This window comes from Hirundo rustica, chromosome 3 (genome assembly GCF_015227805.2).
Source record: "Hirundo rustica isolate bHirRus1 chromosome 3, bHirRus1.pri.v3, whole genome shotgun sequence".
NCBI lineage: Eukaryota > Metazoa > Chordata > Aves > Passeriformes > Hirundinidae > Hirundo > Hirundo rustica.
In genome coordinates this window covers 24,983,044-25,055,132 of record NC_053452.1, presented here as the reverse complement: position 1 = coordinate 25,055,132, position 72,089 = coordinate 24,983,044, and the positions used below count along the sequence as shown (strand labels likewise).

Below are 72,089 nucleotides of genomic sequence, written 5' to 3'. Positions count from 1 at the left end.
TATAAAATTGTAGTGAGTTTATTGAGCTTGCTGTTTATTTCTTAGAAACACTAAATGAGTCCTAGTGACAGGGAAATGAATTTAAATTTAATCAGTTTCTACGCAGAATCAAAGATGTGCATCTGACTTTTACTTTTTAAAAATCTAAGCAGTTTGAAGTATTATGGAGTTAGCAATGAAACTACAGCTATTTCTAATTATTACTGTGTCTGACAGGATGCATATGTTTATGGAATAATCTATGCATAACATGAAAAAGCTCTTTTTACTGTTTTTGAAACAATGTTTACATCAAAGTGAAACATATGTGCGATAAAAGAACAAAGCAGAAATCCCTGGTTGCTAGTCCTAGTTGAGATCTATATATAGGATATTTACAACATTTTTTTGGTGTGGCAGAACTCTGTGTCAGAATGATTAATTAACAGACATGAAAAATTAAAGGACCGTGAAGGGCTGAGGCAGATACAGCATCATTTAAACTACCAGAATAGGTAGAAAGGAACACTTGGATTTGTCAGGGGCTTGCTGCAAAGTTTTATTATTACTTAAAAAGCACCTGGGCCCAAAGCATCAAATGGAAACAATTTGACAAATCAAAGGAGATAAACTATGTGAAAAAAATTATGAGTAACTAGTTTACTCAAAGGACTTGTAACGGGACCTGGAGCTTTCATCCTCGCCCAATTAACAGTGACCAAGACTAAGTCTCATCAGGAATAAAAAGGACAGATGTTCCCATCACAAAATCACCACTACAGCTGACACCAATTGACTTTCTTATTGGTTGTGTCAACAAAGGACCGATGATTACATGGCTATGAAATATTGTCCTTCCAGAAAGGCCTTAGGATGGCTGAGGAATGATGTCTAGACTGTGTCTAAACTGGGAACAGACATTGCTTAGGCTCCCGTTCGAAGAACTGTAATTGCCCTGATTCTTTTATTGGACACAGATATTGTAAATCAGGATTGCTGACTTACAGCAGCTTCAGTGATGTCCACGGAAACAGTTCAACATAAAATCTGTGGGTGGAAGAGCTGGGTTGGGTCACTGGGTTTGAAGGGTCTTGTCTCAGTTCTTCTCACCCAATATGTTGCCTCAGAGTCACCTGAGGAAAAAGGCACTACCCTTCAGTGCATCCCTCTTGCTCAGAGCTCAGCTGGTAGAGCTGTTGAGCAACAAAAGAAGAGTCTGAACAAAACCATTTTATTGGCAAAGGGGAAATTTTTTGCTAATGTTCTTTCAAATTCCTCAGTGGGGTAAGACATACAACAGTGAGTAAGCCCCCTTTTGCTCTTTGTTGACTGCTTTTTAGCCATTCAGACATAATAAGATGTAATCTGAATTATCCTAACTTTCCTTTAATTCTTACTTCGTGTTTTCCATACCTTCCATTAGTTCTATAAGTAAGATGATATTTAGTTAGCTGGAAGGACATGGTTTAAGTGTGACTACTGTGTCTGGAGATGATGTGAGCAAGCGTCAGTGAAAAATTTAAAGGTACAGAAACATAAATAATCCTTTAATAAGTCCTCTCAATCTTAACATAATCAGTAGGAAACTAAACCAGTTGCTGTCTCCCCACCAGTCATGAAAGTACAAACTCACAGCAGCTTTGGTTGATCAATGGAAAACTTCATTTTGAATAAGAGCCATTTTTAAGCCAAAAGCTGTTTATTTAGGCCAGGAAGTTTGGCTGTGGCGAGTAAGCACCAGGGTTGTTTATTATTGGAACCCAGAAACACATTAATTATGTGATTTGAGTGACTGGGTAGTATCAGCCCCGCAGGTTTTGGACGTCAAACGCCCTCATCTCGCATGGCGTAAACTGACCCCTGAAGTGTGGGTCTGTGCACCAGAGGTTAAAGGAGGACCCTCCTCCATCCCCACCCAGGCTCTGCCAGGGTGGCTGCGCCGCAAATTTATGTTTTGGGGAGATCAGAGCGCTTTGATATACTGCACAGGGCAGCAGCATAACTTCAATTTCACTTACATGTTGTGATTTCCTATGAAAGATCATCTGTCATTGGGGGCTCTTGTAACACATTTGCAAATAAGGTCAAACAATTTGTTCAGAGGTGAACACGGTAAGTATAAACACATTGTAAATATTTGAGTATGAGTTTAATGGTGTTTGAGAGGCTTGCACAAAAAACCTCACAAATAAAATCGCTATATTTAAAAACAAATTAGAAACTTGCACATTATTTTAGCCTTTGGTGGGCATTCATCATCATTATGGGTACTTGTGTTTATTTGGGTTAGCGTTGGGGAAAAAGGAACGTTTAGAAAGGCCCAGCGAGGGCGGGCAGGGCGGGACAGGGTGCCCCTGCAATCACCAGCTGCCATCGCAAGACCGCGCGCGCCACTGCCTGCGGGACCAGCTGTGCCCTCCCCCTCATAAACCCATTAGGCCTGTCCAAAAAGCATTTCTGGAGAGCAATTATGGTGTACAGGGGCACCAGCTTTGGTCTAGCAGCACTCTTGGAGTGGACTGACCCGGTGCTGGGCAGTCAAGGGATGGGTGGCCCCTGTGGACAGCACAAGGCGTGTCTTGGCTCTCTGGGAGGGAAACAAAGGGGGTTTCATGTGAAAAATGGCACGTGGCTATTGGTGTTGCATTTTGTGGAGCCACATTACACTCTGAGGAAGATAAATTGGAGATGATTGCCCCCAAAATTACCTTAGGACTTGAAAAACACTCATTTTGGCCCAGATATACTGATCAAAGCACTGATGGGAATTTCTTGTAAATCCATGCTCAGTCCTGCCACAACCTCCATAGAGAAGGCTCCCCACAGAAGTATGTATGGCCATATTCCAGCACACTCCTGCCAAAGTAATTTCTTTCACAAGGGGTTTCATGTCTCCTTCGTACTACTGCATTTTGGTACGGCTTTGGGAGAGGAAAAATTTAGATGCTCTCAGAGTACTCCCCCAAGTTTACATCCCTGAGTAATCTCCAAGAAAAGTTAAATTTGAAGAGTATTAAATGAGTATTAAATCTATTGATTTTTTATTTCAAAAATGGTAACAGAAATGGTCTTGAAATAAGTCTGAGAGTTGTGATTTTCAGGACTGCAATATCCATACTCAAGCTGTTTGCATAGGGCTCAACCCTGCAAACACTACTTGCACATAAAGTGAGCGGAGCCATACCTAACGGCAGACATTTCCAAACTTAAGTTTCCAGCTACTAAACTCTTTGGAACAGAGAGCTATGTGTAAGTGGAACTGTAACTTAAGCATTTGGCATATTTGGGAGGCATTGTAATAAATCATATTAATAATTGTGTACAAATATGCAAATTACATTATGCAAAATATGTAAAAAGCGGCGGATTAAAATATAAATATATAGGTTGGACTCCTAACAACAAAAGGGACCTCTCTGTCCAAAGGAATCTTATAAATGGTATAGGTAAAGAATTCTAGTTCATTAATCTTACTTTTGATCTTTTTGAGTGAAATTCACTCCGGGGTTTCATTTGGTCTCTCATGAAGCCGTCCTATAAATCACACAACATATAGTGCACAAAGACAATTATTTTGCTAAGTTTTAAGCTGCTTGCCATCACTTTTAAGACTTTTTTCCCCTTCTGTGGCATTACAAATTACAATTTTCAGATACACTTCATACTTGCTACAGGGTGCTACTAAAAAAAATGGATTCTAGGTGCCAAAAGAGCAAGGAGCATTGGCAGCTGCTTTGGGAGCTCTGCCTTAGTGAGCCTGTGTTTGAACAGCCTGTTCCTCCACGGCTGTGGCTGGGGGAGTGATCCCTGCACAGCTTTTCACAGCTCCTTGGGGAAGGGTGAGCTATAGCGCAGGGACTGACCTTCTGTCAGCCCGAGACACCACAAACCAAACCCAGAGGAGGACTGGACTTAAACTGTTTCTTCTCAGCCAAGATCACACCCTTCTGGAGATTGCTTTGTCCCAGCACAGAAGTAAGAGCTGCTGCAGTAATTCTGCAATGAATGAGAGCCTTTCTTTTGAGTCGTGTACTTTGTTTCCAGCCTACAGTATCTTGGCTTACTACTGTGCTGGGGATTATCCCTCCAAAAAAACAGAGCCTGGAAAAATGAGCCATTTTCAGCAGCTATGAAACTAGGTTTTAAAAAGTGTTTCCCTTTTTATGCACATTTATATATGAATTTATTTCACTGCAGTGAAACCGTGTAAATTATTGTAATAATAAAAAATATAATAACATACTTTAGTGCTATAATGTAATAGGAAAATGTACTACCAATAATATTATCGTTACTATTATCATTATTACTAGTCGAATAGTACTCTCATAGTTAAAGTTTTCTAGATGCTGCTCAAATATAATGAATTAGACATTTTTTTCCCCAAGCAGCAAAAGCCACAGTCTTACAGGAAACTCTGTTGTGGCAAATCCCAAATGAACACAGAGGAGTCCTTGGCCGCTCAGGGGAATGGCCCAGCAATGGCTGCATCAGGACTGTGATCCCAAGTGAGGGCCATAGGGGAACTGATGAGGAAGAAGAGATGGGAAGCCTTACACTTGTACAAGAAAACATTTCTATCAACAATCTGAATTCAGGTCACTCCTACCCTCAAAATCCTATCAAAACTGCTCCAGGCAGCAGCAGAGTCATATGGGTATAATTTGTGGCAGAATTTGGCACAGACAGTATATTTCTCCATTCCATGGGGTTGAGGGTCCCTCAAAAGTCTGATCAGCTGATTCATAAATGCCTTGTGTAGCTATATTACCTTGTATTAATGTAAATGAGACAATATATTGTTATAATTTCATAAGATCAAATGCAAAGTTTATGGAAAAAAAAATCTTTGGCACTTCAGAAGCTGTGAAACTCTACATATTAAAAGAGAATATTATAACACAGAGCAGCTCTGAATACATTAATATTTTTTCTAAAAGTCCTGGAGGGTTTTTGGATTTTCTTCCATGCTAGAACATTCCATAACATTGCATGTCATGTGCCAGAGAATGGGCTGAAATCTTGTCCTTTGCTCATTCTTTTAATGCCTTATTTTTGAGTGTCCTATGGTTGTGCTTTTTCCGTCAGGCCCCACAAAAGAGGATTGTCAAGATCTACCCCTGACTACATCAAATGTTATATTTCAGCGTTTCTTCATCAGAACCAGCTGCTTCAGTTTTGACATTAAAGCTTGAAATGCTGTGCCCTGGCTTACAGATATCATTTCCCCCTCCTCCTTGTCTGTCTTCTAGTAGCATCCTGAAGCACATGTCAGTCTTGGGGCTCTTTTAATACTCATTTCACTTACAGTTAGCTACAGAAATCCTTAAAAATGCCCATTCTGCAGGAGTATGAAGATGTATCAGACTGAGTGGGGCAATAGGGTTAAAGTGTGCCAGCAGAGACAGTAGAGTCCATGTCCACCATTAATTTAGTACTTTCCCTTCCCAGTTTTTTTTCAAGGATATGAAGACCTGGAGGGGTGGCCCGGAAGAGATGAGTAGGTAGGATATGCAATTTTTAAAAAGGGGGGAAGAGGGAGATATTTATGGAAAAGCCAAATGAAAATAAGAATGAGAGAACAAAGACCACAGGGGAGAGTGGGGCTGCAGAAAAGACCTGAGGAAAACCTGAGGCTGAAAAGAGTATGGAAGCAGGAAGAATAGACACACTGATGTAGGTACAGGACAGTCAAATTAAACTTCTGAAGTTAGTGCTGCCCCAACTCTTTGCCCTGAGATAAGAGCCAACTTAAAATCTGTCCTGAGAAACTGCAGCAAGTTAGCAGGTGAGTCACAAACTGGTCCTCCTCGCTTCAGGATACAACAGAATCACACAATATTCTGTGTTGGAAGTGACCCACAATCGAGTCCAGCTCCTGGCCCTGCACCCAGGAGTCACACCATGTGCCTGAGAGCATTGTCCAAACACTTCCTGAGCTCGGTCAGGCTTGGTGCTGTGACTACATTCTTGGAAAATCTATGCAGTGCCCAAACGGGTGAAGAATATTTTCCTAACAATTTATCACACAGAAGCGCAGTGAATGATATATCCTTATCCATCCAAATTCAATCTGATGCTGCAAATTTGCCAAGAAATCTAAAGGCTGCACTAAGGGACGATACAAAACATTTTGTATTTTTCAAGAGGAAAATCAAAATAGCAGAATTAGCTATCTCATGTGCAAAGAAGCCCTGCTTGCCAGAGTCACATTATTTAAAGCTTTTGATTGACCTGAGAGACTTCCTACTCTTTCTTGCCTCTGCCTCCCACTCCACATACTATAAGAGGGGTGGGTTTTTTATTTTTAGCTGTATCACAGCAATAAATTTAAAACTCTTGGATCTCTCAGCTCACTCTTCCTAGTTGGCGCCTCATTTGAGTAATGGGTCATGAAGCTGACATTCCTCCAGTGATGTATTGCTTGCTAGAATGGCACTGACCACAAAAGGCAGGTCAAATAGTCTTTTAATTTAATCTTTTACAGCTAAAGATGCAAACACTATAAAAAATGCAAAAAAGGATATCCATGTGATACTCTCGCTGGGGAGAGTATCCATGAGGGAGAGAGGGAGAGACAGCATCAGGAGCCATGGAGAGCTATATCTCAGGAAACATGGCTTATTTTGGGGATGAGCCAAAGGCAGAATAACCAGTGAGAGGGAAATGACGGAGAGTTTCTGGGGAATTTTTCACTAGCTGATTACCTTCTGTTTAACGATTTGGCTCCAACGACTTTTTAGGTGGCTTCATCCAGAACACCCTTCACAGCAAAGGAAAACTGTTACTCCTGGAAAGTTAAAGCTGAGTACATTAAGCTTAGTTTTCTGTCTGTGATTTTGATTGTTTGTATTTCTTAAAATACATGTTGTTTCTCTTAGGCCATTACTTCTGATGGTGCAGTCCTGAAGGTTCTTAGATTGCTGCAATTTATTACACTGTTTCTTAAAGTTTAGTGTGTCCTCTTAATTTGAAGAACGGGAAGACATACAAATAAGAACAGAAAAAGAAAACAGTGAACTGTTTAGCAAGCCGCTACCACTTCACACAGGATTATGAGGGTACGTTAACCATTTAAATAACAAATTTGACGTTATTAATTTTTACTCAGTTTTCTGTCTTTACTTGATGGAGTAAAACTTGTCTGATGAATCTATTTGCCATACAATTTGATTAGACCTTCCCTGAACTCAAGGAAAATGAAGAACTCCTTTCAAAGTTATGATTCCCCTTTTTCATCAGAGCTTTGCCATTTTATTATCCTCCAGGCTGCATACAAGCTATGTCCTTGTTTTATAGATCCTTCTAACTTTTCAATCTTTTTCTCTCTTTCACTGAAATAAAAAGTTTTGTAAAATCACCATCAGGAAAACCACACACCAAAGCTTGTCTTGAATGAGCTGAGACATGTGCTTGTACTTGTTAAGGAGACTGATGTAGTCTCAGGAATCTGATTCCAGGCAGGAGATTAATAGTTCTGACAAATGTCATAGATGAAGGGCCATATTTCTGCTCAGTCCATAAAAGTACTTTTTGTTGTTGTTTCAGCCCCACATATTGTTTATGCTGATCCATCTCCTCATGAAGAAAACCAAATGTCTATATTTCATCTTTGCTGAAGTCACTTCATAGCATTTTAAAGCTGAGGAAGAAATTCTGACATTCCTATTCATTCATCACTGACACTGGAAAATTATGAGACATTATGAGAATGTCTCAAGAAAGAAAAATGTTTATATTTGACTTCTCATATATTGACCCTCTGAGGTTATTTGCTTCATATTTTCATCTTAGATGCACAGCCCGGAAGGCTAGCAAGTCTAGGTTGCCATTAAGAGTCCCTAGTTTTAATGAAAATTTAGATTCTCACAAACATCCACTATCCCAGCAGCTAGGGCATAGAAAAACAACAACAAAAACAAATATCTCAAGACTTTGTGATAAAATTGAAAAACCTGGCAGCACTTTTGCCTGCTGCTGATTAGCTCTTTAATCTATGAGCAATCTAAAATAAAACCAATGGAGTAAGTCACCAATAGATAGTATTCACTATGAGTAAAGCTGGCAGAAATATGTGCTGTTTAAAACAAAACATGCTGAAGAAAGTTCCCAACCTGAGAGTCTTGGTTAAAGGATACACACCATATAAAATGTATGCACATATATACACACACATATATCAATAGGCACACAGATACCCACACTGTTAAAAACCCTGCAGCGGGTTCCAAACTAAACAGAACTACTTGGGTGATGGTTCCAGCATGACCTCACCTTGTTAAATAAAACACCAAGTTATTATTTCGCTGTTAATTTTAAATCAAGTGAACTGCAACTCTATGAAAAGAGAGAGATTTGTTTATGGCTTGCCTCTTCAGTGCCAAGCTGCCACAGAAATAGCACAGCTCTGTGATCACAAGATGATACATGACAGCAGTTGACACACATATGCCAGGCTGGCTACAGAAAGCACTTCTTGTGTCTGACAATTACAAACTCCTGGCGGTTTTGAACATTTAGATTTCTTGGTTGCATACATCCCTTGATGTATAATAAATATATGTGACAGCCTCTCCTTTAGACAGGACACTTGAAAAACCTCTTTCTCTTCTACTTGATCACTGATTTTGTCGCTATTTGTAAGAACTTGATTGCCTTTTAAGTATCAGATGCCTCTGTCAAATTTACTTAAAATCAGCCAGTGTTTTAAAAAAGATTATTGTGGGGACACATAGCGAGACTGCAAAATGAGAGAAAAAGGCATGTATTCAGCTAATGGAAGTAGTTCTGGCTTATTTCTGTATTCTATCACAAATCCCCATGAGGAGCACTGGCTGGCATTTGTAAATGGCAGCTGCTGCCTACGTGCCAGGGCAATCAATCTTCATGCTACCGCAGTTATCCAAGTAAGAATAGTCAGTGACTCTGAGTCAACAGGCTGAAGCACGTACCATTTATTCCTATCCACTTGGAAGTATCAAAATAACAGTTCACCAAGACAGTATCTTCTTATTTTCTTGCCATATTTAATATGAATACCGTAGTTTAATACCGGGCATTCACAAAGCTTTACCTTAGACATTCATCTCATTTTATCGACTTGATCTATTCAGAGAAAAATGAAACCACCCCAACAGACAGTATTGCATTAATGTCGCAGTCATTCTAGACTTTGATATCAGTGGCATTCTAGAAAAATGGTGATTTGTAAGCAGATATTTTATTCCAAACATATTGTCTTATATATCAGTAAAGACAGAAGTATGAATCCCCCAGAGCATTTGTGTAGCTGACCAAAGGACAAAGTTCTGCTAAATAATATGGAATTACTATCCCTGGTAAAATATTTGAGGACACAATTTTTGCATGCATATGGATTTAGAGAAGATTCCTTTTTATTTGGCACTTAAAAAAAAAAAAGGCTGAATCCTTGCCAAACTGAGAAACTGTCCTAAAACTGAAAAGTTCCTAGGTAGATTTGAAAAACTGAATTAAAACATTCTTCTACACAAGAACCACAGAGGACATGTGTCAATGAATTACAAATTGGCTACTATTAAAACTAAATAAAATTTAAACTGAGATATCCTGAATGTATTGAATCTGAGTTTAATCAGATACCTTGCAATGTTTATACAGTGGGGCAAAGAAGAAAGAAATGGATGGCTACTCTTCTCATTCACATGCATTATTTTGTGTTTGATATCACATTTTAGTCTCATTAAGCCAGTTGTTTTCAGCTCATGGGCTGTGGATAAAGGGACACGCGGACTACTTTTTAATAAGTCTGCAGAAGGCAGCCGCAAAAGACAACATCGCTGGCTCTCAAGAAAATGGGCTCCCATCTCTCATGCTGAAAAAGACTGACTCTGCATCTGGTAACCCACAATTCTGAATGTGGGCACCCCAAAGCTTAATTTATGAAAATGTATTTTGTCCGCTATTTTGCTAACCTGGTCTTTATAAGCCAAATACCCATAGCTGGAGTAATCATTCAAGCAAATCTTCACATAACTTTGACTGGGTTTGTCGTTCCTCTCCAGAGGCTTTCTCTGCATAGCGTCTTCATTTAAATTGAGGCATCCAAAACTGAACTGTGGTGCAACGGGGAATGTATCGTTTGTAGTTAAATCACTATTGCAGTGAGGTATTACTTTTGTAAAGTATTTCTCTAATCCGTCTCCTTGATAGTTTATTTTGGAAAAGCATATTCATTAAGCTGTAATACTCTCAGTGATTCATATCTGGTTCCTCAGGGAACCATGTTAGATCAAAGTCTATTACAATAATGAAAATTTTATTATATTTTCTAACACATAGTACTTTTCAGCTGCCAGAATGCTGCTAGATGGATGGAAGAATGAATGTTTTGGGCAAATACAAGTATTTTTAGGAGTGTCTAATGGTCCTTTGTTAGTTGTTACCACTCCAGAATAATTTGTTTAAAATTGCATTAAAACCCCATTTTCAAAGTACTTCAAATAATAAACAGAAATCCAATATATTTTCTCATTACTCTTTTAATTTAAAATTGGCTATTTGCTATGAATTCCAAGTGTGCTACAGGTTGGCAACATGGCTTGCCAAATAAAAATTTGTTTTACTACAAAACCTCTAACAAAGGGTCCTGTCAGAAGTCTCTTGAAATTCCCCATGACTTATGTTCGAAAGATACATTTCATCTCTTACTTCATGCACTTTTTGCACAGAATTCTTGAAAGATAGGGCAGCACAATTTGCCCTTACAGAAGCTGTGTCAGTTGGTCCTTATCGTATTATGCTTATCTTAATGTGTAATCTAGTCTTGAAGTAGATTCCATTTGAGGTCTTATCTTTCCCAACGAGAGCAGATTAAAGAGGAAAGTCTTTGTTCATTGAGGTGCTGTGGCTTACTTGCTCTCAAATCCTCGGAATTCAGAGACAGACCTTGCTGTCTAGCAAAAGGTTTTATGCACTTGCTTAACCCTAGCACAAACAATGTCCTTGCTGCCAGCAGCCCTCTCTCTCTCGCTTAAAACTACACATGTGACCAAATACCTTCCAAACTGTGCTGAGCAAGTAAAAAACCTTGAGTAAAAAAAAAGAGCAGAATGCAACTATCTCAGGCTATTAGCACTTTTTTGCCCCTTTCAATGCAGTTTTCATAAATCATATGAAACACTTGGATTATTCAGAAGCTTTCTCTTTTAAATACCCAGTTTCATTAGTTCTAACTTCCTCAGACACATTTTCCGCCGCACTTAAGGAACTACCAAATGTTTCCAAAAGAAGCACGTGATGAGAACACTTCTTGATGAGAGAAATGAAAAGAAAACATGTGCCTGACTTTTCCAAAGCCTGTTAGGAGTTCTGTCTAAATTTCTGTTTTCCTCCCATGTATGGCTTTCAAATGAACCTTACACCTAACACCAAACGGACAGAATTAGCCTGTTCCACATTTTTCCAGTGACTAGGGGAAATATGCCCCCTCCACCCCACCTTCTGCTCTATCTCTTACTGTGAGGTTGTTTAGTTTCGCTGCGTTAGCATCCAATGCAAGTCATTTTTGCTGTGTGTAACTGGGTCTTTTAACTCTTGTAAAGCCTTTGAAGTTTCCTCTTTCTGCAAAGAGGTCAACACAGTCTTTCTTTTGCCCTTTCAAAAGGACCTTTCATTCATTCCTGTGTTTGGTCAAGTTGTTGTGGGTTCTGCTCTGGCCTGGCACCGTGAGTCCCCTCTACACAAGCAATTGCTGCTTTCGTGGCTACTGCTGTTTGTACTCCTTATTGCTTCTTTCATTTATCTTCGCTGACACACCAAAGGAAAGAGGGGGCCGAAAGGGGAGAATTTGGCTGTAAGCTAAATTGATTGCATGTTATATTTCATGGAAGTCTGGCAGGAAGAGTTGAGTGATCTCAAGAGTTTCGGGAATATTTTCGTTCCTATTGTGCAAATCAATCAAAGCGCATTCGGCCCCGGCTGCCCGCCCCCCTGGCAGCCCGGAGCAGAGCTCTCTGCGTTGTCAACAAAGGTTTGAATAGAACAAAAGTCTCCCAAGTGGACACTGCATTCACTTGATGGGGTCACATATTACCCAACGTTTAATAAAACTCACATGAATTTGAAAAGGATTCCCAGCTAGATCAATGACCGGAAAAGTAGTAAATTTAGCAGGTTGGAGGGATTTCCTAAAATCAAGGTGATGGTATTATGTGGGACAGTTACTCTTCTGCTTGGATTTTAAGTATCATGAGTGTCATGGGACTATTAGAATGAATTCTTGCCAAATAAACATATCCACCACTTTCCTGGGATGCTTCCACCCTGCATCTCTCATGGAGGAATTTGTTTAAAGTGGGTTGCTTTTTCCCAAGCCCACATCCGCAACCCCAGCTGACCAGGCTGGTTTGGATGCAGCTTTACACACTTCCCTGTGGCACCAGCGTAAACACGGCAGAGCCAGCAGAAATGGGGAGGCTCAGGCAACACCTAAGGGATTGCCCCCCCTAAGTGCTTGGGCAGAGATGTCTCAAGGAGATCATGCTCCCTCCCTTTGTGCCAGAGCAATGTCTTAACCTTCTGTAAAAAACAGAGCCACGATCCTGCTGCTTTCATCCTGCCCTTTTCCTTTAAAATCCAGAAGATCCCTAGGCTATAGTCACTCTGCTCACCTAGTATTCCAGGAGGTCCTGAAAAAAGGTGATCTTGGCAATCATGATTCCTGCTGCAGTAACAAACTTTTAAATGCTGGCAAAACATGGGAGCTTTTAATTTCGTGCTTGAAAGCAGAGTGAGAAATAATGACTCTGCATTCTCCCTCAGCAGAGGCACAGCCTTAGGCTATCTAAGGAACACAAGGCCATATGATGTGTCACTGTTCAAAAATTCAAAAGGAATCCAAAGGAGTACTTGGTGCTTGTTCCTCCACTGTTATCTGGCTCCCCACTAGCTTTGGCAATCCCTGTCACAAGTGAGAGCTGAGGGAATGCTGAGTCTGGAGTCATCACTCAGCCAACAAGTTAGTGCTTCTGCAAGATACACAGAACTTGCTGACTGCTGGCACCTTATTTTGGACACAACTCAGACTAGAAGGAGAGAACGGGTGCAAGAGCTTGCAAAAACCCACAGTTCTGGGCAGGCCTTTATTCCGTAAAAAACTTCAATGCACCCAGCTTGGATTTTGTAATCCTATTTGTCAGAACCTCTTGCATTTGGAGGCCATATTAATCACCCCTCTCTGCAGCAAGATGCAAAACAAACCACTCATTTAAAGTGTTTGTTCTTGGGTAACTCAGTACAAATTTATGTCCAATTAACATGTTTATGAGAGGAGGAATATGTAAGTACAATTTTAAATCAATATAAATATGGAATGTGAAGAATGTAAAAATCAGAAGAAAATCCCTCAACTTTCAACACAAGAATTATTTTCATGCTGTTTCATTCTATGTCTCTAAAGAACAAACATTTATTTATAGAAAAATATACAGGATTAAATTTTCCAGCTGGCTGCCAAAATTCTCTGCACCAGTGCCATGCTTCTGCAGCCAGAAGAGCAATAGTGCACAAAACGTACATAGATTTGCCCTTTATACATTGTCATGCACAGCTACTCTGTAAAACAGTTTCAGCTGGATGGTTCAGAAACTCAATTTTCAACTTCATTGAAAAGGCTGAGATTTTCAGAAAAGTTTAGGGATTGACTTTTGCTAAATATAGGTGACAGTAATTGTCTGGCTGCAATAATCTCTTCAAAAAATTACAGCCCAAAAATCCCATGTGATAACTATGAGTTTAAGAATCTAGCAGAAAAATTGTACTCTTGCTGGGAGTTTGCAGAGGCAGCCAGAAAACCACAGTTAAGGAACATTTAAAAACAGAACAAAACATTGCTGTTGATGAAAGTGAGTGCTCTGATGTCTAGCCAGTTTATTTCATAAACTTTTCAAACATAAAGCTCTCACACTACCACAGAGCAACCCAGTTTGAAGCCACCTGATCCACCCCAGCCATGAGCATTAACACTCTACAAGAAAAGATTATTATCTGGCACAGTTTTGCATTCCAGCAAGGATGCTAACTGTTGAATCCATGGATGCTAAGCTAAATGTTGTTTCTAATCAGAAGTAAATAATCTGCTAAAAGCCCACAGCTGTTTTCAAGCTCTCAGATTTATAGATAGAATAGGTATGTGGGATACACTTTATTATTAACCTCAGAGTTAATCGTTCCATTTTCTATCTGCACCATCAGTTATCAAACCAACTTTGTTGACTAGTACTGATGAGCTGTTATGTACCAGAGCTCAAAAGAGAGGTATGCTGATAAAAGAAAATGTGTGTTAAAGACTCATCTGCTCTTGAAAACCCTCAGAGCCCGGGGTGAATCCCCTCCCTCCCTCCTGCTACTGCCCACACTGCATTTGGAACGGCCCCAAACACAGCTGACTTTCTGGGCTGCAAATGCACATTGTTGGGGCACATTGATCTTCTTATCAACCAACACAATCAACAACCTTCTCCTCAGGGCTTGTTCTTAATCCATTCTCTGCCCACCCTCTATCTGTGCTTGGGACTGTCGCCCACCCAGGGGCAGGACCTTGCACTGGGCCTTGCTGAACTTCACGGAGTTCTCATGGGCACACCTCTCGAGCCTCTCCAGGTCTTTCTCAATGGCACCCCTCTCCTCCAGCATGCTGACCACACCACACAGCTTGGTGGTGGTGGGAAACTTGTTGGGGGTACACTCAACCCTACTCTCTATGTTCCCAACAAAGATGTTAAACAATATAAGCTAAAATGAAAGAATTCCTATTTCTACCAAATGCTATTCTGATTTTCATTGGTTGGTTCCTTGGTTGTCTTGATAAAGGAGGTTGGTGGACAGCTTTAAATCTGTTCTCACCACATGCTGGCACATCCCACCAGGGGCGGTAGCAACACGAGGGAGCACAGGAAGTGGCGGACAGAGACAGAAGGCGGCATGGGGATACACACCACATCTTGGAGACCAAAATCCCACAGGAAAAATTACCTGCAGCCTCAATCAGGATTGCAGCAAGCCCATAAGGCTTGGATAAAATTCGCCTCTTTTCTAAATGCATGCATTTCAATCACAACTCATTCCACTCCCTCGGATACATTTTTAATTTTTGACTGGAGTCACTGACAAGTGCATTTGGGTTGTGGTGCGTAGAGACTGGTGAAAAGGCCTAGGATTGATTTGGCTCTGCTTCAGCACTGAATCTGTGAACCAATATATCCAGAAAGTATCATTTAAAGTGTAAGTTGAAATGTGTTTCCTCAAAGTAATCCACTTTCTGCAGATATTTCGGATGGTCAAGTCTGATCACACAAACATTATGGAAAGCAAACACCAAACAGCTGTGAGCCAAATAAATCAATTTCAAATCCAGGGAAGACATTTGCAGAATTCAATAGGAACCATTATCCTTAGTTCCCAAGGAAAAGGGATCTCAGTTCCTCTTGCTGAATGTGTATTATTTGGTGCAATTACTAAGAAGTTGATGGATCAAGGATTTGAGGCCCAAATCTGGGATATACTGGAAGGGGTGAATACTGAGGAATATTTCCATCTACTTAATCTTGGGCTTAGCCTGCAGCACAGTGCAGTCACATGGAACAGTTGCTGTACGGGTGCTGAGCTGGATCTAGAACTGTTATACAATTACAAAATATCATACAATCATTTAAATGTGGAGGGTTTAAACCAGACTTCCTGTGTTGGGTACTTCCAGTATTTTTCCCTTTCTTGTTTTCTTCTTTTTAACTTTATCAATTTACTTATTTTCTGTTTGGCTTCTGGAATGTAATCAGCTGAAAAACCAGGCACAGAGAAAACAGTGTTGTGGGGCTTCCAGCCAGGTCCAGCAGTGCCCCAGGAAACACCAGGGCACCGTGACTTTGCCTGGTATCAGCAGGCACTCAGCACCCACAGGGCTGGCCAGTGTAAATGAATGCTGGCAGCAGACCCGTACTCCGGGAATAAAGGTGACATATAACTAGTCCATATGACTTCTGTTGATAATAATTGCAGGTAACTGGCCGCATTCTGCTAGTCCAAATGACTGTCACCATGTGCCCAGGGCACATGTTATCTGCAAAGGTTTCATATTTCATTTCAAGCAAGGAGTTATCCATTAATAAAAACAGAAGGCGATTACACAAACGTGCTCTCTGCCAAGACTGCCTAGCAGAGCACATGCGGAGCTTTTTAGGCAGTGCCTCCCCGCTGAGCAGCACTGCCCCTGTGCCTCCCTCTGCAGCACAGCCAGGCACGGGAGGGGCTCCCAGGGAATGGTAGAAATGCCTGAGTAATTCACTGTGGGGAAATGCAACAAGTAAATACTTGAACTGTGATGTCCAGTGAAAAGGAAACAAGACCATCTTGCTGTGGGAGAAGGGGCATGAAAAGATGTTAATCGCATGAGCAGTAATCTCTTTGGCTGCTCAGTGTGCCACACTTGGGCTTTGTTTGCCTTTACTTATCTGGCTTACTTACCCCAATCCGTGTGATCGTGGAGGTGCTGGAGGGCCTCTTTAAGTGTGCACGAGATCAGCTACTGGAGAAGGGCAATGAAACGTTAAGGAGGAAAGGTGGGACCATTACAAAAGCAACCTTCAAGGCCACCTATCTCGACAAAAGGGCTCTGGCAGGCAATAAATGCAGAAAATCATTGAGACAGCAATGAATTATGATGGCTATTAAAACCCACAACTGAATTTACAGAATCAGCTTCCCCTGATGTATTATAAAAATGCTTTACCCCAGGAACTGGAGATACCCAAATTAGTACTGCAGATTAATTACAGCTTTATTTAGCAGAACTGCAGAGGGGGAGTTCAGCTCAGTCAAAATAGCCTGGGTGTTAATAGTGTTAAACTTTCTGAATCTCATATACTGCCAGGAAATCATTAACGTTACATTTAACAATTTCAGGTACTTCTGGTTTTGAACTCCAATTTTATTATTTATGGAATTTTGATTGCAGAAAAAACATACCCAGCGCTTGTATTTAGATTCTGTTTACAAAGGAGCTCTGTCTTTTCTCTGGAACTTGCATAAGAACAGAAAAGTAGATTATGTGGTTTCTTAATAGTTCTTCACAAAGAGTCTTCTGTTTCTGACAAATGGTTTATGCAAATGTATTCTCTGAACTGCTTTAAGCTGTACTCATGGAAAAATGACATTTTGCAAGAGGGAACAATGAATATTCAATGCATCATTTCTTAGGTGAGCTAATGGACAGCTTGTATTCTGCAGCCACTGCCATTCTTTAATTTTGAAATTTTGACAGAGGGCAGAGAAGTATCAACAGGCAGTGGGAACTGAAAGGCACTGGTTCTCAGACCTTCCATCAGAATTCCAATAAAGGCAATTCAGGACTTTAAATTACAGGCTGGAAGGAAAATTTCAGTTTCCCCAAGCTCAGCTAAAGGGCTGTTTTACAAAAGGCAGTACAGAGAAAAAACAATCTGTCTGTATCCTTGAAATCATAGCTACTGCTGGGTTGTGGAAGGGCAAGGGGATGTCGGCTTCACAAAAGCCTCCCATAGATATTAATCCCTGGTGTGAATGGCACAAAAAAAGAAGCAATTTGGAATGTACAGGCTGTATCTTACAGGCCTTATTCATAAGAGCAGGCATGCTGAAGTCAAAAGCTTTGTTTGTATTGGGCTGGGACTCGCCAGAGAGCAAAGGAGCTGCATTTTGCAGTCCTGTTCAGAAAGGATGGTCTACAGGAGGAATTTGACCTTTCTATGACAAAACCAATTTAAGTCATCAATTCAAATACAACTGCTGTATAAAAATATTAGTGTTAATTTGATAGAGAGTAAGAAACCAAAAGGAGGAAGAAAGGCAAGTTAAAGAAGCTGGAATGTCTTAAGCCTCCTTTGCCTCTCATGCCCCTCACATGACAGAGGTAAGATTTTTGAGTCAAGTTCCACAAGTGAACACAACAGTTTAGGGAAGGTAGGCAGGCTTTGCTCTCTCCTTCTCATCCCTTTTCTGCACTCCCTCAGGTTTTCACAAGTATTTTTCTGTTTTGGAGATAGGATGCAAGTTGGTCTCAAGAGTTGCTTTCAAGCGTAACAGTATCCCATAGTGTCCAATTCCTTTGTATTTAGTTATTAATAGTCTTCTACATTTACCAGAAAGCTGGATAACCATATCTGTGAAACTTAGACATTTAGAGATAAAGAATTGCTTAGAAAATCTTCATCCAGATTGAAAAGAGGATCAGATCTCTTATGTTCATTTACAGCAAAGGTATTCAGCATGTGAAGCAGGGTAACTAATACCTCTGATTGCTGAGCTTCTCAAATTTATCCCATTAAGCGCAACTAGAGACTGGAAAACAATTTCATGCATATAAATGTCTCCTAGTAAGTACATTTAAATAACAGGTGACCTCAAAACAGAAACTTTTGGACATGGTTTAAAACTCAGCCTTCCAAACAGGGAATTTAACAGCACTATTGCAAAAAACACATAGCCAGTAGACATCTCATTTCCACACAGTCATCTGAATCTAATAGTCCAAATTCAGAGTTCAGTTACCCCACCATAATTCCTGAATTAGTTCAACCTATAAGCCACACATTCAACAAGTTAATTGTGGAGAAGAACTCAAAAACTGAGATTGGAGATCCTGCACTACAGTATTGGATCACACTGAATCTGCCTCAGTTGTTTTTACAAACTATGCCCAGAAAAATCAGAAACTCACTGCTTAGTCCAGGTCTATATTATATAGTCTATAATAGTAATATATTTCAATACTGCAAAAAGATTGCATTGTTGCACCTTTTTTTAGTTCCATTAGCAGAAGTGCTTTCAGAAACTTTCTGCACTAAATGTTGGGGGGAGCAATGAGCAATTCCAATCTGCGTGTAGAAATATCCACTGCTAGACATTAAAATTAATCTTCCAGGATGCTGAAAAATCCTGCTTTCTTTGTGGGGGGGGATGAGGTTTTGCTAAACAAATGTTTTAAATAGCCTTCTCTGGACAGTACCTGCTAGTATCAAGATTAATCTGAGCATGCTTTCCAACTTTCCTTGGACAGCATTTCTGGCTGACAAGCAAACAAATTTTGAAAGTAATTCACAGAGGAAAAAAAAATACTGAAAACATCAAAGATGTGCTTCATTCGTAGATTTAATTAAGATATCATGCCAATAGAAAAGCACTTAGTCGCAGAACAACAATTTTCTGCTGCTGTGTATGCACCAAGACTAAGCTGAAGAGCTTATTTTCAAAGTAAGAGATACTGGTCTGCCACAGCTGCCACGAGAAGTGATGTAACGCTCTCACAGACAATGTCTGGAGATGGTTTAATAATTTAAGCTGGTGGAAATCCTGACCGGCTGCTTGACAGAGAGGAGGAGACTGTGAGAGGAAAGGTCACGTCTGTACTTGCTCTTCCCCTCGAGGTCAATTGCTGGACACTGTCAGACACCACAGCCGGGGTTACTGGCTGATTAGTCAGCCCCAGCAAGGCCATTTTGGAGCAGATGGAAGTTGCCTGCATGACAGATTCTCAGTGTCACCACAGCTCTGGCTCCCAAACTTCATGCGACCTTTTGAAATCCAGTCGCTGCTTAATGCAGGGTAAGGAACTGGAGTTCGTGTCATCTGCCCAGTTTGCTACCTGGCACCATTCAGGACAAGCCCAATCCACACCTACATGTAATTCATGAGCAAAGCTGGGCTGTTCTCACAGGGTGAAGCCATGGCTGAGAAGCTGCACTGCTCACTGTGGGTCACAGCTCGAAAAGGGACAGAAATTAGAGAGAACAGAGTAGGTGGGGCACTGTGACAGCTCCCTGGGGGACCACGGTCCTCTGGGACCCATGCAGAGCCTAAACAGGTAAGAAAAGCCTTTTGTGTAGGGCCAGAGGGAAAGGGAGATTTGGGATGCTGTGATCCAGTGCTGATCACTCCCTCGCAGATGTATTCAGTTCAGGTTTTACCCAGCAGAAGCTTTAGGCCAACTTACATATTTTTAGCAAGTAAAAGGCCAGTTAGGTTATTTTCAGCAAACAAAAATGAATCATTACTTTGATTTGCAATTTTCAGGGACTGTTCCTTCTGACTAATAAATAAACAGGTACGAATGCATCTAAAACAGTAAATTAATGGCCTCAGTTTGCCCAAATAATTGCATGCTAAATTGCAGCTAAACTATCTATCATCTCTCCGTCAAACAATAATCTTTGTTTGTTATAAATAAAACCCTGATGCACACAAAGCCAGAAAACACCATGGCCCAGTAATTCTCCCCAGACACACACAGATAGGTCTTACTGTGTTCGCAAAACACATTTCTGACACTGAGGCTATCATGAAAAGAAAATGGCTTAAAACTTGACCAGAATCAATACTGAGACTGCAACAGAAATTGGAGCGTAAACTCAGGCTCCTAATATTGTGACTTCAAAGTTTTTCTCAAATTCCTTCTTAGAAGTCATGCTTGCACTACATAGAAAGATACTAAAATATTTCTTATATAACTGCTCTACTATGGCAAAAGCTGTACGTGGGGAATAAACTACTGAGCTGGCATTAATTTAATTTTACTCTGGTGTTCTGCAATATGGCATCTCCACTGCGTAAGGTTCTTCTATCTATCAACTTAAAGAGGCAAGTTTGACATTCAATTTATTTCTTGGATAAATTACTGGATGCTTCTGAAGTCTACACTGAAGCATGAAGTGATAGTGTCTGCTGAAGCCATCAGTTCTTATTGACAAGTCTGGTTAAATTATCAGGTTGTATGTAATTTTATTTGAGTGTAGGAAAATGAAGGTTATAGCCAAGAACTTTGTGGGGTTTTCTTTCCTGAGATGATGATTTATTCATTTTGGCTTCAATAGCTACGGTGTCAGGCGTATTTTATATTTTTCCAACTTTGACACTTCAAACATTTGATTTCCCTTTGCAACTTCCAGCCTAAAACATGTTTCCCATTATATATATTCGAGTGACTGCCTTGCACACACTGACTCATGAGGCTGGTTTTTATTTTCACAAAATATATAACCCTATTTGAATAAAATACAGATGGTGTCCAATACATTAAACACAGCAAATTTGCCATTCCCTTCTCCATCCCCTCTGTGTTCCCTCCCCCAGATTTTCTGTGGCTCTATGAAATCTTATCAGCCTCAACAGCTTGGAGAGGACATGGCAACAGAAATTTGATGCCATTCATACATGGTTTGCTGCAATAAACAATGTGCATTTTTTTAATTATTAGCGTTTTTCTGCATTTGGAGCTCTGCTTTAAAGTGAGCTTTGTGCCCCTTGGAAGGTACTGAACAGGCACCTTCATATTGCACTGTGGTAGAGTTTGAATATTGGGCAATCAACATGGCATATGGCACCAAGGTCCCAGGTGACAGCTGGAGCAGATTCAGCTGCCTCTTACATCACCAAGCAATTCAGAAGGGGGAAAGAAAAAAAAAAAAAAAAGGCCATATACAAGTGTATAGGAAATTACCTACGTGAATTAGTAAAAACTGCTGAAATTAGTTGAAGAAAACCCTGTTCTAGGTTTGCTCTGAAAGCCTAACTATACTTCATAGTATACACACACATAACATTTACTTGGAATGCACAAGGTTTGGGGTTTAAAATAAGATTCTATCAGCATCACTAGATGGCATTGGAGGTTGCTTTATCTCATCATAAGAAAACAGTCTATAGTAATTTTTATTAGGAACACTAAGTTTACACACTGAATTTATCCCAGGCAAGTTGAAGTCATGTTCTATGGTGAGGGAATTGCAACATGAGGCAAGAACCAAGGCTGGCTGAGCAGTCACAGCATTGCTGCAGTTTCCTTCTGCTACACACAAGGAATCCACCACCTCTGAGCAAGAAGGGGAGGACTGAAATCTGGAGAAAAATAAATTGCAAAGGCTACTGAAGAAACTGTGAACTGGTATTACCTGGGCTAGTGACTTTGGAGAAGTAAGAGTTAATCTCCCCCCGAGATGTAGGGTGGAACTTTTGGACTGCGTATTTGCTTTTCCCCCACAGCAAATTATACGATTATTATAAAAAAGGTATTTCCGTTTTTCTTACGCCTTCTTTTACTATATAGTTCTCATGTACCTTTCCTATTACTTTTAGAATGAGACATGTTTGTCATCCAGTGATATTTGTGGTTAGCTTCAATGTCCACTTTGGAATGACTGCTAACTTTAGCGACCGATTCTTGTCCATTGGTTGTTACTGCACAGAAGCCATGCAGAAGCAACTGCACCACAGCTGCCCTGATTTCTGAATTGCAAGAGTATTATTATACTCATAGAGCTCTCTTTTACTCCTACTCTTTAGTAGTTGGTAAAAAGAGGCAAAGAGGAGTTTGTTCGCCTATGAATACACAATTCCAGGAGCTCAGTCTCTAAGAAATGGACTGCATATTAGAATAATTATAGGCCATGGAACATGTTGCAATGTAAGGCAGCAAAATGGTGATTTCTTTTCACATCTGTCACTTTGACCCATAATCCAAGTCATTAAACTTTTCAATTCTCCAGAACTGAAGGGTCTGTTCACAAATTCACTGCATGAATGTGCAGAATTTTTTTGCATCTGTAATATTCTTTCTGCTTGAGAGCTGTCATTGACTGGAGTTCCATAATGAGTCACAAATCAGAGCCAGTACGAATCAAAAGCTGACATTTAATTGAAGCATTTCCATTATTTAAATGGGCTTTAGGTTTGTGTCTCATGGGGGTTAAAAGACAGGATGGTAAAACATGTAGAATAGTAGAACGCGTGATGATCAACAGTTTGTGCACAAGAATGAGGCACAATACCTGCCAGTAAGTCACACGAGGTTTTTCATAGGTCATGAACTTGCACAAACTCAAGGTCTTCTATAAAACATTTAATAAACCCTCTTCTAAGAAAAGTGCCACTGTGCTCCTGGTCACCTATTTGTCTAACTGGCTGCTCTGCATTCCTTCTTCTCTATTTATGGAAAGCTGTAATTCATAAATACCAATTTGTACCATTATCTTCATACATGCCAGGTACTTGTAGTTTTGAAAACTGGAACTTGTTCTTATGGCATACTTGAAGTTGGCAGAAGGATGATAAATAGGAATGGCATTGTACATATTAAACACTGAGTGTAAATGTGTAGCATTCATATTCTCTTCCTGGCATGATTTATTAAATAATATGTCTTTAATTTTCTGTGTCTTGTTAAAGCTTCCATCTAAAAGAAAGTTAAGTCTTCACGTTGCCATTGTTTAAATTTCACAGGAAACTACATGGTGCTCACATAGTCATGTACATAAAGAAAAGTCAGTGTATTTTTCCTCACACATATGGCTCAAACATTTAAGTCCAAGAGATAGGTTTTACTGAGTTCCTTCTCCATAGATACTTGAAAATCTAACAGTCTGATACTGTTTTATGTGAACACAAATCAAGGATTAACTGACCTACACTGGTAAAATCAAGCTAAGTAAGATCAGATCCTGACTTTATCATTTCAAGTAGCCACTGGATTATTTAGTCTTCCATCTCAGCCTCCCAGTCATTTGCTGAAAAACTGTGGTTAGCAGGGATTTTTTGTTTAAAAGCCACAATTTCGAATAAATGTGTTGTTTTGCCTTCTGGCTTGACATCAAAGACAGCTTCATAATGAGGGTGGCTCCTACTGAATCATATTTCCCATCAGTTCACAGAGAAGTGGGCACCTATTACACAAAGGCAACTGTTGACTGTAAACAACTGCAGAGGGAAGCGACAAAACGTCTTGCTTCCTCCACATTTTCTAAATGCACCTCATAAAAGCATCCATACCCATTAGGAAAAAAATCACTTGTATTTGCAACAAACTTACCTGTTAAGAGTTCAAATGCCAAGGCCCATGTCTATGTTGAAGGAAGGGCAGGGACTCTGCAAGCCCTGGGAGCTCTAGAGGAGGGCAGACCAACATGTTTCACTCCTGCTTAGAACACAGAGAGAGGAAAAAAATATATTTTCATGACCAAAAAAAGAGGATTCAATGATCACATCTCAAAAAACATTAAGCAGAGTATGACTGTGAAGTCATTGCTTTCCACCAATGTTTCTCTTCTTTTTTGAGTCCCTTTTTTTTTTTTCTGCAGTCAATTGATGAAAACTTCAGATGAGTCTTTTCAACCCAAATCTGACTTCTTTCAACACCATTCCACATTTTGACCAAAAGGTTAGGGATGTTTTCCTCAAAAAAACTTGTGAACAGTCTTGCCACTCCATTTTTTCTTTTCTTCCCCCGCCCCCCCCCCACCCCCAATAGTAGGTCGTAGTTAAGCCTTCACAGAATTTAGTGCTAAAGAATACAATATAAAAATATAAAGCTCCCCCTACTAAATCTGAACATCACTGTTCACATCATCACGGTTCATATTATTGCTTCCTGACAGGAAACATAATATGATCTCTGGATATTCACTACCACCTTCCATATGCTTTGAGTTACAAATCCTCTTGGTACAAGTTGATAAGGTGAATTTCAGAGGCAGGGACAAGGTCTTTGCTATGCCCCTACCCTGGTCAGGTCCTGCTCCAAGTCAGTCACCCAGGGTTGTCACACCACAGACAGTAACTGCAACAGGAAGAGCTGCCTTCATGCCAAGTTGCTGTTCTCCCTGCACCCCACGCCACCATTCCCACAAACCTCACTAATCCTATGGGAAACCTTGATCATGGCTGGCAGGACTAAGCAAAATGCCTCAGTGAAGCAACGAGAGGCAGGGCAAATCACAAATAGTTGTACTACACTGAATTCCATTATCTCCCATTGAAAAAGTACCTCTCAGCCATTCTTTGCCAGCATGTCACTGTTCATCCAACCTCCTTCACTCCTTACGCAAACTTACCTGAACTTCTCAGGTGGGAAGAGGGCCCACTTGTTTTCAGACCTTGTCTCATGGCAATTAGTAATTAGTATTACTAATTCCACCATAGATTTCTCCCAGATGTGATGTGAGTTCTGACCATCTCTTTGAAGCTGATTACAGGAGACCTCAGCTTTCTACTTGAAAAGACTGAAGCCGGGGAGAAAGCTCTGAAAAATGAGCCGAGATAAAGCAGTAGGCCCAGACAAGATAGGGAAAAATAGAATAATTTTTATTTTGGTCTAAGCGAAGATGAAAGCTTTCAGCATGCCTCCCCTGCAACTCTCAGGACATCAGGCCGAAGGTGACGCAGGTCAGTGCTTGTTTCATTGCCTGGAGCTTGTTCCCAGTGGTGGGGCTAGAATCACCTCCTCACCAAACCATCAGGAGACCGTGGGCAGCTCCTGGAGGTGCTCCAAGCCTCAGGCCAGCCAGGGCAACGTGGTGCTGGACTGGGCCACTCACTCAGCACAGCCCCTTGCAGAGCTGAAGCACCCATCGCCTCACACAGCTCTCACTTCTCCAGATGAACTCAACATCCTGTTTAGCACTTCATTTTGTGCACAGGCAATTGGTTTTTCACTGAGGAAATAAGCTCCCTCTGTTCAGCATGACACGTACATAAATACGTATACACATACACACACGTGCATGTGCACACACAGACAGCAGCCGTTTAAGGCCCTGTGGGTGTCTTCTTTCATATTTCTACCTTGTGGCTTGAGGAAGCCAGGAAATGTAAAAAGCAGTCAAAAAGCTAGGGGAAAAAACAGATAGAAATGCCTTTTCCACAGAAAACATGAAGCAGGCCCCAGGCTGACTGGCCCAGACCTGCCGACGCGCTTTGTGCCTCGCTTCCTCCTCTTCCTCCTCCTCTGTGGCTTCTCGAGGGTTTCCATGCCCCGTGTGCCAGTCAGGCACTGCTGAATCAGACCCACTGCTGCAAAAATCGCTTTCTCCACATAAATTCAGAATTTTACCAGTGCTTATTATGGCTGTTAAATTCTCTTATTGTAGTATCACACCTCTCTAACTAAGATTTTTAATCAGCATTTCCACTGAAAGCCTTACTCTCAGAGTTTATAAAACATGCCTGTATAAAGTTGAATACCACTGAAATTTAAAATCCAGCTTCTTGGCTCACAGTTATGTTTCTTTTTTGCTTGCATGATCTCTGTTTGCAAAAGCTGATATAAATTGGTTTGGCAACCTTGTTTAATTCTAGGCATAAACAATTCGTGACTTAAGAGGCTTTTTTCCCAGTGTGCAGAAAGTGATGGAATGAAGTAATTGAAGTTACCTACTACAACTTTAAAGTATTACCCTGGATGTCTTTTTTTTCTTCTTTTAAATGTTGGCATTTTTTACATAGGAATGCAACTAAAGAATTTAAATTTGAAGAACGTTTTTAAATGCTGAGTATTTTTGGAACTGTGCAGCGCTTAATGGGAAGGAAATCACAGGAGGTTAAAGACTTTCAAAATACATACCAGCACCTCGGTGCCAACAACCCATATCACTTCAATGAACTGCGCAGTATGTGTTGGCATGATTTATGCAGAAATTTTAAAAAGAATCCGTAACGTTTGTTTATTACCACAGTATGATTGATGGGTTCCTAAGTGCACAGTGACACAATCAGCTGAGCTATTACGGCTGGGAGTTTGATAATTTGTGAGTTACAGCCATTACAGGACGTCACTTCAGCCAATTGCCAGAGCCATTAGGGCATCGGTGACCTCAGAGAAACCGCGGTGAGGAGTGAGGAGAGATCCTCTGCCCATGGTGTCACTGTCAGAGCTTCCCTCCTGCACGGCCACACTGCTGCCCGACTTCCCTGACTCTCCTGGTCTCTTTCCCTGCCCCTCCCTGGCAGGGGTTGCTGCTCGGGTTCCCTTTTGGCCCAACAAGCAATTTCATCACGTTCTGCTCTCATCATTGCCCCTTCCAAGCGCCAAAAGGCTGATACCAGCACAAGTTAAAACACAGAGCAGCAAGGGCTGTTCAACCACCGTCTGCTAACCATGACTCACCTTGTGACAGGCAACCACATAGACAGAGCCACCAAGTACTCCAGGCACCAACAGACCCTTCCCTGGGAAACACTGGAACAACCTCAGTCCTTTCCGGAAAAAATATCCCAAGCTTAAGTTCACATACAATACACTGGATTTAGGCATTTATTTGAAACACGAACACATAAAAAACCAAGAATAAAAGAAATTTTATTTATCTTTTATTTTTATTTTTTACAAAAATAAACAATTTGAGAAACAAAAGTACATTTTTTTTCTTACTGTACAAACTACAAAACATTATGACATTGGTCACTTTAGCATTTACTTCATTGCTTTCACTGAAAGCAAATTCTTTAGACACACCCTGCCTTTAAGATGCATTTTATATAGAATTAAGGCTAGCATTCACTTGACATCATTAAGGTCATTTACCTCATTCACTCTAAGAATCAGCAAGCAATGCCTTAGAAAACCAAGGACCTGATGATTAAAGGTATGAATAACTGCGAGATAGTCGTTAAATTAGTACTGTTCAACCAGCTGGACTGCTTTGTCAAAGATGTGGCTTCCTGAACAATTCAAACTGATTCAACCAAAGTCTTAAGCACAGGCTTAATTGTAAGCATATGCTTAGGCCTATCCAGCAAAGCACTCAGCACTGGGGTAAGACCCTGCCCTTTCAGTGGGACTATTCATATGCTTATGTGATTTGCTGGATCTACAAAATGGCTCTTTCAAATTAAAAATGAAACTTTATGATAACAGTGGAAGCAAAAATGAAAATTAGTTGCAGTCCCGCAGTTCTAAACATAAGCAATCCCTTCCGTCTGACAAATGCGCCGGCATTGCATATTCCATAGCTTTAACACAAATGCTGATTGTCCTCAGGATCGTTTGCTATTCAGCAGACAAACTGATATGCTTCAGTTCCTCTGTTGTGATTGTACATGCCCAAATAAATATCAGTGTGGAGGATACAGGCTTCCCAGAGAAATGATCAGCTTTCATCCCTGGACACAGATGCATAGGTCAGAAATGTTATGCTAACCTTGGTTAGAAAAGCCAGAGCTGCCAGCTGATTTATAACCAGAATTATACTCTAACAGTGTATCGTCTCTTGTACTTCGCTTTGGGTTGTTTTGTTTTGTTTTTAAATCACATTTTCAAAATCTTGGTTTATTGCACATTCATCCTGGTCATGCAGGTTATTTCTTTAAAGTTTCCTTTAGCACTCTATAGATTAGAATGAGTAATAGTGCAATTATTTCTCCGGCCACGGCCGCCTTTTACCTAACAGCTGCCTATATTTATACACAAACAGCTCTTATCACTCACGTGTCAGACTGAGCCATTTTAGGTGTCAGTCTGTCACCTTCACATATGTTATCTTGTCAGGATCAGGCACAATATGATTTGAGGCCATCTTGAAGAAGACAAGCTGCCGACCTGCATTGAATAGGGAAGGAGGGAAAAGGGGAAAATACTTAGAAGTGATGAGCAAAAGGTTGCCTATCTTAAAATACTGATGTTTCAAATTCTACTTCAGCCTTTGCATTCTTCAGGCCATGCAAGACTGAACTCTCTCTTAACTTCAGCTGGTATAAACCTGAATGGTTTTTGTCTAAAATGGCACCAAAGTTCCCCTGGTTTCAGCACCTTTACTCTTACCTAATTATGGTCAAGGTACAGCTGTGCACAGCTTACACAGTAAATGAAGGAAAGGTCTGAAGTTTTTAATACTAACTCCATGTGGTCTGTAAAAAAGTATTTTGACACTCTCACTGATAAATACAGGCTTTAGATCAGGGCTTAAATGACGGACATCCGTTTGGTTGTACAGAAGCAGAATCATATTTGCAAGCTTGATTGTTACAAAACCCATCAGTACAATGTGTATTAAACATGACTTTCTCTGAAACAGCTCTTGCTGATGACTCTGTAGCTCTGGGCTTTAAACGTGCTGGAACAAGGTTTCTAGTCCTCAGAATGAAAGCAGCAGCAAGTGACAACAGTCTGGGCAGCATAAGGCACCTGTTACACGCATATCCAAGGCCAGTGGGGGCTGAATTTGCAAGGTTTGTCTGTTTGGTATCTGTTGAAGCCACAGCACAGCTCTCCTACCTCCCCACACTCGCTGACCTGGCACCCTATTCGCATTCCTTCCTCCCAACAAGCTGCTGCTCCCGCACAGACCTGCAAAATCACTGCCTTTCCTTGCAGCAAAGACCACAGAGAAACACTCCATATCTGCTGCACTTCTGCCTTCTCTCTCTAAACTTGGGAAAACCAAATGCTATTTGCTCCCAGCCTGCCTCTCTAGGGGGCTCCCATAACACTATTTTCTTTAAAAGTATCACATGGCAAATGGGATGCCTCAACTGCCCTGCCAATTTCCGAGCTGCAGGTTTCAGGGACTCAAGTGCTCATGCATTAGGAGTGAGACGGCAAAGGGAATGACAAATAAGACTACAAATATTGCTACTAAGTCCCCTTAGCTTTTACTATTGTAGCCTGAGATAGGAGCTGCTATAAACTTCCTGTGAATTCCCCTGAGCCAGAATAAATAGTTTTTTAGTGTGTTAATTATTTTCAATATTCCAGCTACAGATAGTCTGACATGATGACCTAGGAGTCACTGGTTAGCCATAGGCAAGGTTAACAAAAATTAATTTTTTTCTTGGTTCCGTGGAAGTGCCTGTTAACACCTCCCAGAAGCACAAAAATGCAAAAAATAACATTCCAGATCCTGTGGTTTGGTAACCTGGGGTCCACGTGCTTGGCCCTCTCGTGCTAGCTCCTGAGAGCCTGTCTTTCTGTAGTTTCTGCTCCCCTGACAGCTGGCAAAGAGAAGCCTCACCAAAAAAGAAGCTGCCTCAGCTGAACCTTCAGAAACTACCTCCCTTCTAGATGCTGCTGGTGGCTCCCACAGCCCAGCACAACAAGCTGTATTAAAACACTTAGAGCAGCCAGAATAGGCAACTCAGTTGCTGCTTCTGCTCCACAGCATCCAGGACTTACCTGTCCAAGTCGTCTGGTTAGTCAGGACAAAAGCTTTGCACTGGGAGTAGCTGTCACAGATCTCAATGGCTTCGTTGACATCAAACACAGAGAGGAGGCAGCCCTTGTGATGGTAGGATGGCCAGCATCTGTAGTTCTCATCAGGAATATAGGCTTCAGGCACCCGTCTGTACTCTGCAAATCAGAGCAAAGCAGTTGAAAGCTCCAGTAAACTGGTTGTTTTTAACAGGCAAGGTTTATTAGAACAGCTTAGGAGCAGGATTCATGATGGAAAAGCTGATGGTTTAGACCGTAACAGCCCTGGTTTACTCCCAAACATGTTTATAGCTCTGCACCTTACTTTCCTTTTCCTTTCCTCCTTTCTTCTCCTCACCTTTTTCTCCAGAAAGCGTCTGTAAATAAACAGCCTATGCACAAAACCCCTTCACCACTGCAGCGGTGAGGCTTTGGTTTTATTAGGAGTTTTACAGGAAGAATGTCCCATTGAATAAACAGCATCCACTTGAATGAACTGACTCACTGTCCTACTTCTCAACAGTGAGCAGGATTGTCGGGGTGAGACCTGACCAGGCGTTCCCAGCCCTCCCTCTCCCTCAGAAGAGTGTGCTATTTTTCTCTGGCTCCTTTAGAGAAGGAAGAAAAGACAGGCTTTTAATTAAGCAAACTTTTTTTGCTTGCTCAGATTAGTACAAAAGAGGAGTCGTTTGATGGGCCTCTGAAGAGCAGGGGGGGCGGAGAAAGTAGCGGGAGCATGTCAGCGTGGTCCTCGCCCAGCGCCTCCGCGCTGCCCCACCGACTGCTCCTCTCCCTTGGCTGCCGTTCAGTCTCACTTGCCTTTATGAGCTGCCTCTTGTTCTCTGTTCACAGCTCCTCTCACTTTCCCAGCCACTAACGGGCCTTTCTCTAATGAATGCATCAGCAAATTCAACTGATCATTTATAAACATTTCTATTTAGCCTCCAGACGCACAAATTAATGGTTCCCTCCTGTCTCTCCTCCCCACGTCCTATTCAAAAAACTAAATACATTCTATATTTCTTCTAATTGTATCTATTATGGAAACCAGAGCTGCCTGCCCTGACTCACAGCCTATTCTTGAGTCACTTTGGTTCAGGCATTTTCTGCCTGACTCTGCTGATTCAGCCTGCTAATATTTCATACAGCACATTGTACGAACACCACCGAGTCAAAGGCGAGTGTGTCTGCTACTCCAAACTGTCAGTATTTCAACTGGGAAAAGAAGTGCACATTCACAAGTGCTCATTCTCACCACACAGTCTGAAACAGTGGGAAACAAATGTAGTAACTGCATTCTATTTTAAGCCTTAGCTCGTTAAAAGTATCATAAGAAACATTCCCAAATAAGAAGCAGAATCAGAGCTGATCATGTCCCAGTTAAATTAAAAGCAAAAAAGTTTTCTTAATTGAGGAAATGCCAATTCATGCACAAGCAGACAAAAAAAAAAAATAAATCAAAATTTAGTTCCACATGATGACTGGTCATTTCTCCGTCAAAACTATTTATGCATTTTTTCTGAAGAGAAGTCAGAGCATAAATCAAACTGTTGGCTAGGTAAAAGTCCATTTTTTCCCAGTTTCTGTACCAACTGTAGTGTAACAATAATTGAATGTAACAGAACGTTCTCTTATCTCCACATGGCAACTGCTGACTATTGATTCATACCTCAGAGCCTAGGACACTAAAATAATGCACACAAATTAAAAGCAAAAAAAAAAAAAAAAAAAAAAAAAAAAATCAATTCCCTGTAGTTAGCACTGTACATAAGCATTTGTAGCAGCATACATGCCATGTTGACTGGATATAAAATGTGATTATCCACAGCTCCTCTTTGCACACCACAGAACAGCCACCTCACACCGCACCGTGCCATGCCCCACGCCACAGAGGGCACTCACAGAAGGGTGACCCTTGCTGCGGCAGCAGGAGATGAAGCATCTGTCTGATTCTCCATGACAGCAGGGAGCATGTCCCAGCCCTTCTCCAGGGCACCTTGGGAGTCTGGCAGGCTCCACGCTGGGGCTGGGAGTAAGCTGCAGCATCCCCCAGCACACCATCATGGCACTAAGAGAGCAGCCCTACATCGCATCAGGTGTTTGTCTTCACGTAAGAGAGAAGCCCACTTCGAGGATCCTTATTTAATATTTAAAATATTTAAACTCTTTGGAGTACAGATATGCTTCGTAACAGGCCTACAGCACTCCCCTTCTCCCCAGCACTGCTCCCAGTACAGCTCTCAGGGGTTAGGCTCTCGGCTGACATACACAGACTTCAAAAGAGCAGCAGTGATTTACATGACCTGAGGATCCCTCAGAGGCAGGAGATAAAGTTCTCCCTTCCCATTGCCTTTTCAAGGTGCCCAAGCCTGGTAAATCATCTGGGCAGCTCAGACACATTAATCAGTGGAGCTGGGCCAGCGGTAACTGCGATGGCAAGGTCCTGGTTTGAGTGTGCAAGCAGGGATGGAAGCCGCCAGGCCGGGGCGGTCTCACGTGCAGCAGAGCCCTGTGGCTGCCCCTTCTCTCCTCACTGCTCCCTGCCAGTTCCTCCACGAGGGAAAGCCACAAACGTCTCCAGAGGCCCATGGGAACAGGTAACAGGAACACGGCAGCGTGACACAGATGCAAAGAGCATTTTCTTTTGGCTGTGAGACCAGCAAGCACCACACAGGTGGAAACACAGCCACTGGAATCGAAGGAAAAGCGCCCAGTCACACGGGCTCCACAAGGGCAGCCTCTGGCAGGGCCTCCAGCTGGCACGGGCCACCGGATACCTGCAGTCTGGGCACGGAGCCTGCGCTGCCCACAGGGAGGGGAGGATGCACTGAGGGGGAAAGGCAGGAAGGCAGCCCCTCTCTCCCCTCGCATGGCAAGCAGCAGTGATGGCTGCCTGCGAGTGCCTTCCCTTAGGCATATCCCAATGGAAAGGCAGCCACAAGGAGCAGAGAGCGGGACGTGATGGCCCTGCACCCTGGTTCCTGCTCCCACCAGCCAGGCACCCCTGCTTGCCCTGGCAAGCCAACACGGGACCTCCTCTTAAACTATTACAGTCAGAACAGATCAGAAACTCATTGGCACACCAACCAAGTGGTGATCTAAGCAAATTGAGCTTCTCTTCAAAACTCACTCCATCTCCAGCAGAGCAAGGCAGCTGCCTTGCCCATTTGCATGGTAAAGGCAAGTATCCCTGGAATCTCTTACTTTAGCTCTTATCTGTATGAGTCCTGAAGAACTACATTCCTCTCACATGAACTAGAAGGACCCTGCTGAAGGATGCTCCTCCACTGAGATGTGCTCCAGCAATGACATTAGGTCCAGCCCTCAGGAGAGCTGGGCTTTCCTACACCCTTAAATTGGATACCACAGTGCAGCTACTCAATTAAGTACTCCAATGGTTCAAAGAAAGCTCTAGCTCAAGTTTTTGTCCTGCCAAGACCTGAAACTTGCTTAAATGGAGTCCTTGGAATTTGAAGGCTCACAGCAGTAAATCACATCATAAAAAGGTCAAAGTTCTGGTCAATTTCCAGACTAATGGTGTTTAAAACCAATAAATGCTTGCCTAATACTATAAATGCAGTCATAAATTTACACTTTTGCGTACATACACGTCGCTTGAAAGAGACTACATAAAGTCTATCAAGGTAATGGCAAGGAATAGATCAGAGAAATGCAAGGCATTCCAACTGGTATCAGCAGAAAAAGAACCCTTTCCTGAATCTACTAATTTTGCGAGGACTGAAGCAAATGCAAGCAATGCAGTAAGCCTGATGTTGATGTCACTTAGAATGCACTTAACTCCAGAGTTTAACACAGGGTAGGTAATACAAGAGCTCACAATTACACGGACAGATTCTACTCCAAAGCATTTTTTCTTGTAAATTTTGGAACTTCAAGATACCTTGTTACGCTGAATCCAGGCAATGCTCAAAAGTTTTGTTTTGTGACAGCTTTTATAGTTTTAATATTTTTACAAGGTTGTTCTGATCAATCAAAACACGCTGTTTTGATCAGGCTAAAATCTTAGAAGTTTCTTAGCATGTTAGCCATATCAGCATGCTGGCCACAGTGATCCTCAAACCAAGACCACTCACTTGTTGTGACAAGAGAGGAATCTTTAAAAACAGCTCTGCTTGCTGACCAGTGCAAGAGCTGTAAGAAAAAATCAAATGCATTAAATTCTTATTCTACTTTTTTTTTCCATCAAAACCACCTGCATTGTCCCAAAGCCGACTACTATCTATAAACATACTCATTTTCACTGTACTAGACTGAATCATATAAAGAGCTCCACAAGTATATAATAAACTATGTGAAACCGCCTGTGGTTTCCCCCTTTTAGCCTGTCTGAATCACCCTAAATCTGATTTTAATCAGTCCTAATGACCGTTTATTTCAGCCACAGCAGCCAGACTGCATTTTTACTACCAACTACAGCTACTTGTTGGAGATTTGCCCAGTTGTCTTATCACCTGCCAATACACTGTGGGTCAATGACAGAGGCACAACCACGTTCATCCTTGAGAGAAAAATCACGTTATTCCTTCTTCTCCCTCCTTTTTTCCTCCAGTCTCAAGAGGAACACTGGCAGTCGACTCTGGAATTGCTTTTAATTGCTTTGCTCACAAGTAAGCAGAAAGAGCCTGATCTTGCCAATATCAGCAAAAAGTGGTATTGAGCAGTGTTTTTCTCTACAAACAGTCCCCTCTGATTCCCAGGGAGCTTTTGGAGAACAGTATTGGATCCAAAATAGACAATAATACACTGATGTTTTTAGCATGCTTCATTTTACGCTGAACTTTTCCTCATGTTCCAATACCTCACATTTAAACATGCTTCTGACAACAGGCCCCGCAAAGCACCCTGCACAGTCTGCTACAGAGAGCGACTTTTTGGTATGTCTGAGACGACGACAGGGCACTCCCTGCCTCTGCTTTCAATCAGTCCTGACGCATCCCAACTGTTTGGAAAGACAGGCTGGCCTGGCAGGACACGGCTTTGCCGTCAGACCAGGAGATAGCCCTGCTCCTCTGGGAGTGCCTCCGTCCTCTGGCAGTTTCCTGCGCGCGGGCTGGGAGCGAGGCGAGCCTTGGCGCTTTTTAGGCGCTTCCATTGTGCTCGCAGTGGAGCCGTATTTAAATCGGCATGCGGGCTGTCACCGAAACACAAATAAATAACGAGGGGAACGACGTGTTCCCTTGCATTTTATTCCTGTTAACATGACACAGCTGGAGCATTTTTCCTGCCTCGTGCCCCACAGCCCAGGGAGCTGTTCCGTACCCACAGCCACCTCTGTGGTACGCACCAATTCACCAAAGGCAGCGAGCCCAAATTGTCCTACGGATGCTTAAACATTGCACGTGGTCCACTCGATTATAAAAACAACACTGCTGATGATGGACAAGCCAGAAGTTGACTAGGGTCGTGTGTTGGGGCATTTAAGCTTGAAGATAGATGCCCACAGGATTTATAAAAGACACTCGATGACTTCTTTAGTGTTCTGGAAGGGAACCGAGGACCTCAGCGGAAAGTATTTTGCTGTGCAGTGCCAAGCTGAACAGGGAGAAGTATAGCAACAGCAGAACACGTTGCTCAGGGAACAGAGTAAACGGTTTGCACAGCGGTGGAGATACAAGTGAGCAACAAGCAATGGGTTGTGGTCCCTGCACAGACCAGCAAAGGAACCTGCTCCTCTGTTCCTGCATGCTGGCATTGCCTGGCTCCTGCTGTGAGAGCCCTCTGAGCAAGAGAGGCTGTAAAGGGAGACTTTCTGCCCTGTGCACCTTTCCCCCTCAGCCCTGAGGGCTCTGGGAAAAGGGACACCAAAGGCACATGCATAAAAATAATTTTAAAAAAGATAAAGCTGATAAGATTTATTATAATATATTATGATAAAGCAGGAATCTGGGCTGCGGTTTGTTCCTGATTTCAATAATTCTTGGGTTGATTTACAATTTCCTAAGCAGGTTGCTATAGTGACCCTGCAGAATATTTTTTTCAAAACACTGTTGTACTGTAAATATTTACATACAGCATAATCCTGCCAAATTGTCTTGAGACAAAGGAAAACACAACGTGTCTTTGCTTCATGTCCAGCCTTCCAGCTTTTTTAGCTTTGAGAATGTGCTTTCAGCTAACAACAGCAGCTAATTACAGCTTTCTGTGGGCTTGCACACCCCCAGACTTAATAATAGGTCATTTATTAGCTTTAATGAATAACAAAGCTATCCGATTTACGAGTGTTAGCTGATTTCACGCATTTCTGAGTAAATTCTGAGTTAACTGAAGGGCTGGGGCTTACCTCAAGGGCCAGATACTCAGTTGGTACAAATCACTGCCACTTGATTGAAGTAATAAAAACATTGATACTGGGGCATGACTTTACTAATGAACATCAGTAGTTTTTTTATAGTCTCCTTAATCTGGATAATTAATGGAATGATTTAATCATTTTTAGATAACATATGTCAGAAGAAATACACAGTTCCTGTTTTAGTTCACATTCTTCTGGATTCCAGCAAGAGCAGCCAAGAGCCAATAGAATATAAAAGCATTTGTTCCTGGTGTTGTTTTAAACGCTGCAATGTTCCCATATCAACATGAACAGCAGTGTGATTTATGATTGCAGAACACATACACAGCTATCGAATGTCTCCCACGCCTCTACTCTAAGATACTAAACCAAAGTCCAGAGCATAATATAATTTACAGCACTATAAAATCTTTACAGCTGAAGCACAGTGAAAGCTTAATATCCAAGACCTTCTGTAATATGACTATGTCATCTTGTTAAACTTTATTTATGGGAACACTACGGCTGACAAGAACTTTCTTCATGTCGCTTCCCTACTGCTTATCAATATCACCTTTCTCACTTTGTGGTGCTCATAGGAGGAGGTCTTCCTTTCAAAAACATAAGTTCATGTAGATAACACACTGTTTCCTCAACATTAATGTTTTAGTTATGGCCTTACATGACTTGCCCAAGATCACAATCTTGTCTTTCCTAGTACGAATTTACAATGTTCTATCCAAGATAATGCATAATTCCAAGAATTTAAGACCTAAGACAAATTCTGAAGCACCATAACCTTAATCTTCTGTAGTTTCTTCTCAAAACCAAACCAAAACAAAATCTTACGATTCTTGTATCTGAATTCTCCTCCCATTCTTTTAGGATTTCAAAATAGCTCATTCACCAGAAAGGCCTTATTTTATCACAAATCTTTACATGCCAGGAGACTGGCATCACAAATTCTTGTCATTTTTATTATTTGTGAGAGCAAAGTCCCAGGACTGAGTCGCCCTGTGAGATTTCTATCATCTGGAGCAAAATGGATGCAAACTTGTGTCTCCCCCATCTTGGCACCCATTGACATATGAATGCAAAGCTGATTAACTCAGTCTGACCTGAGAACCAAATGATCATCTTTAATTTTATCTTAACTTAGCACTGGGCTGAAAAACACCATTCTTGAACTTTCTCTATGCCGCAGAGCAACACAGAAAACATTTTATAAAATCATGCAATCTTTTTTTTTTTTTTTTTTTTTTTTTTTTTTTTTGGTCAAAACAAGGCCAAAGCAGGACCTCAACCAACAGTTTGGGAAAATATCCCAGTTGTTCCTTCTCATCCCTTTCATCCCCTCTACCAAGATCGATATAAAATATTCCATCTGTCCAGCTGTTCAGCCTTGGTTTCAGTGGTGAAGACGCAATCTCAGCTGGGAACATCCTGCCAGTAGAAGAGGCTGATTCGGCGGACACCACTTCCTTCCAGGACACCTGTCACCCTCTCCTGTAACTCCACTGTACCACAGGAGAATTCCTCATCCCATTATCTCCAAATAAATTCTAATCCATAATTTCTAATTCCATAACCTCTGGATTGAAAATTTTAAAAATTAATTCCAACATGGTATTAATATTAAATATCACTCAGATATCAGTTGAGAAAAGATTATGGTTGGAATCAAAATTATAAAAATGAGTATGTAGGCACATTTTAACCCTCATGAAATTACTTCTTTACAATTATCTGGCAAGGAAAGGGAGTCTTAAAATAGAAATAAATTACACCTTTTCTGTTTGGTTAAAGTAGCCTTAGAACAAGCTAGAAACAGGCCTGCACATCTTCAAGGTATGGCAGCTCAGTCTGAGAACACATCTAATCTAAGTGTAATTTCTAGTAAAGTACCCAATTCCTCAGGCTTGACCCTGGTTGAGAACATTTTCCTATCAAGGAATCCAATATTACTCTCATGATATTTCATGTACATTATCCAATACGTTACACAGAGCATCTACAGATTTTCAACATCTTTGGTTACACTGTGAAGTGCCTAAGTCCATTAGTGGAGTCCTGCAAACAAAACAGGCTCCTTGCAGAGCAAGGCATTACTAACTATGAACAAGGGTGTAGTGGATTCTGTGTTAAGTTGTCCAGGAATCTACAGAATGAAACAAATGCAAAAACGTGTCATTATTACAGTAGCTAAATATACGCAGAGCTCGGCTTCATATCAGTGGAAACCGGCACGATACATTGACTACTGCTGTCCAAAGCTCCTCTCCTTGGGAGTCTTTATAAACATGACAGACCTCTAAAATTCAAAAACTTCACGTCGTCCTGATACAGCAATGAAATCTGGAACCAACCAGCATCATTGACCAATTTCAGCTCTCCTGGCACTTTTTCAACAATGGACATGTTCGTACTATTGATGGTACTGCTGAAAATAATTTTGCTGTGTTGACAGGTATCACTCAGCAGAGATTGTGATGAAAAGTTGAAAATTAGAAAGTTAAATGAACACCTGCAACAATTTTCCTGCCAATTTTACAACAAAATAAATATTGAATTATTCTGATAAGTGGGTCAAATTCATCCCTAGTATCATGGTCCTTTGAGGTTAACAGAGCTACAACCAGAATGAATTTGGCTCCTGTGTCTCTTTCACTGAGCAAATGCTTCACTGAACTTTTCAAACCCCCTGTGCCAACATTCATCTTCATTTAGAACCCATCTATCCCTCTCTATGGAGCTTTTGCAGCAAAGCCATGATTTTCCTATCAACTTGCAGTCAATTATCTTGACAGTTTGACATGAACATTGTACGTACACAAAAATAATTTGCAAAACAGCTTTTACAATTGTTGGGCCTAACAGTCATTTCCAGCACACATAATATTCTTTGACATGTACAATTCCACAGCTATCCTTCTAGGAAGAGCATGCACCACTTTGTACCACAGCTTGAATAGCATACAGACATATTATGAAAAAGATACTGTTATTCAGCCGTGTTTTCATTCTATTCTTTTTTTCTATATTTTTTTAATTCTATTGCTAACAGAAGCTGAGGGACACACCATTTTTCCCTTGCAAAGGAAGTAAAAAATTTATTCTTCCAATCTACAAATGCTTATGTTACAAGACACTCCTCTTAAGTCCCAGGAAACGCAAGGCAGGTTACGGCCTCATGATTGGATTCTCCCCAGAATATGTTCAGGCAGGTTCTGATACTACAACAGCAGTGTGTGGACGTGATAAAACACATTTTCCATAAATCTGTTATGGAGCACTCCCTTTGGATTTCCTTATTCCCATTACAGCCTGCTTGCACTTACGCATGTCCAGCTATATCACATAGTGAGAAGACTTACAGGAGGCTCCCAGGAAGCAAAAAGCAGATAAAATACTATCACATGCATGATTCCAAGGACCACTGAGTTTTGTTTTCTGCACATTAGCCCTTGCAAACCTCACAAGAATGACAAAGTCTCAGATTTTAAGTATCGAGAAAGATGACTTTACCAGCTTTCGGCACCCGGGTTGCGTTCTGCAGGTACTCCCCACTCTTATACAGATTCAAAACTCTCTCCAGCTGAGCAGCTGTCTCATCTATTCCCCAGTGAAGTTCTCCTTTAAAAGCAGAGGAAAAGAATGACTTAGACGAGGAGCATCCTGCACAGGACAAAACAAGGTTTCATTGGAACAAAGCCCTAAGCATGGGAGATCCGTGGGGCCCTGCTCCGTGGCAGGGTTGTGATTTGGGCAGGAAATCCCTGAGTTCCTACAAGTTAAGTTTCACACCTGACATGACCCAGGTATTCCAGCTGGACGAGCCAGGCCTGCAGACACAAAACACTAAGGAGAATTCCCCACAGCAGATCAACATCAGCCAATACAGGGAACTCCAAAGTTTTGCTTGCTCATTAGCTAAAGCCCAGCATACTTTATTTTCCCTTCAGATGCACACTGGAGCAAGGCACCGAAAAACCCTCAAAGCAGTGTTGACAGGCAACAGACAGGCAAATAGTCTTGTCTCAAAGCCACTACCTTGGTAATTCGTGAAGATCTATGGAAATGTCATTTGTGCATCTGGCTTCTGAGATATAAACCACCACCGGTATCATCGACAATGAGAAAGTATCCTGGGTTTTATCATTAAAATTTCCCTTTCCATGGACAGAAGTTCTTCCAGACCCCACAAGGAATTGGACTCTGATGCAGTTCACCCCAGGGCTGAGGTGTCAGGATGAAACAAATATCTCTGTGAAGCCTAGATAAAATCTAAAAATGGGATTTCTCTGGTGTATGGGCTCATTCTTGCCTTCTTGGTATGGGAGCAATTTTATCCTAGATAGAAAAACAATCTAGTTCTATTGCAGTGAGCACAAAAACAGCACCCTCCCCTCCCAAACACAGTAGTTACACTAAAAAAGCAACTACTTGGCATTGCCATGTTTATTGTGATTACCTGTTGCATTGACTATCTTATCCAGTAATGGTCTCAGTGAGGATGGAGCACTGTGTGGAAGAAGATAGGTAAAAAAAAACCTGCAATAGAAAAGTAACCGATATTGACTTTTTTTCTTTTTTTTTTAACAAGAGTTTGCAAACATCTGATAACTCCTGAACATCATAAGGAATTAAATTCCTATTGCTTATATGCCACTGACCTATTCAGGAAATATAATGGTGTTCTATACTCAAATAAATATGTAGCCGAGACTATTCACACACAGCTGTCTGGCATACCCACACTCCTACATACAAGGCTGCCTTGTACCTAGATGTAAATGTTCCATTAATGCAGCAATTTTCTGTGAAGCCCCATGGATTTTGACTATTTGCAAAGCTGTCCGTATTTTAACAAACTAAAAGGATGCCATCAACTCTGTAAATCTTGGGGTTTTGTTGGTTTTTTTTCCAAACCTTGAAACTGCATAAATTAGATTTCTGTTCATTTCTAATAAATGAAATAATTTTTTAATAAATGAAATTACTATTTTCTTTACTACATTTTTCTTAGACTTTCAAACTAATTGCCAGGAGAAAGCCACCTTCTATTGTTTTAACGCTGCTGGAATACAGAATGTCCTCGCTGCTCCCATTATTTATCTATAATCAAGGTGCATTCATTTAGGTATTTACTGATGGAGGTAGAATCACAGAATCACAGAATCACAGAATCACAGAATCACAGAATCACAGAATGGGGGAGGTTGGAAAACACCATTGGAGGTCAGCTAAGTCCAGCCTCCCTGCTCAAGCAGGGCTCCCTAGAACAAGTTACTTAGGATTGTGTCCTCATGGCTTTTAAATATCAACAGAGAAGGAGATTCCACAACTCCATTTTAATGTTTTTTTATTACAAAAGAAAAAAAAAAAGAATGTGCCATTACCATCCCTGGAAGTACATTTAGTTTTCATACTCCTCCTTTAGAGTTCTACTACTCTGCCAATACTACTACCTATTGCAACTAACCCAGCGTCACAGAAACCTAAGATGGACAGGTCAGGATCTGACAATACAAACAGAACTACTGGACATAAATATTAGCTAATGAAAAGAACAGGAACACAACGGGGAAATTGCCCTGCCTCACATCTAACTTGCAAAGCAAAGTAAACAATCTTTCATATACAGAGACCACATTGTCAAATGGAAACCCCGAGGGATTCAAGCTCAGGAGGAAGACCAGCAGATGCTTTACATAAGTGAAAATTAGAAAAGTCAGTTACTTATAACTGAAATTGATCACAGAGGCAGGTATTATTGAGCTGACACTCTACTTACACAATGAATATTCCTTTGAGAATGTAACTCCCTTTTTCATCCCAAAGAAAAATAATGTTTATGGTTTTCCCAAGCGGGATAATCCACTGGTAGGTTTTCCTGATGATGAGTATGAAACAGCCAGTGTAAATACATACAGAAATCTGAAGAGCAGCACGACATTTGTAACAAATAATTTGTCTGGTAAATTTTAGCTCATTGTTTTTGCTTAGAGATTACCCCTAAAGCAGAGTCCAACTGATGCTGAATAGCTCTTTGCAAAAATTCAGTAGCTGTCACTAAGTTTGCTCAATGCTGGCTGGAAGCAAGTCACGGAGGTTATTGTTTTTCCGTAGCTACAGGGCTACAGAAACATGCGACTGTTCTACGGCAAACACCCACATGTGAAATCCTGACATGTACAGACACTGGAGTCTGCACAACTTAATTGCAGAAACATTTGTTATTCATCGATTCCAAGGCCAGTGGTATCCCGTGATCTGCATAACACACACTGTCAGATCCTTTTACATTCGTTCCTACAAATTGTTCCTTTTTGAGAACTATCTGATCCCAATTTAAAAATTCTCAGTGATGGAGAATTCATCTCAGCCATTGGTTAATAGTTCAAAATATTAATTATGTTTACTTTCAAAACTGTCCAGTGCTTTAAAAACTGTTCCCCCAAACATTTGGAGGAAAACACAGTGAGACACATTTGTGACAGGAGGTAACCATCTGAAAGTCAAGATGGGACAATTCTTATGGAGGTTTCTCCCAAATGTTTTCTCTCCTTTAATTATTTACCTCATAAAGAAACCAGCGAGATAGACTTAAGTATGCTTTCAAGGTTAGGGTGTGCTATATTTTAAAATTACAAGGGGTTTATGAATTGTTTGACATATAGCTGCTTTTGACTTCTAACAGCATCAGAGGGCAACCCCTAAGCCTACAGCAGCAGACTCCACCTATGAAAATAACAAATTTAGCAGCCTACCCTTAACAAAGTGAGGATTTGACCTTCCAAGACAAGTGCATAGGGTTTGTTGTAACGCCTTAGCATGGGTGGTCACAGCCTCCCACACCGTGAATCCACCGTTCAACAAAACCCCACTGTCTCCATGGGATTAAGGCAAAGCAGGGGCTGAGAACACTGGGGCACTGTGCATGAAATCCACACCAGAGAGCAGTTCAAAGGCAATACTAAAAACTGTATTAGAAAATGACCACTTCCTTCAGCGTGACCAGCAACCTGCCACAAGCCCACCACACCACAGACATGTCCCCGCTTTCGACCGAGATGGATGGGCGCCTATTAAAGGATTCTTACCCAGAAACAGTAAAACAGTCTTAACCAAAAGCTAGCAAGCTAAGCAAGAACTTTAAGCCAAGCAAATGGAAACGGAAAATCTTGCAGGACACACTAAATACTGCGCTGCACAACTGCAGATGGCTGTCATGTGGTGCAGCCCATTTCAGTGTGGTCAGCTAATGCGACACACATGCTGGTGAGCGCCCTGCAACCAAAGCAGAAGGCTCTCTTTGGAGCAGCCTCTCCTTGCTGTGGTCTGGAAGGGAGTGAATGGCATGGCACTTGAAAGGGAAGTCTAAGAAATGAGCACACCATTATGGCACTGCTCTGAGATCTCCATCCTGCTATCTGGATCAGCCAAGGCAGCCGTCTCTCCCAGCAGCGCCCATCAGGCAGAGCAGCAACTGAAGGATGAGCACGGCACTAGGCATCCACTACTGGCTCCCTGGAAAGCAGTGACATGGTTCCCCCAGCATCCCACACAGCCCTCCGGGGGTGTGAGGGCTGATGGGGGACAGCCAAGACCACAAACACAAAGGCATTGCCCAGAGGAACCCAGCTTTAGAATGAAATTTGGAAGATGGCTGCAGTTGCTGAACACTTCCTTCAGCATGGCAAACCGGTCCCGCACGGCCCATCACCCACGTGTCCCCCACTGTGGGCACGGCACCGGGAGTCAGGCCCCCAGCACCTCACAGACCTGGGGCTGGGAGGGAAGGGTGAAAAGATCACCCTCGCTTTAAAAGGTTTGTGCTCAGACCCCAGATTGTCAGCAACTGAGGGTGGTCCCAGCAGCTTCAGGGATGCACTGGGGCTGTTATCATCCTGCCACAGCAGGCTCCAGCAAGGCAGGGAGCACTGAGCCAGAGGGCAGGACGTGAAATGAGCTCTAAGTCTCTCTCTAAAGCCAGGCCTTTGCACAGTTGGTGGTGCAAAACATGTGAAGACCCCTCTTAACTCACACCAAAGAGCTGCTGGAATTGTTTCACCACAGAGCCTGTGGGCCCCCAGATCCCATAGTGCTTATGCTTCACTCCTATGAAAATCTCTACTTGAGCGAAGAATTCAGTGGGCTTCAACCAACACAGAATTAGACAGAGTGGTGAATCACACTCAGAGTATGCAAAATATTTCAAATGCCATGTATTTTCAAAAATGGAACAATTCATGGCTTCACTTACTCCTGGGCATTGGTTCTGAGACAGTATGAGCTCATTGATGTGAATAACTATAAAGGGTATTGGAGCTCTAGGCCCACTCTTAACTCTGCGTGAGTTTATCTATCACAGACCTGTAGGCATTGTAGAGATTCCTCTTTTCGTTCATGCTCTGACACCGCCCCTCAACCGAGCAGGGCAGGGTGAAGTTTCTCGCAGGGAATTCCATGAAGCAGTCGCTGTTACTGGTGCAAGAGCTCTCCTCAACGCTGGCATCATCCAGATCTGTCACCTTCAGCTCCCCATCCACGATCACAAATTGCCGAGGGCGAAAATCCAGTAATGTCACGGAGCCAAGAGGAGAGTGAGCCAAGTAATGCAGGAGCCGAACTAAGCTGAGACATATCTGAAACACAAAAACACACGGCTACCTCGCATTATTTTCTCAGTGCAGAGTATACAACAAAACCACTTTAGCTGAAGATATGTTCATAAATGTATGACTTAATATAAGCATTATAACTTACCCTGAAAGCTAAATGTTGCAACCAAGGTATTTTTCACAGGATTAACATAAAACCCTGAGAGACTTGAAAAAAAAATAAGCTTCTTTACAAGTACTTTCCCACACTATTCTTGAAGCAGGGCTCATTGTTGCTATTCTTACTTTTAACAGAAATAAAAGCATTAACTTTTAATAACACATTATGAACAGGCGTTGACCACACAGTCCAATCCTGCTCTTTTACAAACTCCAGGTCTGGAAATTTTGGCTGGACCGCCCTGCACCCACGCCTGGAGCTCCAACTGCAGACAGTGTCTGTAGTGCCTCTGTACTGACCCTGCCTCTTGACTGTTTCTATAATTTTTTCTACAGTTTCCTCTGCTTTTTTTTTCCTTTTTCCTCTCTTCCTCCCAGGAAAAGGAGCTCCACAGGTTCAATGTAACTCTTCACCATGCCTCAGGGTAAGTGCATATCTCTGTCTGCCTTGACAGATGTGCCTTGGAGGACCCTCACCTACCACTTTGAACCTGAGGTGGGAGCTCTGTGCTGATATTTCACTTTTCCATTGCAGATTAGAAACTGGAGTAACTCTTACTAGACAGCAACCCTGAAGAACATTGAATTCAGACCCCTTACCATAGTCCTGTTTCCAATTCATGCATTCCTTTAGAGTCCACTATGTAACCTATTAATCCAAATGTAGCAGTAATATGAACGCAGTTAAATACTGGAATTTTTATTTTATGTATTAAATAAATAACAGGTCTTATTCAGCAGGCTTTTTACTTTTTATATGTAATCTTTGTTTTCTATTAAAATACAATGTTAAGGGCATGTGCATTGAAGTAGTCAAATCCAAATTCAATCTAGGGGCTTAAACAACACATTCAAAGGCGCACCCCAATGCATCCTTGATAAGAAAGCTGAGCATAGCTGAAGTAATCCCTCACAGACCCTTCACTTTAGAAGGGGACATTAGAACCATCTCATGCTTCTACATAGTCCTTCTCCTGGCTGACCAGACAAGAACTTTTTTCTCCTACTTATGGGATACCACAGTTCATATGGAGATGTTTGTAGGTGTGTAAAAGCCTGGTTATGGGATGCTAAACTTGACCACCCTTACCTCCCCTTGGAAAAACACAGCACCCATGTCTGTTATCCTGCAATACACTGCAGAGAAAAAACCCATACAACCCAAGCTAACCTACAATATAGGTGTCTTCAAATGCCAGCAAAAACAGAATTTAGCTTGAACAAACCCACAGGTCGCCATTCAGAATTATTTCCTTTTCTCAAATGCCAAAAAGCCCCCTGCTCCTGCACCGGCAACCTCTGTGCCCAACCCCAACAGGCTCTGCCGTGCACATCTGCTGCAGGCTGGGACTGCAAATGCCCCCTTACAACAAGCTTTAAGCACACAGACAAAGGCTTTGCTCTGTGTCTCAAACACCTCTGGCTTACTTAGCTTACTGCTGTGTCTGTCCACACAAGGAAATTATCAATTGCAGGAATAACCTCATGGATTTATGCAGTCATTTTCAGGACTGGACCACAAACAACTCTCACATATCAAGAACATGATTTTATTTCTTTCCTTTCTGTGTTAGTTGCATCCTAGACAAATGAATGAGCATGACATTATTTAGGACTTTATTACAGTGGTTGCAGGAATTTCACCTGTAATTCTACCTCTGTGAAGGTCTTCATCTTCATCTAATTCTCCTTTATCTCCCTTGCAACTGCTCACTCAGGAATATCCACATTGGAAAGAAACTTCTCTGTTTATTACCCATAATCTCCCATATCTCCTAGTCATTTATTTGGTACATAATCACAGTCCATTATTTGCATTCCCTGGATGAAATGAGCTAAAGGCAGGTGGTCCTGTGTTTTGGGAACCCTGCTGAGTACCTCTGCTGCTTATCAAGACTGCGCTTCTTTCAGGAAAAGGGAGCTGAAACTTAGTGCAGGGAACACACTTGCTCCAGCTGTATGAGTAAAATAAACTCTGCCAGGGTACATTCCTGGGCACAGAAACTGAATCCGCCATGCACACTGGCTAGCATGGTCTCTGGGCAGGTCTGACCAGCACCGAGGCTGCTCTCCTGCATTGTCCCCAGGCACGGTCCAGAAGGCAGCGTGGGGCCATTTCCAACAGGTTCCAATCCTGCTCAGAGCCTTCAGAGCGCGCAGGAACACAACAACGCAGCCGTGGGCTGCACCTTGCTCTTTCCACTCCGAGCTCACTCAGGCACACTTTTAATTTTCTGGCACAGATGTAGCTGAGCAATCCAAAGTGTTTCAGATGGAGACTGCTGCTGCCTTTCAACATCCTAGGGAGTTAACCTCAGACAAGGACACTTCCCCATATACACCAAGCCAGACAGCGCTGTCTTGATCAAAGCACTGCTGCAGCCTGGCTTCATTTTGGACAAATTAAGTGTGACCTTGGTGCTCCTGGTAAATTGCCAGTGCGGTGGACAAACTGGGTTTGAGATTTGTGTACGTTCATTCCCACTCTTTCCCCAGGAAAAAATGAACAGAGCAGGAAGCAGTAGAAAACAATTATAAAACAAACCTATGATAAGGATCAGGAGAGAAATGTAACATCCTTCTATTGTTTAAATCCCTGTTGCAGAGCGCAATGCCAAAACTCCTGGCCTCAAGCTTTAAGAAGTAAGAAATGTTTCAAGATATCACGTAAAAACCATATAACTAGTTACATTAGATAACAAAACAACACAGTATCTTAAACACTACAGAAGCAGAGTGTTAAATACTGCTCTAAACCAAGATGTAATCATATGCAAAACAAACATTTAATAAATGTCAACTGCGCTGAAGAGTACACAACCCCTGCTTCGTAATATTATTTATTTCTCACTCTCCTCCTCGAAGTCCTTATAAAACAGTTGTTGCTCACCCGAAATCTGTCTTCCCAGGAAGTCTGTAACAGCTGGATCATCTCTAAAGGCGAGCCCAGTTCAGTGATGGTCGTCAGTGTGTCTGGGATGTCATTGCTGTCTTGGTAGCAATAGCCGTAGAGCTGAAAACAACACAACCAGGCAACGTCAGCGTAGTGCACCTTGGCATGTGGATTCCCAAAGGACGCTGTGAGCAGCGTTTCCGGCAGTATTTGTGACCCTGCAGGGAACCCATGCTGAAGGACACATCCAGTGGAAGCAACCCACTCCAGAGCAGTTTGTGAAGAACCCATGAGAAGGACTCAACACTACAAGTGCTCATGGAAGATTGTCTCCCGTGGGAGGGAGCCCACGCTGGAGCAGGGGAACACTCTCAGGAGTCCTCTCCTGAGGAGCAAAGAGCCACAGAAACAACCTATGATTAACTGACCACAACCCTCATTCCCACTCCTCTGCACTGCTCAGGAAAGAAGGCAGGGAAATTTAGAGGGGAGTAGAGGCCAGGAAGAAGGGAGGAGTGGGTGCGAGGTGTTTTTAAGATTTGGTTTTATCTTTCATTACCTTACTATGATTTAATAAACTAAATTAATTTTCCCCCAAGTTGAGTATCTTGCCCACGACATTAATTGCTGATTTCTTCCTCTCCTTAACTCAATCCACAAGCCTTTTTTAGTATTTTCTCTCCTCTCTCCAGCTGAGGAGGGGAGTGAGAGAGTGGCTTTTGGGGACACCTTGCACCCAGACAGGGTCAAGCCATGACAAATATACAAGACAAAAAATTACAATAATAATAATTTAACACATCTATGAATGCAGAAACAGAAAGCTATCTGAGGAAAGGTAATTTAACCTACGCAATACCTGACTAAATAATACTGATTTTATGCTTAAAAAATATTGTAAAATTGTTTTAATGACATTTTCCATAGGATTACTGTTTGTGCCTTGAGTGGCAATGTGTATTTCAATGACACAGCACCTTGAAAAGCAATCGAAAGCCAACATTTATCTTTTCCCAGCCAGAAATTGCCTCTCACTATATCTGATGTATTTCTTTGTACAGTATCATTAAAGCAGGGTAAATACTCCAAAATACTATTTGCCAGTAGTTTCTACAATTTAAAAGCATTTAAATGGTAATTTCAGCCATGCTCCAGCTTCTTCTTTTATTTGCTTTCCAAGGATATTTGAATGACTTCCACTTGCACAAATAATTGCACTAGAAGAATATTTAAAGACTGCGGAGGAGAGACTGTCTTGCTTTATATGGAGTGGGACAATGTCTGACAGGCTGGGGACAGGCTTTTATGAACTCCCTACCAAGCCCTGGCAGAGAAGATATTAAATGAGCCAGATAAGGATCTGATCACAACTTTCCAGCCAGAACAGCATGCACATGAAATAAAATAAAATGTAATCTCTGCCCCCAGTCAAATAAAATATACAGTAAAAGGGTTGGTGTGAAAATACGGCATTAAAAAGAATGCCCTGTTGCTACTCCTCTTCTGCCTTGCCCTGAGCAATTTGATTTTTCAAACCTCTTTTAGTTTTAAAAAGCTCAGGGAAGATGACAGGGGAGGTTCCTGGGTGCTGAGGGCACTCGGGCATGGCCGTGCAGAGGAAGCCAGGCGCTGGCAGCCAGGACAGGGACCCAGCCCAAATCATGAGGAAAGCAGAGTGCCATGGCCAGAGGGAGAGGCTGAGGCTGCGCACAGCCCCTGCGAGCAGATTCCAGCATCCAGCACATTCTTACAGCTTGTGACCTCCCCAGGCAGAAAAGCAAAGACCGGGCTAAAGTCAGCAAATGCGGGATTTGTTATGAGCCATGCTGCTAGTTTTGACTGTAGCTGTCTACATTTAAAGGACAAAAGGGTGCCAAAAAAATGTAAAAGAAGTAAACAATTTTTCTTTTTGGTGTAAAAATGGCACTGTATTTCAAAACAGCTGCTCAAACATAGACATTAACCTAAACAACAGAAAAAAGAGCTAGAAGATTTTATTTTAAAACATGCCAAAAAGAGGATTTGTGATAGATGCCAATATGGACATTTGAAGTTTGTCTTTACTGCCACAACCATGACAAAGATACTAACAGCAATAATTTCTCCAACCGGAGTATTCAGACCAGACTTGGGTTTGTTCCTCATCATCTGTGACACCACTGCTGTGCAGTTTAATGCCAGGAGTTAAATCTTAGAAGATCACATCAGCACAACTGTTTAAGCTATCTGTGCTAACCAAAAGTTGAATTAAATGAAAATATTTACTACAATATATATTATTTTCTCAAGGAAGGTTGGATTCTGCAGTCCTTTCCAGCTACTTCCCACCCCTTGAGTGTGGGCACACTAAGGAGAAGGGATGAAGCTCAGCAGGTTTGAAAACCCTCACTTCTGAGGGTCAAAATCTAGCATCTGTTTCTGTATCATCTGCAGAATTCAGCTCTTGGCTTTAGCACAGTAATATTGGGAAATCCACTGGGAGAAAAGCCATAAGGGAAATTAACAAGCAATCCAGACTGGGAAATGACAGTATTGCAGTAACTGTTGGTTCACAGTAACACTGAATACAAAAAAGGTATCAGTCTCCATTAGACATTGTCAACATTCATGAAAACAACTCTGGGAATAGAAACACAGAAGACAAACAACAATTATCCATTCCTTTTGATTATACAAACAAAATACATATATTTACACAAAAAATACTGAAAAATGATTCTCACTATCTATTTATGTGCATATGATCACAGGACTATAAATTAAGTAGAGTACCTATTTGTGTCTATTGTATCCCGATCCATGAATGTCAATAGTAATAACAAGTTAGGTTTGCTCTCAGCTGGAATTTTGCCCACAATTCTTTCATTTTAGTGTCCAGTTTGTACCTTGGCAAAAGTCTTCACTGCCCAAGTATCTGAATATATAAACTAATCTGAGTTCTTTATTGATTTTACTTAAGTGAAACCTCTCCAGATACAGTGTTACTACATAATTATATAGAGTTATAAAAGCACAGAAGTCTGAAATATAAAGGATTTATTGGGCCATATTTATACTTTTCTAAATGAACTCCTGAAACTAAATGCAAATATGCACATGTAATTACATGGCCATATTTGTATGTGCAATTACCGTGATTACAAACTGGGCAAGTCCCAACAGCGAGTTAAGCATCTGAAATGGTTACATTCATCCCCTCCTGATGAAACACCACCCAGCACACAGATGTTACAAAATACAGAATATATATAGATGCAAAATATTCCCAGGCAGCAATAATGAGGCCTTTCGTTTAAAAAGCTGACTTACACAACACAAGAAACAAGTACAAGGGTACTACCCCAAAACTTTTTTTTTTTAACTTCCTTTTGTTTTTGTCCAATCCATTTTAAGGTCAGAAATGAGACAGAATGGTTTGTATTCCCAGACAGTGAAGTAAGAAACAGATAGCTGGTGCATAAAATAACAAGAAAAATAACCACACGGGGAAACTGAATATAGCTGGAAGCAAAAGATGAGCCAAAATATCTCCTCTATCTGAAATTCTATTAGGTTGGACATCATTCTCAGCGTCACAAAGCTACACTTCAGACATATTGAAGAGTGATGGTTTTCATACGCTTTTTCAGTATGGTTCCAATTAAATGAATGGAAAGAAATACTATCCCACATCTTTTTGCTATCTCGAGTCACTGCATTTAAATGCCACCCCAATATATTTTTGTGTAGAATCTAATAGCAAACAGTCACGATGCTGGGATGCCTTTCTGTCTGTTTAGAAAAATGTGTGCCAGATACGAAATGTTGACCTGTTCTCACATCATGTGTCGTAATTCATTTCTTTCGAGTAGCCCCGTTTACCAAATTATTCCCTCGTCGTTTGGATTTTCTCGGTCGTAAAGGCTCAGTCCTGCATTAGTCTTTCTCCACTCAAAGTTCCCACTGACTCCCAACAGTTTTTAGGCACGCTGGGCATACAGGGTCAGCCCCTGTGAAAGTTATATTGCATTGTAGGAGCCTGTGTCCCTACAGCCAGCCAGTTCACCTCCCTTTATAACTCCTTTTTACTACAAATTATGGGGAGAGAGGTGCCCCTTTCAGAGGAGCTGGGGCAGCAGGGAAGGGCAAAAGCAGAGGTCAGCCTCTGCACAAAAGCCAACAAGCTTACTGAACAAAAACACAAAATAAAGAAGCTTATTAAGCTGTCATCAGCAGGGTAAGTCTGTGCAAACGACGAGCCCTCCTGCATTGGTGTAGACATCCCAGCTGGACTTTCAGAAAAGTAAATGTCAAACCAGAACCACTGCCAAAGTGTTACATTTCCTTTATGGAGGTTGCTCAATCACAGACAGTAGGACCCACCTTTTCCAAACAGGTCCTCCCAGCCCTTTTCCCCAGCTGGGGCTCTGCTGGTTCAGCTCGGCTCTGCAGCCGAGGCAAAACGGCCCCGCACAGATCATACCATTTCCCTAAAAATTACAACACATTGTGAATATTCTTCTTTCTCTACAGCCACAAAAACTGGCAATTTCCCCCCTTTCCTCTTTAATGAACATGAGATTTCTGTGAGTCCCGGAACGTGAACTTCAAGCGCACTGCTAGCAGCTGTAATATAAGTGACAGGCTCAACTGCATTACACAGAAGTAAATTGCAGAAACCTAACTCTCTTCTCTTTCATTTTGGACTGCTATTCTTTTTTAATTTTGACTACAGTAGGACCCAACTTCTGCTCACAATAGAAAAGTGCAACGAAATACAATCTCACATTTACGAAGAGTGACAGTACTCAACACTCGACACAGCCTTTCTTTTCAGAAATACGTGGACACAGAGTTGCTTAATCAAAACTGGTTGTGTTGAGATTGTATTTTGTAGTGTTTTGGTGCCCAGGGGAAATAAAAAGCTCCTACTGGCCTTTTGACGAGCCATTTGCTTGAGCTGCTGTTTCAAAACCAGAACAGCGTGTTTTAGAAGCTCTTGCTACTTTACTGCTAAGTTAATGTAATATTTTTAGGGTCCAGTCCTTGGATTCACATTTCATCCTTGAAGAACTCAGACAGTCCAGCCCTGCAAGAGCAGAAATCCCCAGCACAGCCTGATACAGCTACACTTTACCAGTACATTATTTGAGACATTTCTGTCACTTTAAGACTTATTAATCATTCATGTTTTAAAAATTTCCCTTCATTGCTGATGGTACATACATATATGAATATACATACATATGCACACAAACACAAATATTCACATATATTTTTTGCATATATGTATACGCCTGTTCTGATCTCTAACGTATACACACAATATTTGCATGTGTATTTTAAAATGTTTTATACATTTTTAAGATACACATTCAAATATTTTTACATATTGCCAATCAGCCCAAAAGCACATGCAAACCTGTAACATGCGGGGAACCTGGAAAATGCAGGGAACTCAATGCCTAAATCTACTAAAGATTGATCCAATACTGACTTTCCTGCTACAGAATATATCAAGATGGCGCACAAGAAATAAATTGATTTTCTCACAATGAAATCTAGCAATCAAGCCCTGCAAAGTGCTGAGCTTCACTCCCACAGAACAACCCCAGCACCACACAGAACCTTTTGAGAGTGGGACCCAAACTGTGTGCTGACAGCTGTGAGGTGGGATTTTGTCTGCTGTTGGATTTTGGAACCGAGAACAAGTAATGGGTAATTCAAATATTAAAACTCTAAATTCACAGCTCTGCCTAGGCTTTATTTATAAATGTATTATTATGATTAGCACTAAACTCCAGGAGAACTAAAAGGTACAAGAATCTCATTCCTAGCACTGTTACTAAACATTTTCATTAATAGAAAAATTGGACTGTAGTTCTCAGAAACAGACACAATGTGTATTCACCCATATCTTTTGCTATATCCATAAAGGTCCACATATATTTTAGAGGTATATGTGTGTATACATATTCATACATACCTGCTGCTCTGACACATATTATTTTGGCTATAATCTTATGATTTAGTAACATTATCTCCCTTTTACTCTCCCTGCTTTCCTCATACTCTGAAGTGGAAAATTCTTCTACTAAAAACATTTACAGCACTTTGAATTTGCATTGCACTGCACAAGCTCAAGGCCCAGCCCTGCAAATATTTAGTCACTCAAGCAGCCTGCTCTTGTAAAGCCTACCAGTGAAGACAAATGGATCACTCATACAACCATGATTTCAGTGGAAACAGGCTGATATCACTGGAGGCATAGTTCATTATCTTGTAAATAGCCAGATCAGAAGTTCCCCTGACCTCCATCCACAGCCAGGGCATTCGGTTCTGCTGCACCACAAGTTTAACCCTTTGTCATGACATGATCTTGCATTACAAAACTGTCAAATAACCTCTGTGCATCACACGTTCAGAAATGCTTGTATTAGATTCATCATAATAAATTCACCTGTATAATTCTTCTTTCTTAGGTATGTGTCATATAATTTTGAACTTTATCATGGCAAGCTTTAAAATAAGCTTGGAGTCTATCTGCAGCTACATAATCCAAGAAAAAGGCAAGTCTATCCAAACTAAAGTTGTTCCAAATTTGGCCTGAAACAATATAAAACCCCATGTTTGGTGTCTGTTACCTAAACCGAACAGTTCAGCTGAGCGTGATGAAAAATAACAAGTCCTTTAAAATTAGTCTAGAGTCAATATTAGTGTTAGCACAATGCCTGTGAGAACTAGTTCTTGTCAAGTTTTTCACAGCCATCACTCAAATGAAAAATGGCAACAAAATTTAGACGTCATAGGGCATCTATCTGAACCATCAGATGACTGTGTTGACACAAAAATCCATTTAAAAACCCATATTTTAAGAACCCCAACTCACATATGTGACACAGACACTTGACAAACCAGGCCTGCAACACTTCCAAGCACAGAGCTGATGCCTGAATCCACCAATGCTGTGTCCATGCAGAGAGCAGAAACACAGAGGGATCAGAACCATGCCAGCCCTGGTGCCCCCTCCCAGGGCTCCTCTCCTCCTCCCCCCTGGCCAACCACCACATCCTTGCCTGCCCTTCCCAAACATAGCTGAACTAGAAGACAGAGCAAAAGGCCCACAGTCATCCATTTCTGGGATAGGATTGGAAAGGATATTTCAGTTGGTCAGCTGGAAGGGACAGGAAGTGATCACATAGTCCAACTTCCAGACCATTCCAGGGCTGATCAAAAGTCAAAGATGTTATTGAGGGCATTGTTCAAATGCTTCCTTAACACTGATGGGCTTGGGGCATTGACCACCTCTCGAGGAAGCATGTTCCAGTGTTTGACCACCCTTCTTAAAGTCAGGTCTCAACCTTCCCCAGCGCAGCTCTGAACAATTCCCACGTGCCTTATCACTGGATACCAGGGAGAAGAGATTTACCTAGCTATCCCACACTGGGGGGCAGGGAGAATGAAAGGATAAGTTGTAAAATCCATGTGCTTCCCCCTGCAATTCTGTCCTGGTCATAACTAATTCCAGGCCACGATATTGATGGCCCTGAATGACCTTGCTCATTTATTGTTGCTCCCATGGAAAAAGGCAAGCAGCAAGGGAGAGCTTGATCATACCCACAGCATCCTGCGGTGACCGCTGATCTCTCCAAGCCACGGAGAAGAAGCAGCAGCGCTGGGCTCTCCTCAAAGAAACTGGATGAGGTTGCAAGTCATCAACTCCAATGAAGGAGGCAGAAATTCAAACCAGTCTTCTGGAATGATTTACGTGGCACATAAAACTGAGAAACAACCATAGAAATCATTCAACAAATGACTGGGATTAGTTTTACGAATGCTACTTTTAAAAGAAGGGACAATGTAGCCCTTTTAAGTTATGTGATGATATGTGCCTTATGGAAAGTCATTCCTGCCAGCAGCTTTGCAAGTTGAATACCCTCTGCCATCTCATGGAATTCAATGGGAAAAAAATACTCTTTGGTGACTTCAGCATCAAGATGTACAGCTTGCCTTGCAGGGACAGGAACAGTTAAGAGTGGGTTTGCAATTGTATCAGTTCTACGCTTCCAGCAGCTCTGAAACTCTTGTTAACAGATCCTTTCTTCACTCTTAAAAGTGCAGGATAACATCTGGGCCTTTTGGGAAGCAGTCTCACAATAAAGAAGCACTTTGTGTAATTCTTCTTTCCTCGCCAAACCGCATCTGTCTGCTCTCCCTGCCCTTCTCCACTCCACCCCGAGCTCCTTGGGGCTGTGGGGACATCTGCTAGCGGCAGCGGGCTGGCTCTCCCGAGCCATCAGTAGGTGGCACTGCCTGCTTTTTTCTCTCACCACATGAATGTCCATCCCCAACACCTTGCGTTGACCACCACTAACCATCTCAAAGGGTTCCCAAGAGACCGAAAATGCTCCCCTCCTTCAAGGTGTACCTATGGTGATGTCAAGCAATGGATTGACTGGGACAAAGAAGCCACTCCATCGCGGCTCACCAGGCAGTGGGGGTGGCAGAAAGTTCCAGAGGAAGGAGGTGGCTAACAAGAGGTGCCAACCTCCCCCACCACTGAGAAGGTATGGCAGACTCATCTGCCTGGGAGCTGAGGCTCCTCTGACCCCAACACCAGTTAAACAGCCACTATCAGCCTGGTCTTGCACCACGTGATGGCCTCATTCATCTTTAATAAACCTGTCCCAAGAGCAGCTCGAGTGAGGTAATTTAGAAAAATATTAGAAAACACTCCCAGTCTAACATGACCTTCCTAAAGGAAGTATGTGGGGTGTGTAGTGAGAGCCCATCCAGCCCCAGCCTCAAAGGTTAATTCTCCTTCAGCACTTGGCTTTGAAAGGTTTGATCTCCAAGAGCTGGGAACCTCTGCTGCCCCATCTAAACACCAAGAATGACAAATTCTCCATATAGGCTCCCACCAGCTGCTATTGGCAATTGCAGCACTATTCTCAGGTCAGTAGTTCCCTGAGTTCTGCTGGCCAAACTCCAGCCAGACCGGACAAGACTTGTTGCTGGGAATCCTGCACCACTGCCACCACAAAAGGCATCCAGTGCCCACCTGCTGGCAACAGGGAAGAGGTCCCTGAGTAGCTGTTTCCACCACAGCACAATCTCCCCTTCCCCCCTGCCTTCTGTGAAAGCAACAGTGGATTCCTGTGAAAAGGATGGTGAAGGACCAGACCTTCAAGAGTCCATACAATCCCTATGCAAGTAAGTTTGCACTGGAAATTAATTGTACATTGACTCTGTTCAGACTTGGGAAGATTGTCTATTTCCACCTGGAATCAGCAAACAGTACACAAAGCTTTATTATTTTAATTCTCACATTAAAATTAAAACTGCCGTATCCTGTTGGCTATGCATATGTATAGGGAAACCATCAGGGTAAATAAATCTCTTAATTATCACATGTAAAGAAGAGAAAATCCTGTTTAAAAAAGGGTATTTAAAAATACTGTGATCAGCTAGCACATCTTAATCGACTTGTCAGCAGTAAGTGATGTAGTATTTGCAGCCTATTTGAGTCAATTAATTTTGCAAGAGACAAACATTCTCCCGGTAACCGTGACCATCTTGAAAAAGATCAGCTACAAATACAGTAGAGCTGACTGACCCAATTCATGCAGAAACTGCTTCGGTGTTTGGATGGTGACTTTTCTAGTTCGGATGTCATCTCAGTATCTCATCTACACATTTTAACTTTACACTCAAGCTAAATAAGCCAAATGAACCGGCCTCGTCTGGGCAGCCAGCAAGGCATCGGTGCTGTTAGCAGCTAGTGTCTTCCATCAGCATCAGACAAAGCCAAGCCTTTACCCTGAGCTTTTGTGCGTGTGTTTAAAAAGAGAGTGGTAGCGCCTTCTTAAATGAATCACTGTGAACTCACACTGAAAGTGCTGATAAATTGCTGTCAAAGAAATAAGCTTCCACTTTTACAAACGTCTGCAGTTTCAGACCTTCCCTCCCTTCTCTTCAGCAATGCAAACGAAGGAAGAATGGCACCAACCTTGATTCTGATACTCCAGGGCTATAATTACATTATTACAGTAAATCAAACATTGCCTTTGTGTCACTACAATTGTGCTCATTGTTTGAAATTAACTGCAAATGGTTTGATTTTCTTTTCTTCCTCAAATATGGGCAGGGAGGAATTAAAGCACACTAAATCATCTTAAAATGCACAGAAAGCCAGGATTCAGACAGCAGCATTTGAACTCTGCAAGAAAAGAAATCGCAGCACGGAGTGAAAGGAAGAGATCGGGCACCGCATTTGACACAGAGCGACTGAGAAGCAATTAGCGGGCCGCTAAATCCTCTGCTACAATAAATCAGTGACCCAGTTCCCCTTTCTTCCCCGGTGCCCTTCATTATAAAATCAACTTTAATGAACTACCCCCTCTCTTCGCCACTCCAAAGCAAATGTATTTCCACGGCAGCCTGCACCTGCCCTTCCCAGCGGCTGCCGCCCCAGGGAGCCTCGGGCAGCCCCAGACGGCGGGGGCAAGGGGGGGCGATGGCCCAGCGCTGGCCCTTCGTGCAAGTGACGGGCAGAGCATGGAAATAAAAACAGGAAGGCAAGCTGCCTTCGTCTCCTTTGCCTAATGTGAAACCACTCTCCCTCTTGCTGGTTTTCCGTGTTTCTTTCGCTAGACTTGATTCACTACATCTGCCAGAGCTGACACATCTGGCTCCTTCCCCGGGCAGAGAGCACGGTGGATATGTCAGCGTGTTGTCTGAAGGCACTGGTACTTTCTGCAAAGAGCTCTTTTCCGCTCCATCGTATTTTGTACAACAATAAAGTCTTTTTGAAAGGATGGCTTAAAAAAAAAAAAAAAAAAAAAAAAAAAAAAAAAAAAAAAAAAAAAAAAAGCTGATTTTGACAAGAGACAGGCCAGAATGAGAACTGCTGAGACAGTAAAGAACAAGCCTGTTATCTTACAAACTACACTTCAGGCTGTCAGCTGCCAGAGATTTACAGGAAAACCCCCTTTCCTAGGACTGAACCGACACGATACTTTTATTTTCAGCAGAAGACACTCACGAACGCACTCCCGGCCGCCAGTCCCTGACCGGGGCCGGGGATGCCCGGGAGGGCTCCAGCTGAGGCAGGGCGGCTGGCGGCCGCCTGCGTGGACGCGTCCCCGGGGGTCGCTCCCTCCCACGCCCGCGGCGTGGGGAGGCGGAGGAAGAGCTCCCGCCCGCCTCCAGCAGCCCCGGGCGGTCGCCGAGGAGCGACCCGGTGAGTGCCGCCGTCCTGCCCAACCCGACCCCTCCAGGCTCCCCGCCTGCCCCAGCCGGGGCCGCCCGCCAGCCCTGCCTTCCCCCGGCACGGCAGGGTGACAGCAGGGTGGCACGTCCTTCCTGCTATTTATAGCGGCCGGCTCGTATTTGGGTATGCCGGGAGCCGCCGGGGAGGGGGGGAAAGGAGCAAAACCGAGGTAAGAAGCAAAGGCAGGGAAGCTCCCGGCCTCGGCTGGCCCACTAGATGCGGCATCGTGCCCCTGGCGTCTGTAGCCAGCCCGGTCCTCCTGCTCCAATGGGAGCTGAAGCGCCTGTCAAAAGCCAGAGAAAGAAGGAGACACTGGCTTTCGAACTGATTCCTCCACCTCGGCAGCAAACCCTGAACAGTGAACCCTAATCCCGGGGCCGGCTTTTGCTGGAAACAAGTAAAGAATCACGAAGTCAGCCGATCCTGTCCTGTGTGAGATTTTAACAGAGGCATAACCAATATATTTCATGTCGTTCCCCGGTGCCCATTTTCCTCATCGGTTCTACGGCTCCTGCATGACACCGGAGACTTGCTCCCGTCCCGAGAGTGTCCGGATAGCGCCTGTCAGGTCGATATGCGCCGTCTCCTTTCAAGGCAGTGCCTTATCACACGCTTGGCCCTCGCTCAGGGCGCAGCACCCGGGCCCCGTGCGCCCCCACAACGCGGGGCATTAAACAACAAAAGGGGGACGCCCGGGGCGCGGGGCTCTCCTCCGACCAGGCAGCGCCGCTGGGGCTGATGCAGCAGGAGGGCAGGCAAAAGGAAACACAATGACAAAATCGGAACGAATCTGAAAACATGTTTCTGATTTAAGTGCAATCTATTTTTAAAAGGGGTGGCATGTAAATACGAAGCCCTAACTAACAGTCGGGATTTTTGCCCATGAGAGCATTTTCCCAGCACGGAGGCTGGGCGTGTTTCTTCTGGCGCTGATGGAAGCGCCTGCTCATCTCATCCTCCAGCTGCTCCTGCCCCGGCCCCCCCGCCATGCGACACCCCGCACCTCGCCTGCGCTTCCCACTTCAGAGTCCACCTGACATCCCGGACCGGAGAAGTGAATTACTGTGGTTCCTCCACATCATTCCCAACCGGAGAAGTGAATTCCTGCGGCTCCTCCAAGGTTTGCTGTGGGGGGATGCAGGGCATCGGGAAACTTCGGGGGCGCTGCCAGAGGATCCCCCGCCCTCACCTGCGGGGACAGCCAGCACACCCCCCCTTTCTGTTTGTGAGAGGGACGGCTCCAAATTAATGCCAAATTTATCCTTCCAGGGAATAAAACTACAGGCGACCAACATGGGAAAGAATTGCTAGTGCCTACCAAAGTGACTCAACTTTAAAAAACCACACACTGGCCAACTCACACTAAGGAAAAAAGTAAAAAAAAAAAAAACACCAATCTTGGGGGCGAAACAAAATCCTCTCAGAGCAACCAGTAACGATGGCTGCATCCAAGCATGGCTTTTCCAAGTGGAATTCAACACAGCGTAAGGGGAGCAACTAATACCCGTTCTAGGAGCACAGGTTTTCGTGGTTTACAAGACGCTGCTCTCCCTGCGCATTATAGTTAGACCTGGCCCCGCAGAGGAGAGTATGGAAAAGGGAAGGAAGGAAGGAAGGAAGGAAGGAAGGAAGGAAGGAAGGAAGGAAGGAAGGAAGGAAGGAAGGAAGGAAGGAAGGAAGGAAGGAAGGAAGGAAGGAAGGAAGGAAGGAAGGAAGGAAGGAAGGAAGGAAGGAAGGAAGGAAGGAAGGAAGGAAGGAAGGAAGGAAGGAAGGAAGGAAGGATGGTTAATATCTATTTTCTTGTTGTGGATAAATCATGACTAGCCTTTCTTTGAACAGTATATGAAACTCGAGAGCTTTGATCGCTGGGATCTGAAGTTCTCGTGGGGGAGCTGGTACTCCTGCTGCAGCTGCTGAAGAAGAAACACAAAACTCCTTTACCCGGTTCAGTTCAAAAAGCACCTACTGTGAGACCGTCTGGTCTAACGTTCATTTTTTATTCTACTGCAACGCTCATGCTATGCGAAACGCAATAGGAATTTCCATACCAGCATTTACATCCAAATGGACCCGCTGAGATTCACGCTGATGTGTAACAGCCCTACAATGCAGCCCCTTCTGGCAAGTGCCGCGCTGCCGGCGCACCGGCCAGCAGGGCTCCCACCCGGCCTGCCCTGGGTGAGCCCCCCGTGTGCCGCCGGGGCTGCGCGGATCCAGCTGAGCCCGCCGGGAGTCCCGGCAGAGGCTGCCACGGGTGACCCCACCGCTGCCTTCTCTCCGGGGGTACCGCAGCCAGCGGCGCTTGAATTCAAGCCTGACTTTTTTTTCCCACATTCGGGGAGCAATGTTTGGATTTGCGAGTCCTTCCTCGGCCTCCCCCTCGCCCCCTTCCTCACCTCAGCATTCGTTTTGTTTACGAGGAAGCGGGATCAGAGCGCAAGCCGCAGGGCCGGGGGGCAGGAGGGGGAACGCGCCGCATCCCACACCGCTCCCGGCCTTGTCCCGCCGGGGCCGTTCACTTGTCGCCGTGGGGTACCGATCACCGCCGCTGCCAGCGGAAAGCGCCCATCGAAGCGCCTTCCCGCGGACACGCGGCGGGGACGGGAGGTCCGGAACGGCCGTGCCGGGGACAGGGACATCTGCCCCGGCGACAGCGACCCCCACCGCGCCCGCCGAAGGGGGTGCGGCTGCCCACGGGACAGGGGACGGGGCTGCGTGTGCGAGCTCTCGGGGGCTCCGCGGCACGGTCCCGGCCCGCTCCCCGCGCACGCCGGGACTGGCGGCGGTAGCTCCCACAGGTCGCCCGCGGCGGGACGAAGAAAGCCGGGGAAAGGCAGCGCGACCCACCCGCCCCGGCGGGGCTCCGCGTACCTGCAGGACGTTGGCGTGGCGCAGCCGCTGCAGCAGGATCATCTCTTTGACGATCTTGTAGGCGGCCAGGCGGTAGCAGTCCCCCAGGGCGGAGAATTGCCGCACGCAGTGGGCGATGTCGTGCCCGCCGAAGTCCACCGCCTTCAGGGCCACGGCCAGCGTGCGGTTGAGGACCGCCTTGTAGACCGCCTTGGTGTACCCCGAGCCCAGGTACTGCACGCCGCTGACATCGCGGATGTCGCGGCAGCCCAGCAGCGGCGGCTCCAGCGAGAGCTCGGCCGAGGCGCCGGCCCACGGCCCCGCCGCCGCTCGGCCCCGCGGCCCCGGCTGCTCCGCCGAGGTGCGCGGCGGCGCCAGGTCCATCAGGCGCCGCTCCCGCGGCCGCAGCGGCCGCCGCCCCGCCGCCGCCGCCCGGTGCTGCCGGTAGCGCAGCACCTCCTCGTAGCGCTCGCGGATCTGCCGCGCCAGGGCGGCCTGGACTCCGCCGATCTCCTCCTCCGGCGGGAAGAGGGGGGCGCCGGGCGGGGAGGGGGTCAGCTCCTGGCGGGGCGGCGGCGGGTGCTCGGAGCCGGGGATGAAGAGGAGGTTGAGCAGGGTGCCCAGGAGGAAGGCGAGGCAGCAGCCGGCCGCCACCGCCGTCTTCCTGCGCCTCATCGCCACTTCGCTGACGGCTTGTCCAGCCTTTCGGGCTTCTCTCCTCTCGCCCCTTCCCCGGGAACCAGCTCCGAGGCTTTTTTTTTTTTTTTTAATCTCCTTTTTTTCTCCCCCCTTTTTTCCCCCCCTTCCCGGCTATGCCGGCGGCAAAACGGCCCCGGGCGCTCAGCCGGAGCTCAGCCCCTTGCGACGCGCCCACATGACACTTGCATCCCCGCTTTTAAGGCTCTGAAGCACTTATTATTAGCGGGACACGGGGCGGGCGGGGGGATCCCCGTCCCGCTGCCCCCGCCGACGCGCGCTGATTGACAGCCCGGCCCTTCCCGCGGCCCGGCCGAGCAGCAGGGGGGCCTGGGAAACGTAGTCCCCCGCAGAAGCCCCGCCGGCCGCCGGCGAGCCCGGGAGCCGGGACTACATCTCCCAGGCTCGGCCGAGCCCCCCGGCGGGGAAGGCGCGGAGAGGGGCGGGACGGGCGAGCGGACTCCCCCCCGACGGGCGCTACCGGGCGGGGCGGGCTCCGGGCGCTGCCGCGGGCGGGGACGGAGCCGTGTGGCTGCGGTTCTTCCCACGCGTGGCCGCGCAGCCCGGGGAAAGTCGCGCCGGCAGCGGTTTGGGCGGGCCGTCTTTATTCCCCTCCCCGGCAGCCAGAGGGGTTTGGGGGGGGGGGGGGGGGGTGTTGTACGGGCGCCCACGTACCGCCGCAGAGCCGCACAAAGGAGCGGGGCTCGATGTCTTTTCCGCACCAAAGTAAAGCGCAAGGAGGCGGCTGCAGCCCGGAGCTGCGGGTTCGTCATTCGGTGTGAAAATTGCAGCGGTCGCGCCCCCTCCAGCCGCGGCACAGCGCGGAGGAGAGCAGGGAGGGGATGGGGCTGCGTGTCACCCACGGGAAAGAACAGCCACAAATCACGGGCTCGGCAGGGGGTAGCCCCTGCCCGGTTGGAAATGTGAATTGCAGGGGTGAGCGCTAATGACATGGTTATCCATCAAGCCCACATTACGATGCTGTTAGCAACTAATTAACAAATACAATCAGCCCGCGAAACTTCCACAAAGGAGAGACCATCAACAAGAGAAAAGCCGTAAAGAGTCAGGCGAGGCAAAGTTCACCACAATAGAAGTGGGAAATCATTTCCAATAAGGGAAAGAGACGAGACATTTCGGTAATACACATCGGAAAGACCGTAGGGGAAAAAAAAAAAAAACAACACCAAGGAAAAACCCAAACCGGAAAAAAAAAAAAAAAAAAAAGTCATCAGCCGCGCTTCCCGGGAACTAGCGATCAGTTATCGTCAGCGTCTCCTCCAGCACCGACAAAAAACGGAGCTCGGGGAAACTCAGCCCCCAGACTCCGCCCGTCCGCTGCCGTCGCCCAGACCCGCGGGGAAGCGCCCGGGGACCGGAGGCAGCGGCGAGACCGAGAGGAGGCGGGAGGAGGCAGCCTCGGCAGGGGATGTGGAGACCGATCGTCTCTCCCAGCAGCCTCGGAGTCTTTCTGTCGCCGCTTCCCGAGAGCCCTCCGCAGGCACCGGGAGCAAGGCCCACCCGCGGCCCCGCACACGGGGCGGGCAGTGGCTGGGACTGCTGCCGGACCAGGCGCCCCATCCCCGCGGGACTCCTGAGCCTGGCACCAACCACCGCAGAAAAGTGACGGGAGGGAGCGCAATCACCAATTAAAATAAAAATAACAACTGTAGGAAGGGGGGGGGGGGAGGGGGGGGGGTCTGCCCCCGTAGGGACAGCAGGCTGCCGGCCGCCCAGCTCAGCCTCCGCGGGCGCGCCGCTCCCGCATCCCGGGGCGGTGCCACCTGCCCTCCGCGCAGCTAGGGAACCACGGCCCGGGGGAAAGCTCTTATGGATGGAGCGGGGTTTTTGATTGCTTGGGGGTTCGGGTTTTCTTTTGTCTCTTTTGAGGGGTTGGAGTTTTTCCCTTTCGCTCATCGTTTCTGTTCTTACCTATCGGGAGCAGCGTTTTACCTTCCAGAGGCAGCCCATTCCCGCTGCGATAAGTGGGATTTTCACGGGTGTAGAGGCCGTTCTTTTTTTTTTTTTTTTTTTTTTTTTCCCCCAAAGTAAAGGCGTTCATAACGGCAGGAAATGCATTTCCAAAGATGTTGTGACACCTGCAGCCCTGCCTGTTTTGAGCGGGATGCCCCGAGCCCTCCCAGGCGACGGGAGGCTGGGGTTGCCTTCCCGCGGTAGGTGCGGGGGATCTGAACGCCCCGGATCTCCCCCGCTGCCGAGCGCTGCCTCCGCCGGGCCCTGGCAGGGCAGAGGGCTCTTGGAGAGACGCGGTGCACCATTACCCAGCCGGTCATCCCATAGCCAGCGCTGCCCGCCGTCCTGCCCGTCCCCCGGGGAAACCACGGCCATTTGTCCGTGCCTTTGAAACGCGCACGCTCGGCTGGATTTACGGCTCGGTTGATACGAGCCAACACTTTTTATTATAGCACAGATAAGAGTAGGAATATAGCCGTGCTCGGTCGGAGCGGCTGAGCAAACCCAGAGGGGCCGGCCTTGGCAGCGCTACCAGCGAGCGCCGTGAGCTCAGCGCAGTATCGTTTACAGGCCAGACCGGGGGTGACCCGAGGCCAGCGGGCTCACGGAGCGGGGAGCCGGCTTCTCCGAGGGGCTAGGAGAGCGGAGTGTGGCCCTGGGAGTGCTGCAGCCCCGTGGGGGAGGCTGAAGGCCCCGGCAGGGACAGCGCGGAGAGAAGTACTTGCTTTGCCACGTACCCGGCACGGCACCCGCAGCCCTGGGTCTTTGGGGGAGAGAGGTGCACGTCTCCCCGAGGCGGGGGCAGTGCCGCTTTTCTTGCAGGCCGGGGGGCAGAGGGCCCGCAGGGACACGGGGGTTCTCCCGTCAGCATCCCCGGGGGCTGCGCACCCACCGTGTTTGCGCAGTTTACCGGAACACAACGGCGCTGCAAAACAGATGCTCCGCAACAGCGGGCCACCTGTTTTTCACATCATGCTCCGTCTCAAAGCCGGTTCCCTTCGTTATATCCATCCCGACAGATACCATGAAATACATCACTCATTTAGATATGGGAGCCGGCCTCTGGAGGACGACTTGCGCGGAGCACTTTGATGTTGAGAGACAGATTTCCAAAGATAGAAAGCCCCTTCGATGTTTCTAATTAGCCCGTGCCCGGGGCCTGCCGCTGATTAGAGCGGCGGTGCCGGGGTGATGCCGAGGCGGGCGGCCCGCGGGGGCTCGGCTCAGCCCGGCCCGGCTCGGCTCGGCTCAGCCCGGCCCGGCTCAGCCCGGCCCGGCCCGGCTGCGCGGGGAGGGGCGATTCGCCTCCTCCCTCCGCCGGCCGGGGAGAGCGACGCGGGTGCATCTGCAGAGCTCCCCTAAAGCCAGCAGCGAGCCATCCGCCCGTGCTGGCCTGAGAGCGGGCAGCAGCCTCTGCTGCATCCCCAGCGCCTCCCCGCCGCGGGAGGAGGTTTGGGAGCAGGCGGGATCTGCTCCCGCAGCCAAGGCCCTTTTGCGAGAGGCTGCGCTGAAAGCATTACAGCCCTTGCTAACACTTCTGCTCACATGCGAGCCTTTTATCTCGGCAGCGCTGTTGGAAAAGCTGAATCATCGCAGAGAAAGTGAGGACTGAGGGGTATTTTTTCATATGCAACAAGCTGCTCTTTATTTAATCCTCACAGCCCCTATTTCTATCAATATCCCAAGAGCTGAGAGATCAAACACGGAAAAATTAAAACCATGCTACCACACTAAATAAGATTAAGATCGTGGCAATACATTGGCTGCTCCTTGGGGAAATAATTTTGTTGCTGCAGGAGCCATGGTCATCCTGGAGGCAAAGCTTGTGTTTCAGGAATGGGTGATGGGCAAGACAGTTGGGAGTTGGTCTCCAAACCCAACCAGGAGCCGGCTCAAATGCCCATGCTCCTGTGCCCTGCTGCTCCCAGCCCAACTGCTTGGGCATCGCTTCTCTATGGAGTCGATGAAATATGCTCTGCTGAGCTCCATTATCCCTGTTTTACTCTCACCAGCAGGCATCTTTGAGTGAGTCCCAATGTTGGTCTCAAGGCATTTTGACTCCAGGCCCCAAACAAGAAGTGCCACATTTTCAAGCATAGGTCTCACTTAAAAAACTACAAATTGGAAGCTTTCAGCTGGAATAATTCGGCGTTTCTGCTGAGGAAGTTTGTTCTTCCAGAACTGTCCTCTGCTCACATGATTCCCCTTTGACACTTAAGGAATTAATTTTATTTTAAATTTTAGACTACATCATAACCTTTTGAATTCCTGCCCACCTGTTCTGGGTATTTCTGTGGAAGAAGAGCTTTCTTGGAAAGTCCATCCTCAGACATGAGGCCAGAAATCTCTTGAAAACAGAGTCTGTGGACTGCATGCCTTTTCACTGAGGGGTCTTCCATGGCCAACCTCTCTGTCATTCCGTGCTTTGCCAAGGCCTTGTCAGCTTTCAGGGCAGGGTGGAAAGCCTCTCTGTCCTCAGGGATGTGGGGCTAGCAGTGGACCCTTGCACATGTACATTTTGTAGCCTTTTTTAAGTTTTCTTACAATCTTTATAGTGTTTTTTACTTTAAACAGGAACTCTTTTTCTGATGTTCTTTCTTTTCTCTAAGGAAACCCACTCCCTTGTATATTTGAAACAAGTTGAGATGCAGCCAATTGTATTAGTTCTGGCTGGAGCAAAAATGCATAATGAAACGCTGGATGTGTGGTATGAGTCCAAAGTAAATGGTCACTAGCAGAGCCAGCAAAAACCTACGAGCTCAGACAGCCTGCAAAAAAAGAAAAGCTTGGATTTTACCTGCAGTGCTCTGCATTTTTCCAAGGGGAAAAATGAACTTTGGAGTTTGGAAAGGTTGGGAAGAGACGCTGGGGCACTGAGCCTTTTTCATTACATTTGTGAATTGTGATGATTCTTGCACTTTTCGTGAATACAGCATCTGTAAGTGGGAGAAAGTGTTTTATCTCCTAACCTGTTATTCTCAAAGCACAGCAGTTTGGGTTTTATGTGCCAGATGTCAGTTTGTCCTGATTTTTCAGGCAGCTGGGATTAAAGCTTCCCTATATCAGAGAGGTGTTATAAGGATAACTTCGTTAATGTATGTGGAAATCTGGTGCTGCAGCGATAAAGACCCTGTAAATATTTACACAGACAGACAAGCTCATGGAAATTTTACATTATTAGCTTAACTTCATTACAAGGAAGTAGTTGAGAAAGTCAGCAGTATATTACCTTCACTTTTTTTTTTTTTTAATTAAACATTGACAACACATCTGGTGCTGCTTCAAGCCACTAGATTCAGAGGGTCACCCTTTTAAATATTTTACAATCTGCAGGGAAATATCAAATCTCAGGCAAAAGAGAAAAAGAAACATAGCTGCTATAAGAATAAATCTTGCCAGTCAGACCTTTTACACTTTTAAGAGTTAATAAAATAGTGAGTAAAGAACAACCAGAGAAAATAATTTATTTGGACATTCAAAAGCCTTTTGATAAACACCCATACAAGAAACAGTTAAGGAAACTTGGTAACCACAAAGTGAGAGGTAAAGTCCTGTCATGGATTAAAATCTGGTTATAAATGGGTGTGGAATAAATGGCCAATTCTAGTAGGGAAAGAGATTAATAACGAGGTGCCCTAGAGAGCTAGACTCAGACCAATATTGTTTAATGCTTTATTAATAACCTGGGGGTGAATACTGAAGTGGCAAAAATTGATGTCAATAGGAAAGTACTTAGCTTAGGTCAGGAGCGACTCCAGAAGAATTTAATAAAATGGGAGGACCATATGAAGAAGTATGAGGGCAGCTTGGGAAGTGCCTTCAAAATCTGCAGCAGCTCTCTTGCTCCTTCTGGCAGGTGTGTGTGTCTCAACAAAGCTGGGGGCAGGTGGTCAGAGGGCAGGCAGATATTTCCAACCATCTCAACTACTTTTTGACTCTTCCAGTTGCTGTTCAGCTCCCCTGGTTAGTTATGCCAGAAGGAAAGAGTGAGCTCTCATATGGCCTCTCTACCAGTCTCTCAGTAGTACCTCCATGAGCTCCTCCAGTAATTGTTTGGCTGATCATTCCCTAAGAACACGCCAACAGCTCTAGAGGTCACCTCTTACAGATATTTTAAAAGTTATGTGTTCAGTCTGACAAGCACAACATGGTAACAGACCTCAAGTCCACTTGTCTGAGGATGTAAACTCCTGAGTGGTGCCTGGCACCCAGAAAAACAAAACCTGCCAGCACAGCTGGGGTACAAACATCTATGTAAACATAGTGGGCACATTATCTAGTGCATAAAATAAGGGGTAAAGGCACAAGCAGCTACCTGGACAACTGGGTGAGTTGTTTAGAGGAGTTTGTTTACTCTGTGGCTTCTTCCCCCTGATCTTGCTTTTGCGGTGTGGCTGCATCTTAACCGAGCTGTGCTGGTGTGAACTGTAGAGCCTTGAGCAGGCACAGGCCTGGGCTCACACTGCAGGGTCTGTGTTTGAGCCTGCTGCACAGACACGTGTACTCACCAGTGCTCAGCATGACCATCCATGGCACCTTCTGTAACCCCAGTGCTGCCAGTCCTCAGCCCCAACTGCTCTGCCTCCGCAGTGCCACCCAAACAGAAGCACGGGCTTCTGAAGGCATTCTGACATTCATGGAAACTCAAATGGCTGCTTTTCACAGGGATTTAGTATTGTTTTGTTTTTACCCAGTGGGTCATTTCCAAGGATACTATTCTGGAAAAGAAAGCAACTCATAAAGAAAGACTTTTTAAAATCCTCTTGATATGGCTCATAAAGTATTTTGAAGTACCACCAACAAAAGAAATTGTTTTTAAATCCCCTCTTTCATTTGATGATTTATATTACATTCGAAATGCCCTGTGTCCCCAGCATTGGAGCCCCAGAGGAGCAGGTGGGGCTCTGCACCCAAAGGGAACTGGAAGGCGTTCCCCAGTGGGAAGTGGGAAGTCCACATGCACGTGGGAAGTGACTTACCTCTGATGCTGCAGCACCCAGGAGAGAGCCCAAGGCTCTCCCCTCTCGGTGAGTCACACTGCCTTGCCATATCCCCATGTTTGTAGTTCAATCCAAGCTCTTCACGGCTTGTAGGCACTAGTGGGATTCTTACCTTTACTTCTTTTATTTCATAGTTTGAAATGGAAAACCACACACACATGCACGTAACATCTGGTCAGCCTAATAAACAATGACCTAATACTTTAATGCAGGGGGTGGGCTCCCAGTGTGAATGGGCTTCATTCGTGAAGCTTTATGAATTGACATCAAATGAGGACCTGCTCAGAAGTGGAGAAACACCTTTAGAAGCGCCGGTCTAATCACTCAGTGGTGCTGTCTGTGCTCCTAAGCCTCTGGCTCCTAAGCTGCAGTTCTCTGTGGCCATGGCTCACACATTTGTTATGGGAGGCAAAAGTTCAGGCAACATCATGGTTATATTTGCCGTGGTTATATTATGCTACTACACAAGCATAGTGTGCAGTCATGCAAACATGAAGGTCATTAAATGTCTTAGGATTTATGGCTCAAAATGGGTACATTTTGCAATTAGCACCATCACTTCTCTCCATGCAAAGATAAGCTTTGGGGGCTTGTTCTGGGATTCGGGATAGGCCAGAGTCTAGGGCAACCTGTGGCCCTGGGCAGCTGCAGAATTAAAGCAAGAAAGACTAAAACTCCAGTATGCAACTTCAGACCACTGAGGCAGAGCCCTAGCGTTCCTTGGAAGTGGCTGCCCTCTGCCTGCCTCTCTGGCCTGATGTGGGGGGAGGTATGGCTGCCTCCACGGTGTCTTTACCACTCATCTCTTTGGGCTCTGCTTGAGGTCTACTTGTCTTTCCCATCTTCACCTCCGAGCCTGCTTCTCCCAGCTATCCTCTTTTTTCCTTCATGAAGCCTCCCCAGTCATCCCTTCTGATTCTTCCTCCTGCCAGCAGAGAAAATGGCAATTTCTCAGCCTTCTCCTCCTCCCCCTCCTGTGCCCTTTTGCAGGCTGCAATGACTGCATGCAGTGACTCAGCCACTTCCAGAGGGGCAGTGCTAGTTCTTCTCCTCCTTACTCCCAGAACAATAAGAAAAGGCTGGCATTTTGTTAATCCAGGCATAATTAATCACCACCAATGTTTTCATTATAATTCATCTGTTTTACATAGCGTTGAAGAGGTTTAGGAGCTGTGAGCTTTTATGCATGACTGTAGAAGATACAGATGAAGGTATTTTGCCAGGCCATAAAATCCTTTGCAGCAGTAGTAGTTTTTTAGGGGGCTTAAACAATTTTGGATTAAAATCAGCACAGAAATAGAAGGGCCAGACTGAAGAGGTACAGAAGGAGGCTGTCTGAATCTTAGTTGTTCCAGCAGCACAGAACAATTGAAAGGAGAAGAAACAGAGTATTTTGTGCTCAGGAGATGATTTCTTACTGTCTACCAGTTCACAAAGACATAGCAAAGAGTAAGACCTAGATCTGTAATTTATTCCTGTGCCTTTGGTATCTACCTCCAAGGGTGCTGGCAGGAGGGATAATGGCAGTAGTGGTTCCTAGAGATGGGAATGCGGTACTTTCTGTGAGAGAAAAGGAAAGATGTCAGGTCTCTTTACAGCTTTTCCTTTGAATAGACAAGATGTTTGAATTGTTTCTCAGAGTCACTTAAAAAAAAAGGCATGTGAAAATGTCAGAGAATTTCCTCTTTCCCTTTCCCACCCAAATACAAAATCAAATAAAAGCAAACACATGGGACACAAATACAAGAGCAGCCCCCTCTGCACGGATTCGCTGTGATACACAGGCTGTTTCCAGATGTATGGTTTAGATTTCATCCAACTACTGCTTAAAGCTCAGCCTGAGACTATGCACTGACCAAGCTGGAAACTTCTGGGAAAACTCACCTCACTCAGCGGTGAGGCTCCTGACTTTGTATATGATATTGGTCACTGCAACTACTTTGTGACCCTTTTGCCATGTCTCCATTCCAATTAGACCATTTTCAAGCCTGCTAAAGTATAAAGTCCCTGGTGTGTATTTAAAAATGAGAAATAAGTTATATGGTGGGATTTTTTTGTCTTTTGTCTGAATATTTTTAAATGAACTGTTGGCCTAGTTTAGGGAACTTACAGCCCCGTTAGCATGAGCAGTGAAGTACACTGAGATAAACACAGCATCATTGATGAAAACCAATTGCATCATGTTAAACAACCTCACAAACAGTTTGGGATATTCATACATCATGTGGATGGATATCCCACAAAACTGCTTTTAATAACTGAATATTTGTGTGTGTGGTTGGACCCTGGAGGGGAATTTCTCAGCCCTAAGTATGCCTTCAGTAATAGTGAGTATAAGGGTAAAAGGGATCACCTGTGCAGACCTGATGCCCCAGTCTGTAGTTATTACTGCCTAACTTGCTGCTTAGTATT

At 44.1% G+C, this 72,089-nt stretch overlaps 1 protein-coding gene across 1 annotated transcript; it reads right to left on the bottom strand.

The window, feature by feature from the left end:
• Window positions 1-27,113: 27,113 nt before the first annotated feature.
• PKDCC (protein kinase domain containing, cytoplasmic) lies at window positions 27,114-62,761 on the bottom strand. Its single transcript, XM_040060618.2, has 7 exons — window positions 62,029-62,761; window positions 47,904-48,026; window positions 44,607-44,878; window positions 40,702-40,781; window positions 39,756-39,863; window positions 29,924-30,097; window positions 27,114-28,351 (listed from the first exon to the last, which is right to left on the bottom strand). The coding sequence occupies exons 1-7, from the start codon at window positions 62,680-62,682 to the stop codon at window positions 28,266-28,268; spliced, it is 1,497 nt and encodes a 498-aa protein (XP_039916552.1). The 5' UTR covers window positions 62,683-62,761; the 3' UTR covers window positions 27,114-28,265.
• Between the last annotated feature and the right edge of the window lie 9,328 nt (window positions 62,762-72,089).

Coding starts and splice junctions, on each gene's coding strand:
- PKDCC (XM_040060618.2), bottom strand. CDS start 62,682: ATGAGGCGCAGGAAGACGGCGGTGGCGGCCGGCTGCTGCCTCGCCTTC. Junction 40,782..44,606: donor AATCTCTACAATGCCTACAG/GTCTGTGATAGA, acceptor TTTCTATTGCAG/GTTTTTTTTTACCTATCTTC. Junction 30,098..39,755: donor AACCCGGGTGCCGAAAGCTG/GTAAAGTCATCT, acceptor TCTGATTTGCAG/AGTACAGACGGGTGCCTGAA.